General features: G+C 43.2%; 1 protein-coding gene across 1 annotated transcript; it reads right to left on the bottom strand.

Moving 5' to 3' along the window:
* Positions 1–51,008: 51,008 nt before the first annotated feature.
* opn7b (opsin 7, group member b) lies at positions 51,009–60,889 on the bottom strand. Its single transcript, XM_039010235.1, has 5 exons — positions 60,784–60,889; positions 60,349–60,511; positions 59,741–59,868; positions 52,429–52,763; positions 51,009–51,518 (listed from the first exon to the last, which is right to left on the bottom strand). Exons 1-5 carry the CDS (start codon positions 60,887–60,889, stop codon positions 51,009–51,011), a joined length of 1,242 nt encoding a protein of 413 aa, XP_038866163.1.
* Between the last annotated feature and the right edge of the window lie 11,200 nt (positions 60,890–72,089).

Raw genomic sequence — 72,089 nt, 5'->3', positions numbered from 1 at the left:
AGAGGTAGAAGAGAGGAGGAGAGGAGAGGAAAGGAAAGAAGAGAGGAGAGAAGAGGAGGGGAGAGGAAAGAGGAAAGAAGAGAGGAAAGGAAAGGAAAGAAGAGAAGAGAGGAAAGGAAAGAAGAGAGGAGAGAAGAGGAGGGGAGAGGAAAGAAGAGAGGAGAGGAAAGAGGAGAGGAGAGGAGAGGAAAGAAGAGAGGAGAGGGGAGAGGAAAGAAGATAGGAGAGGGAGGAAATAGAGTAGAGGTGGTGTTAGTTTCTTGGCAGATTGGATCAAACACACGTGCGCACACACAAACACACACACACACACACACACACACACACACACACACACACACACACACACACACACACACACACACTCTTGTACAGCTAACCTTGTGGGGACACACAATTCAGTCCTATCCAAAATACTATTTTCCCTAACCTGTACTCTTACCCTAATCCTTTACCCTAACCTCAACCTCAACCCTAACCCTAACTATAGAAAGAGGAGTGGAGTGACTATAACATTAAAACCTTACCTTAATCCTAACCCTAAATCTAACCCTAGCTCCTAACCCTAACCCTAAAATTAACCCTAGCTCCTAACCCTAACCATTGACGTAATTCTAACCCTAACACTAATTCTAACCTTATCCCTAAACCCCCTAGAAATAGCATTTGACCTCGTGGGGAATAACAAAATGTCCCCAGTTGGTCAAATTTTTGTTCACACACACACGCCATGACCCCACATATAGCCCCCGTTGCTACCAAAGCAAGCAGGCATACAGACTGTCCGGCAGAAGGACACACACAGCCCCAGCATACACAAGTGGTACCCGCCAAGAGTGGTACTCAATGTCATAACCAGTTAACTATGATGAGGACCACTTGTAAAGTTGACAGCTGACATTTTGAGGCTTTATTAGAGGAGTGTGTATATTTGTGTGTGTGTGTGCATGCGTGTGTTTGTGCGCCTGTGTGTAGAGCAACAGACTACTCTTGTTACTGAAATTGAGTAGCTTCAGTAATTTTACTTCTACTGTACCTGATTAAAATGTAATTAAAGCAACAGTACTTCTATTTGAGTGGGATATTTCAGTACTCTTTCCACCCATTGTGAGTGAGTAAAAGAGGGAGTTTGTGAATGAAGGAGTGAGTGAGGGGAAAAAGTGTGAATGGGTGCATGAGTGAGTGTCAGCTGATCCCATGGACAACCCAGCTAACAAACATTCCCACAACTTTAGAGAACGTTCCCTTACGAGTCTCAATAGGCCATTAACGTTCTCATAGGAATGTTCCTGTGATGTGCAAGGAATGTTTCCAAAAGGCCATTCCCTTAATGTCAAAGAGAACTTTCCCAGAACATGATTATCTTGTTCTAAGAATGTCCTGGACACGTTTCAAGGGAACATTTCAAGGGAACTTTGCAAGAAAATTGTGTGTCTAGAACATTAATATATTATGTTCTGAGAACATGGCAAACATGTGCTGTATATGTGTGTCCAGTTTCCTGTAGGTTAGGAGAATATTTCATCAACGTCCCACCACACATATACAGAACATGTTTGCCATGTTCTCAGAACATAATATATTAATGTTCTAGACATGGTTATTGCACGAATGCTGCCAGCTATCCACAGTTTCTGGTTAGGTTTAAATAGTCAGTCGGTAGAACATCTCCTATACACTTCCTGATAAACTCAGTCACCGTATCAGTGTATTTGTCAATGTTATTCTCGGAGGCTACCCGTAACATATCCCAGTCCGCGTGATCAAAACAGTCTTGAAGCGTGGATTCCGATTGGTCAGACCAGCATTGAATAGACCTTAGCATGGGTACTTCCTGTTTGAGTTTCTGCCTATAAGAAGGGAGGAGAAAAAAGGAGTCATGATTAGATGTGCCAAATGGAGGGCATGGGAGGACCTTGTAGGCATCCCGGAAGTTGCAGTAGCAATAGTCGACTGTTTTAGCAGCGCGAGTACTAATGTGTTGTTAGAACTTCGGTAGCGTTTTCCTTAAATTTGCTTTGTTAAAATTCCCAGCTGCAATACATTCGGACTCAGGATATGCAGTTTCCAGTTTGCATAAAGTCCAGTGAAGTTCTTTGTGGGCCGTTGTGGTATCAGCTTGAGGGAGAATATACAAGGCTGTGACTATAACCAAAGATAATTCTCTTGGGAGGTAATACGGTCGGCATTTGATTGTGAGGTATTCTGGATCGGGTGAACAAAAGGACTTTTCCCGGAGAGATATGTATTCCTGTTTGCGCGATGAACTGACTGGCTGTATGGACTCAGACAGTATATTCCGAGAGAGACATTTTTTCAGTGAAACAGAGTGTGTTACAATTCCTGATGTCTCTCTGTCACGTAGAGTAGGCCAGAAGGCTAAACTGGAAAACCTAACCTCTATCAAAATAAAAAGATGGCGGAACCGCAAAAGTTCTTCTGTGCAAAGGTGTTTATTTACAAGGTGATTCCGGAACAAAAAACAACAGTACTGCCATCAACCGTCTACCTTATGGGACAGCTTAAAACAATGCTGCCCCATCCACAGCTCAATCCAAAATGCCTCTCTCATGAACTGAAAGAGAGGCTCCTTTTGTAGGGCTAGCCCCTCCCCTCAGAACAATTAACACTAATTAATTAAGCAATTAACTATACAAACCTACATTTTCCATTAACTAAACCTACTAAAGGATATACATTGCAACACGTTTTTTTAAACAATACCACAACATAACATTTACAACATTACATCACTACTGACAGTATCTTTCAATATACCCATATGCCCATTTACATTAATGATCCATTTGGGACAGGCACTATAAAGTCAGCCCAATCCCTTAGCTCGGGTCCTTTTCCAGCATACCCAGAAGCTACAGAGATGGAGAGAGAGAGGAACAGAACGAACAAACAAAGCGCTCATCCACAACATTGATAAGTATAATAAATATTGCATATCTTAAATATGAACACTGACAAGTATGAAATGTATGTACTAAGACAGAAGTTAATTTGTGTGTCGACCCACATTGTTAACTTATCTTATAACGGAGCAGGGAGGAGTGATGAATGTGTGCGTGCGTTAAAGAACCAAATGCTGCCCGCGGCCAGTGACGGACTTCTACGTCACATTACCTTCCTCCTCTCCTGAAGCGACCAGGTTCAGGAGCCTTGATAGGTAGTCCGCCGTGACGTTTTCCTTTCCTGCCTTGTGACGGACACAGAACCTGAAGGGCTGGAGCTCCAGATACCACCTGGTCACACGAGAATTCCGGTCCTTCATGGTCTGGATCCAGGTCAGTGCTCTGTGGTCCGTGTGTAGGTCAAATTCCCTCCCAAGAAGGTAGTAACGGAGGCTATCTAGGGCCCACTTTATAGCCAGGCACTCCTTCTCGATTGTAGAATACCTGGTTTCCCTGGGCAACAGCTTCTGACACAGGTACAGCACAGGAAGCTCTTCTCCTGGCTCCCCTTGGGCCAGTACAGCTCCAATTCCCACAGCCGAAGCATCCACCTGCACGAGAAACCGCTTCTGAAAATCAGGGGTCTGGAGAACAGGAAATGAGCACAGTCGGTTTTTCAGTATCATGAAGGCTTCCTCACACTCCTCAGTCCACTTCACAGGGTTGCTGGCCACCTTTGAAGTGAGGTTGGTCAGAGGGACAGCGATGGTCGAAAACTGAGGAATGAATCTCCGATCCCACCGCTGCCACCATATGTCACGTAGAGTAGGCCAGAAGGCTAAACTGGAAAACCTAACCTCTATCAAAATAAAAAGATGGCGGAACCGCAAAAGTTCTTCTGTGCAAAGGTGTTTATTTACAAGGTGATTACGGAACAAAAAACAACAGTACTGCCATCAAACGTCTACCTTATGGGACAGCTTAAAACAATGCTTCCACAGCTCAATCCAAAATGCCTCTCTCATGAACTGAAAGAGAGGCTCCTTTTGTAGGGCTAGCCCCTCCCCTCAGAACAATTAACACTAATTAATTAAGCAATTAACTATACAAACCTACATTTTCCATTAACTAAACCTACTAAAGGATATACATTGCAACACGTTTTTTGAACAATACCACAACATAACATTTACAACATTACATCACTACTGACAGTATCTTTCAATATGCCCATATGCCCATTTACATTAATGATCCATTTGGGACAGGCACTATAAAGTCAGCCCAATCCCTTAGCTCGGGTCCTTTTCCAGCATACCCAGAAGCTACAGAGATGGAGAGAGAGAGGAACAGAACGAACAAACAAAGCGCTCATCCACAACATTGATAAGTATAATAAATATTGCATATCTTAAATATGAACACTGACAAGTATGAAATGTATGTACTAAGACAGAAGTTAATTTGTGTGTCGACCCACATTGTTAACTTATCTTATAACGGAGCAGGGAGGAGTGATGAATGTGTGCGTGCGTTAAAGAACCAAATGCTGCCCGCGGCCAGTGACGGACTTCTACGTCACACTCTCTGGAAGGAAATCCTCGCCCTGAGCTCATCAACTTTATTATTCAGAGACTGAACATTAGCGAGTAATATACTCAGAAGTGGTGGGTGGTGTGCACACCTCCTGAGTTGGACTAGAAGTCCAACTCAACGAATACCTCTTCTCTGCCAGCGGTGTTTTGGATCAGCCTCTGGAATCAGTTCAGTTGCCCTGGGGGGTACGGACAAAGGATTTGATTCGGGAAAGTCAGATTCCTGGTCGTCATGCTGGTAATGCTGGTGAGTTACCGCCACTCTGATGTCCAAAAGGTTTTCCCGGCGGTATGTAATGACACCCAAAACATTTGAAACAAACGTCTCACAAGTCCTCAACTGGCAGCTTCATTGAATAGTAAAACACCAGCATCCCGGAGTCGCCTCTTCACTGTTGACGTTGAGACTGGTGTTTTGTGGGTACCATTATAATGAAGCTGCCAGTTGAGGACTTGTGAGGCATCTGTTTCTCTAACTATACACTCTAATGTACTTGTTCTCTTGCTCAGTTGTGCACCAGGGCCTCCCACTCCTCTTTTATTCTGGTTAGGGCTTATGTAGATATTCCATTAAAAATAAGTTGTTTCCAGCTACAGTAGTCATTTACAACATTAACAATGTCTACACTGTATTTCTAATCAATGTGATGCTATTTTAATGGACAAAAAATGTGTTTTTCTTTAAAAAACAAGGACATTTCTAAGTGACCCCAAACGTTTTGAACAGTAGTGTACATAAAACATGGTTGCCATGTTCTCAGAATGTAAAATATTAATGTTCTAGACACGTTTCAATGGAAATTTGCAAGATCATTTCTGTGTATCAGTTGTCAGGACGTCACCTGATGGTCCCAAAGAAACATTCTCCCAAATGTTTTGTTCATTACACCTTGTTACTGTTGCCAAGCCCTTCAAGGCCCTGATTGGTGAACCACTGATCCATTGTTTAGAGATACTCACACGCAGTGATTTTAACATGCACTGTTTTCATCTTACGACATACATGATTGCATATGTTAATTTATAAAGTATTTATCATTCAACATGTCCTCCCCTGAGATTTGAACTCCGAACCTCTTGATTCACCATATTAACATTTTGCTGCTACGCCACCATGTCTTTGTCAGTTATCAGTTCATTTGACTATTCTCTCATCATTGATTTGATTTACTTAAGCGCTTAGGGAGGAAGGGTTATGGTTTCTTCTGAACAGGGCCTAATTATATATGCCCAATAAGCACATTCCCTAGAGGTGATTCTGCACTGTGTGTGTGTGTGTCCTCCACATTTGTGCCGCAGATGATTCCTGCTTCCAGGTCCCCTCTTCCCAGCCTGCTCCGGGGAGTATGCATTCATGTGTGTGTTTGTGTCCTGCATAATATAGCAAGTCTGGACGCTCTACATGCCAGATGCACCTTGCATTGTGAATCCCTGATGAAAGGGAACACACGCTAATGTACCTACATGCACTCACCTACATACGAGCACATATGTAGACACACAAACACACAGTGAGTGATCCACTGAGAGACACCGAAAGGGAAAAGGATTTTCACAGAGTTTAGAGCGTGCATGTAGCAGATGATTATGACAACGGACAGATATAAAAAGAGAGAATGTTTGTAATTGCTTATGTAAGGCAGGCGTTGCGTAAGAGCAGTAAGCCTTCAAGTGTCTGAGGGATGTGTGTGTTAAAGAGAGAGAGACAAAGAGATACAGAGAGAGACAGACAGACAGACACACAGACAGACAGACACACAGAGAGAGAGACACACAGAGAGAGACACACAGAGAGAGACACACAGAGAGAGACACACAGAGAGACACACAGAGAGAGACAGAGGATGGGTGGTGATGGTGGAGCTGTGACAAGCCAGAGGGACATACATGTATAAAAAAAGGAGAGCGAAGATGAGGGAGATGAAGAGAGGGAATGGAGGAAGAGATGGGATAGGGAGAAAGGTATGGGAGCGTGTGCACGAGAGCGAGACAAAAGGGATGAGAGAGAGAGAAAGAGAGCGAGAGAGAGGGATGACTGCAGGGCAACAGCAGACGGGTCTTTAACGTTCCTGTCCTCACAGCTGTTCTGCTAACATGTGAGAGAGCCTAGAGGTCACTGGGCTAGTCCACTATTACTGCACTGTGTGTGTGTGTGTGTGTGTGTGTGTTCACAGTTGGGTAGGTTACTTTCTAAATGTAATCTGTTACCAGTTACCTGTCCAACATTTTTTTAAATTAGAAGAAGACAAAAAGGATCCATCAAATGCATTTTGTGTGTCATCATAGTGGTTTCTGACTTGAGGCCAGACTCGCTCAGGTGGAACAAACTTGTGACTTTTTTCATTGCTGAATTGAATGTCATTAAGAAAACAGAACAGTGTCATAATGTATTTATTTTTTCCCTCAAGAAGCAATCATTTAGTTTTTCAAAAGTCGTTGTAATCTGATTACAATACTTTTTCAGGTAACGTAACTGATCAGTTACTCCTCAACCCTGCGTGTCTGTGTTTGTGTGTTGATATTTCATTCGATTTTCTGTAACCTTGTTTGTTCCCATACTGTATACCATCACTACTACAGTCCTGTTTTACCCAGTGCCACATAATCTTCCACATCTAGCACAGAGATGTGGGTCTATGAAGCGTAAACAACTTATAAAGTGGAACGTGCATTTGATATCAGTTTTTGTAGTATGTTTCTAATCAAATAAATAGGCTCACTGTACACTCACAGTACTAACATGCAACCTATACAGTATAGTTTCTCTCTTCCACTGACACCCCTTAACCCTGTCTCTTCTCTTATAGTCCTTTTTCACTAACATCACAATACACCAAAGAGGCCCAGCAACCTAGCAGAGGAGGTAGAGAAGTGACACTGACATCCCATGTTTCTGTGTCTGCTCTCCTAAAAGATCAGATGACAGGGCACATAATCTAATTGCCAACCCCCTAAACCGCTTCATACATCTCCCTCTAACTCAGAGGTGAAATACTGGCTGCTATCGAATCAAAGCTCTTAGAAGTAAAACATGATGAAAACTCCTTATGGGATGATGTATTGGGTTGAATGTGACAGAACACGTCCCGGTTCACCGGCTGGGAGGAAAGAAGGAAGGACAGGGCAAGATGATGTCATAGAAAAGACTGAGGTGAGGCTGCATCTGAAATAGCATCCGATTCCTATCCCTCATGTAGTGCATTACTTTTCACTAGGTCGCCTAAACGTAACCCTAATCCTCTGGTCAAAAGTAGTGCACTACAGTATGTAGGGAACAGAGTACCATTTTAGACAGCAGGTAGCCTAGCGGTTAAGAGTGTTGGGTCAGTAACTGACCGTTCGCTGGTTTGAATCCCTGAACCGACTAGGTGAAAAAACTGCCCATGTGCCCTTGAGCAAGGCACAGTAACCCTAACTGCTCCTGTAAGTTGCTCTGGATAAGAGTGTTTGCTAAACTGTAGATGTAGACACAGTCAGAGAGACATTGGGAGCCAAAGCTTCTGTTCCGTTGGCTCAGAACTATTCCCTCTGACTCCCAGTAAAACCACCACCAGAACTAGGCCACTTCCTGTTAGAATGTTGAGATTCATGACACTATTATTACCTATCACTATTAGATCTACTTCCTATTAGGAGATAACAAAGCTTCATGATTTACAGTGTGACCACAGAGAGATCAGGGTAGCTGGATAAGCATATCAGTGCGCTGGAGCGGATCACAGCCAGCTATTACTTCAAATGGGTTTAGGGGATTATTGCACAGAGAAATGACATAAAATACAATGCTAGATAAAGGGTTTAATAAATATAATATGAGGATGAAAGAAGGACTGATATGATGTATGTCTGCCTTTTCACATTTGGGGAGATAGGCCAGTGCCTTGTCAGCATAACTAATACTTACTGCATCCACAGAGAATGTCAATGTTGTTGCTGAGTTTATACTCCCACTGTCAGCATCTCCCTCTCCCTCTCGCGTTCTCTCTCTGTCTGTCTCTATCTGTCTCTGCTTCTCTCTCTTCTGTCTTCCTTTCCCTTTTACTACCTTTCTTCCAAACCCTTCTGTCCTCACCCCTACACTCGGACATCTTTGATGCAGAAGGCTTCTCCTCATCTGCAATTCCAGACCCCTTGACTTTTTCCAGAAATTGTTACGTTACAGCTTTATTCTAAAATTGATACAATTATTTTTCATTCTGTCACGTTCGTCATAAGGAGTAGACCAAGATGCAGCGTGGTATGTTTCCATCCTTTATTTCGGAACAGAAAACTTCAAAGAACAAAAACAACAAAACGAACAAATGAAACGTGAAACGTGAAGCTAGAATAATCCCAGTTATTAATGATCGTGGGTAACAATGCTTTCTGAATCTCTCTGTATCCCATCATGCACCATCCCTGCTCTGGAGGCACTAATCCCACCTTTCCCAATGTGAAGTGATAAGACAGGAGCTTTGGTTGTCATCTCTCCTGTCAAACTATTGGAGGATTATCACCTGTAGGAATCGCTACTGCATGTCGCTATCCCACATATTACCCAATCCTCTCCCTTCTTCACGTGTCTTCCCCTATCGTTTCTCCTTCTATCTTCTCCTCAGACCATCTCTTGCCCCCAGACCCCATATCTTCTCCACTTTGAATCAACGCCTTAGACACAGGAAGCATTTCCAGAAGTGTTCAGATGTGTTTGTTGTGATCCAGTTAATAATATGGGAAGCTCTTAGAATCCCATCCCGGAGGCGACAATGTCGACTTAGATAGGAGGTTTGGGTGTAATCTCTTCTGTCAAATCAATCTCTGTTTAAATGTGTGTGCGTCTCAAATCAAATCAAATCAAATGTTATTTGTCACATACACATGTTTAGCAGATGTTAATGCGAGTGTAGCGAAATGCTTGTGCTTCTAGTTCCGACAATGCAGTAATAACCAACGAGTAATCTAACCTCACAATTTCACAACAGTGTGTGTGTGTGTGTCTGTGTGTCTCTGTGTGTGTTTATCAAAGTCTGGGGGCTTATTGCCTAAAAGGGATCACATCTGCATGTGTATGCCATGCCATATACCTCCCAAGTGAATTTAGAGCAAGCTGGGGCCTATACTGTAACGATCGTCGTCTTCTTCGGACGAGGAATAGGAAAGATCGGACCAAAATGCAGCGTGGTATGTGTCCATGTTAAATTTATTACAACTGAACACAGAATACAAAATAACAAAAGTGAAACAACAAAAATCGAAACAGTCCTGAAAGGTGACACAACACAAAACAGGAAACAACTACCCACAAACACAGGTGGGAACAGGCTACCTAAGTATGGTTCTCAATCAGAGACAACGATTGACAGCTGCCTCTGATTGGGAACCATACTAGGCCAAACACATAGAAATACAACACCTAGACATACAAACATAGAATGCCCACCCACATCACACCCTGACCAAACAAAAAATAGAAACATACAAATCAATCTATGGTCAGGGCGTGACATATACCTTATCTATCCCTATTTAAGTGATAATGCCCGAGAAGCTGGTGTTTGGAGGATATATTGTCACGGGTGTTGTTAGGCCCGAGACGAAGTCGAAGCAGGCAAACCGTGACACTATATCCTCCAAACACCGGCTTCGAGGGCATTATCACTTTTATACAACGGGTTATCAACATGTTCAAATAATGATTGACATATTTTAATTAAAAACGGTATTTTGATGAATTTATTTATACTATTTCATCCTTCCACAAGATATAGTCCCAACACAAATCTAGGGTTGCTACCCAAGCCAGCTGGTCGTTTGTTCTATTGGTTTGGTTAGCAGAGACACGACCCAGTTGTTCAGTGTTTTTATTCTGTATCTAAATGTTCTGTTGCCATACTGGCTGGCAATTTTCTTATCCCATGCTTGCTACCTAGCCAACTTTGGCAAACTTACAGTTACGTCAGACAGTGCAGCCAGAATAACAACAAAGTAGCTGCATTTGCATAAACTGTGTTCTAGTGATATTTATTAGGATATATCCATAACAATGAGCTAATGAGGCGTGATTTAACCTGGCATAGAAAATGTGTTCTCTCGTTAGGACACTGTTATTCGAGAGCTAGCCAACAACGCAGCTAACACTCATTTCGAACTGAAGCTGTAAAACTACAAACTAGCTGGACTTCATTTCGTTTTACCTGTTTTCTATCAATATTTCTTTGTTTATAGAGTGCATTCGGAGTGTATTCAGACCCCTTGACTTTTTCCACAAATTGTTACGTTACAGCTTTATTCTAAAATGGATACAATTATTTTTCATTCTGTCACGTTCCTCATAAGGAGTAGACTCCACCAATCAGACCTTCATGGTAGAGTGGCCAGACGGAAGCCACTCCTCAGTAAAAGGCAAATGACAGCCCGCTTGGAGTTTGCAAAAAGGCATCCAAAGGACAGACCAAAAGAAACAAGATTCTCTGATCTGAAAAAAACAAGATTGAAGTGTTTTGCTTGAATGTCAAGCGTCACGTCTGGAGCAAACCTGGCACCATCCCTACGGTGAAGCATGGTGCTGGCATCATCATAATGTGGCACCTTAATGCTGTGAGGATGTTTTTCAGTGGCAGGGACTGGTAGACTAGTCAGGATCGAGGGAAAGATGAACTGAGCAAAGTACAGAGAGATACTTGATGAAAAACTGCTCCAGAGCACTCAGGACCTCAGGACATTTAAAATGGATTAAATTGTGTTTTTTCGCTTATCAATCTACGCACAATACCCAATAATGACAAACCAAAAACTGTTTTTTAGAAATGTTTGCAAATGTATAAAAATAAAAACGGAAATATTACATTTACATAAGTATTCAGACCCTTTACTCAATACTTTGTTGAAGCACCTTTGGCAGCTATTACAACCTCAAGTTTTCTTGGGTGTGACGCTACAAGCTTGGCACATCTGTATTTGGGGAGTTTCTCCCATTGTTCTCTGCAGATCCTCTCAAGCTTTGTCAGGTTGGATGGGGAGCGTCGCTGCACAGCTATTTTCAGGTCTCTCCAGATATTTTAGATTGGGTTTGTCCAGACTCTGGCTGGGCCTTTCAAGGACATTCAGAGACTTGTCCCGAAGCCACTCCTGCGTTGTCTTGGCTGTGTGCTTAGGGTCATTGTCCTGTTGGAAGGTGAACCATTGCCCCAGTCTGAGGTCCTGAGAGCTCTGGAGCAGGTTTTCATCAAGGATCTCTCTGTACTTTGCTCCATTCATCTTTGCCTCGATCCTGACTAGTCTCTTAGTCCCTGCCGCTGAAAAACATCCCCACAGCATGATGTTGACAGCGCCATGCTTCACCGTAGGGATGGTGCCAGGTTTCTTCCAGACATGACTCTTGGCATTCAGGCCAAATATTTCAATCTTGGTTGAAGGTGCCTTGTGGCAAACTCCAAGTGGGCTGTCATGTGCCTTTTACTGAGGAGTGGCTTTCGTCTGGCTACTCTACCATAAAGGTCTGATTAGTGGAGTGCTGCAGAGATGGTTGTCCTTCTGGAAGGTTCTCCCATCTCCTCAGAGAAAGTCTAGAGCTCTGTCAGAGTGACCACCGGGTTCTTGGTCACCTCCCTGACCAAGGCCCTTCTCCCCCAATTGCTCAGTTTGGCCGGGCGGCCAGCTATAGGAAGCCTTGGTGGTTCCATAGTTCTTCCATTTAATAATGATGGAGGCCACTATGTTCTTGGGGACCTTCAATGCTGCAGAATTGTTTTGGTACCCTTCCCCAGATCTGTGCCTCGACACAATCCTGTCTCGGAGCTCTATGGACAATACCGTTGACCTCATGGCTTGGTTTTTGCTCTGACGTGCACTGTCAACTGTGGGACCTTTCATATAGACAGGTATGTATCTTTCCAAATCATGTCCAATCAATTGAATTCACCACAAGTGGACTCCAATCAAGTTGTAGAAACATCTCAAGGATGGTCAATGGAAACAGGATGCACCTGAGCTCAATTTTTGTGTCTCATAGCAAAGGGTCTGAATACGTATATAAAAAGTTGTTTATTTTGTCATTTTTTTACATTTACAAAAAATTCAAAAAACTTGTTTTCGCTTTGTCATTATGGGGTATTGTGTGTTGATTAAAGTGTAATTTTTATCTATTTAATCCATTTTAGAATAAGGCTGTAATGTCAAAAAATTGAATACTTTCCGAATGCATTGTATATCAAGATCAGGAACATTGAACAGATTCCCAGATGGGAGGTTGCATGTGTATCTTACATGAAAAAAACATGTTTACATTGCCAAGTACATTAATGGCATAAACATACTCTTAGAATATGTACTGCATTAGGCTGTTTGAGAGAAGGCTTGAATCCTAATTAACCCATCCAATGTGAGGACATCTGTTGTTGAAGCACAGTAGACCAATAAAGCCGCAGTTCTCTCGCAGTAATACTGCGTAGGTAAAATTTTCATTCGAACTTCAGACAAAAGCTTGTATTTAATTTAAAATGTCATTTTTTGTGTTAATATAAGGAGAGATAGGAGAGCATTGGGGAGGGAGGGAGGGACAGATGGATGGAGGAAGGGAAGGTGGGAGGGGAGAAAGAGAGAGAGAGAGGCTTGGGATGGAGTGAGGGAGGGGAAGGGAAGGTAAAGAAGAGGATCTAAGGATGCATTTCAAACATAAATAGGGAGAGAGAGACAGAGAGAGGGAGACATATGGTTGGGTCACGATCACAGGAAATACAGTGAGGAAGCATGCTGATGTGTAGGAGGACAGAAGGTCAGCGAGGACACATACACACACACACTGTCAGTGATGAGCTCATGATTTTGGGCATGGGTTGGACAGCTTGCTGCGGCCCTGTAGTTCTGGATGCTGGTAGGGCTAGCTCAAAGTTCTGCTACATTAATCCAGCCCGAAGCGCGTGCGTGCGTGTGCGTGTGCGTGTGTGTGCGCTTGCACGTGTCTGAGCAATGACCTGGCCAAAACACAACAGCCTCTGTCATCACAGGTTTTCATACAGTATTTGCTTTTCTTTCTTCTTAGTCTCTCTCACTCTCTGTCTCCAGGCTCTGTAGAGAAGAGACAGGGGGATGACCTCATCACATCTCCTTTTCCAGACTACTTTGGCTCTGTTATAGCACACACACACCTAAGAGTCATGGCCAGATCTGCATCACTGCACCTCAATTGGTGACTTGGGAGCAGTTACTTGGGAACACAAAACATTGAAGTAGTTTTTAAAAAAACAAGATTTAACTAGGTAAGTCAGTTAAGAACAAATTCTTATTTTCTATGACCACCTATGAGGGGTTAACTGTCTTGTTCAGGAGCAGAACAACAGATTTTTACCTTGTTAGCTCAGGGATTCGATCTTGCAACCTTTCAGTTACTAGTCCAACACTCTAACCACTAGGCTACCTGCCACCTCAGTTACTGGGGAACACAAGACATGGGAGCAGTTACACTGATTCAGATTAAAGCTATGATGACATCATCATAAACAATGGGACAACTTCCAACTTTCAAATGAACATTAACAGTAAATGTGCCACTACTGCCTTCATTGGCTGATCGTAATGTAGGCGTGCAGTGCACTTGTTTGAGGATCTAAAGGGGTGCAGATTCAGCCTACTCCTGGACTAAAAATGCACAGAGACCGAGGCCCCACACTTCTACTTTTAATCGCACACTCGCGGTGCTCAAAGTAAACCTGAACATTTCAAATAGACATCACACAGAAAAAGAGTGTTGGATTAGTCCTAAATGCTAGATTGTACTGTGTGCAATGCATTTTCCCAAAGATTACTTGACATTTGCATAAATTATCATTACCATCTCAAGGACATGGTTACAGAAGATGAAACATTTAAAGATATCTCATTGAGTATGGTTGCATGCACACAAAAGTACAATTATTGTGACTAGTCCGATTAATATAAATCATCAAATCAAATCAAGTTTATTTTATATAGCCCTTCGTACATCAGCTAATATCTCGAAGTGCTGTACAGAAACCCAGCCTAAAACCCCAAACAGCAAGCAATGCAGGTGTAGAAGCACGGCGGCTAGGAAAAACTCCCTAGAAAGGCCAAAACCTAGGAAGAAACCTAGAGAGGAACCAGGCTATGAGGGGTGGCCAGTCCTCTTCTGGCTGTGCCGGGTGGAGATTATAACAGAACATGGCCAAGATGTTCAAATGTTCATAAATGACCAGCATGGTCAAATAATAATCAGGAGTAAATGTCATAGTATAATATGTCATAATATAATAGTTTGATTTAAACATTTACACGCTTGCAAGAAGAATGATTTTCCTAATAAACCTGTTTACATGGACACATCTGAAATCGGGCTACCTGATGGGACTTTTGATGACCGCAGAAAATCCTCAATCAAAATAAATGGTCTACCAAATCAAATCAAATGTTATTGGTCACATACACATGTTTAGCAGATGTTATTGCGGGTGTTGCGAAATAGTTGTTTTCATACAGCGCTTGTTTACCACAGCATATCAAGTTTGCATGTGTAAATTATTTCTAACATACATACTTTCAGTTATTCTTAACTCACCTCACTCATGTGTGAAAAAGTAATTTCCCTGTTGCAACCAAATGCTTCCTGTAGTTGTTGATCAGTCTCTGACATCGTTGTGGAGGAATTTCGGTCCAGAACTGCTTTAACTTTTTATGGCTGCAGGGGCAGTATTGAGTAGCTCTGATTAAAGGTGCCCATTTCAAACGGCCTCGTACTCAATTCTTGCTCGTACAATATGCATATTATTATTACTATTGGATAGAAAACACTCTCTAGTTTCTAAAACCGTTTGAATTATATCTGTGAGTCAAACAGAACTCATTTGGCACAAACTTCCTGACCAGGAAGTGGAAAGTCTGAAATCGAGGCTCTGTTCTTCTTCCTGCCTATACATGGGCATGATACGTAAGAGTCTACGTGCACTTCATAGACCTTCCCCTGGATGTCAAGAGGCTGTGAGAGAAGAAATGTAGTGTTTATCTTGGTCTGAATTGGAATACAAGCTCTTTGTATGACGTGTCCCTCATTTCCGGTACTCTTGGGAGCGCGAGGTGGACAGTGGGATTGCCTTCTGTTTAGCTGCCGTTATGGACGACTACTATCTCCGGCTCTGATTTTATTTGATACATGTGACCATATCATCGTAAAGTATGTTTTTTCAATATAGTTTAATCAGATCATTGAAATTTTTTCGGGAGTTTTGCCGTGTTCCGTTCTCTGACTTTGTTGACGATGGAGAGATCCATGCCACTTGGCTAGTGCGCGTGCTAAATGAAGAGGGAAAGTTGCCGTTCTAAATCCAAACAACGACTGTTCTGGACAAAGGACCCCTTGTCCAACATTCTGATGGAAGATCAGCAAAAGTAAGAAAAATTTTATGATGCTATTTCATATATCTGTCGTACATGTGAATTAGTCGTCGGCGCCCAACGTTTGGGTACTCTAGCTATACCGAAGCTGCATATCGTAATGAAGTTATTTTTAGAATTCTAACACTGCGATTTCATTAAGAACTAATGGATCTATCATTTCCTATACAACATGTATTTTTTAGTTATGTTTATGAATAGCTATTTGGTCAGAATATGTGTGTCAGAAAAAGTGTCAGGAAAAATCCGGACGTAGTGGGAAAAAGTAGCTAAGTTAGCACAATGTGTAACCATTGATTTCAGCTCTAAATATGCACATTTTCGAACAAAACATAAGTGTATGTATAACCTGATGTTATAGGACTGTCATCTGAGGAAGAAAATCAAGGTTAGTCAAAAATTATATATCTTTTGCTTGTTTGTTACGATCGCTTACTTTTGCTACTGGGAAATTGCTTGTGTTTTTGGCTATTGTGGTAAGCTAATATAACGCTATATTGTGTTTTCGCTGTAAAACACTTGATAAATCGGAAATATTGTCTGGAATCACAAGATGCCTGTCTTTCAATTGCTGTACACTATGTATTTTTCAGAAATGTTTTATGATGAGTATTTAGTTATTTGGCGTTGGTGTCTGTAATTATTCTGTCTGCTTTCGGTGAAATTTCTGATTGTAGCTGCAATGTAAACTATGATTTATACCTGAAATATGCACATTTTTCGAACAAAACAGATTTATTGAATAACATGTTATAAGACTGTCATCTGATGAAGTTGTTTGTTGGTTAGTTTGGTTGGTTCTTGGTTAGTTAGGTTGGCTTTGTGCATGCTACCTGTGCTGTGAAAAATGTCTGTCCTTTTTTGTATTTGGTGGTGAGCTAACATAAATATACGTGGTGTTTTCGCTGTAAAACATTTTAAAAATCGGACATGTTGGCTGGATTCACAAGATGTGTACCTTTCATATGCTGTATTGGACTTGTTAATGTGTGAAAGTTAAATATTTTAAAAATATATATTTTGAATTTCGCACCCTGCACTTGAGCTGGCTGTTGTCATAAGTGTACCGACACCGGGCTGCAGCCATAAGAAGTTAACTCAGCAACATTTGTGGTCCTGAGGCAGCAAAGCATCCCCAAACCATCACACTACCACCACCATCGTTGACCGTTGCTATGAGGTTCTTACTATGGAATGCAGTGTTTGGATTTCACCAGACATTATGGGACCCATCTCATTCAAAAAGTTGGCTCAAGTTTGCCAAAAAGCACCTGGAAGCACCTGGATGATCTTCAAGACTCTTGGAAGAATGTTCTATGGATAGATGAGTCAAAAGTATAACTTTTTGGACAGCATGAGTCCCATTATGCCCGGCGAAAACCAAACACTGCATTCCACAGTAAGAACCTTAGACCAACGGTCAAGCATGGTGGTGGTAGTGTGATGGTTTAGGGTTGCTTTGCTGCCTCATGTCATGTCTTTGGCTATGCCGGATTAAGTGATATGACATGCTATTCTATAAAATAATTTCTCTGTAATTAATATTACCTGATTAAGCTAATCAGGTAAATAAATAACTAGAAAGTCGGGGCACCACGAAATAATGTTTATAGAGCTGTTATCTTCTGAATAAACTCTTAAAGACCTGGTAATCTTTTACATCAGTAGCAGTCAATATTTAATCCTCACCTTATTTAGTCTCATCTGAAAGTTGAAAATTCTTGGTTATCTTCACGAACCCTGGCTAACAAGTTGAATCAGCAATACAAAATTTGGTTCAATTATTTATTTATTAAATACCTAAATAATCACACAGAATTACATCTACACAGAATGGATCATACATTGATTACAAATTATGTCATAAAGGAAAACGTCCCTGGTGGACGGAACCGATATGACGGCTGGTTACACAAAGAAAGGGGGTTGGGTTTTGAATGAAAGAGCGGGAAGACTGAGTAAGAAAGGGAGAAGCTATGCTATCGTAAATACAGAATCTTATGCATTCTAAATTACCGCCCATTTGAAGAAGGAAAATGCAATAAATATTTACTCTGAGCTGCGCTTCGGAAGATTGGTCGTAGATAGTAGGCCGGTTTGTCCTTTGAAGAATGTCTCTGGTGGTAGAACGAATACTTGGTAGTACCGTCGTCGTGTTGAAGGACAGATACTCTGTCCGTCCTCTCCTAGCCCACGTCTACAGTTTCTGCGCTAACGCAACGGCTAGGAGGTATCACTTCTTTAGTGAATAAGAGTTCAAAGTTCATACCAAGTTGCTATACTTTAAGCTCATGCTATATTCTGCTGGTATATTCGGCTGGTATAGTCGAAATTCATCCTTCCGTCGTGTAGGTTGTCACCTTCACATTGAAATTTGATGCTAATTTCATTAGGTTCTTGCTGAGGTTGGCTTAGTTCTGTAGGTGGTCTTTGTCCTTTCAACGTGGGGACCTCAAGTCCACACGTCCTTGGAACAGGAAGTTACATTTTCGTAAAGGGACTTATATAGGGTTGGGAGAGAGGGCCGTGTTTCATAGTTTACAACCAGTGTCTGTTCACATGGGCGGGGCCACTGAGTTGAGCATAGTTCACTCATGAAAACCAATTCTCTCATTTAGAAGCTAAAATTACATTTAATCTTTTCACAAATAGTTTCATATTTAAACATTTAAATTGCACAACAATTCCATGTGAATCTGAATGTGAACCAGAATGTGTAGACTTCCCAAGATACAGTTTATGTCGTCCTATCATCAGTAATAATGTCTCAGACGCCAACTGATCTGACATCATATTCAATAAGTACCAACGCATATTTTCAACTGGTTGGATTACCGAAATATGGTTAAGTTTCCCACCTTTTGATGTTACCAGACTCTCCATGTTAACAAAGGGATTTTCAATAGTCACATCGGTAGAGTAGAGAGAGGAAGAAGGGGAAAGGTATTTATGGGGGTCATAAACCTCCCCCATCAGGTCAACGTCATGACACTCATGACCACAAATGTCGCTGAGTTAAAGCAGTTCTGCATGTCAGCAATCAAGTTTTCAAGATACGTAACTTTCAAAATACAGAAATCTGTCCCGTATGATGCATTTTTCAAAATGCACCTTATGGGCCAGTTTTCTGTATTTTTTAAATCTTGATTGCTGACATGCAACACATTTTGGAACTATATCAACAATGGACTAATGAAACAAATACAAAAATATAGATTTGGGGCTGAGTTCTCCTTTAATCAGTGTAAGGTGATTATATGTAAACACTTTAATCTGAGTTCCAGCGGTGTATTTGATCTGCGCATGTGCTAGCACAAGCATAGCACAAGCATTGTGCATACTTTTTGAAAAAAGTATGCATCTAGAAATAGTTTTTATACAAACGTTATATGTCAATACTTAGAATCAAATAAGCTTCCAAAAAATTACATGGTCGCTGTGGTACTGTATAACGTTCCTTTTGATTGGCGATTTTCTGAATGTATCAAAGTCCCATCAGTTAGCCTGATTTCAGATTTGTCCATGTAAAAAGGATTACTGGCAACATTTTTATTCTTGCAAAGTGTGATCAAACTATTATATTAATCTGAGTATTCACAATAATCGCATTATTGTGTGCATGCAACCGTACCCAATGAATGTAAGAAACATGGAGTGCATGTGTGTGTCACGCCCTGACCTTAGAGAGCCTTTTTGTGTCTCTATTTGGTTTGGTCAGGGTGTGATTTGGGGTGGGCATTCTATGTTTTTGTTTTCTATGATTTTGTATTTCTATGTTTGGCCGGGTATGGTTCTCAATCAGGGACAGCTGTCTATTGTTGTCTCTGATTGGGAACCATACTTAGGTAGCCATTTTCCCTCCTTTCAGTGTGGGAAGTTGTCTTTGTTTGTGGCACAATAACCTTAAACTTCACGGTTGTTTTTGTGTTGTTTATTGTTTTTGTCGGCGTCATCCTAATAAAGAGGAATATGTACGCTCACCATGCTGCGCTTTGGTCTACTTCATTCGACGGCCGTGACAGAACTTCCCACCACCAAAGGACCAAGCAGCGTGGTGAAAGGAACTCCTGGACATGGGAGGAGATCCTGGACGGTAAGGGACCCTGGAGGCAGGCTGGGGAGTATCACCGTCCAAGGGAGGAACTGGACGCAGCAAAAGCAGAGCGGCGGCGATATGAGGAGGCAAGTCAGCGAAGCAGGCACGAGAGGCAGCCCCCAAAAATATTTTGGGGGGGGACACGGGGAGATTGGCGGAGTCAGGTTATAGACCTGAGCCAACTCCCCGTGCTTACCGTGGGGAGCATGTGACTGGTCAGGCACCGTGTTATGGGGTGATGCGCACTGTGTCTCGAGTGAGCATTCACAGGCCGGTGTGCTCTGTGCCAGTGTCCCGCATTTGCCGGGTGGAAGTGGGCATCCAGCCAGAACGGGTTGTGCCAGCTCTGCGCTCGAGACCTCCAGTGCGCCTCCACGGCCCAGGGTATCCAGTGCCAGCGCCAAGAACCAATCCTCCAGTATGTCTCCCCAGCCTGGTGAGTCCTGTGCCTGCTGCCAAAACCAGGCCTCCTGTATGTCTCCCCAGCCTGGTGAGCCCTGTGGCAGCTCCACGTACCAGACTGCCCATACGTCTCCTCACTCCAGTGATGAAACATGGCAAGAAGCCTCCAGTGATGATCCATGGCACGAAGCCTCCAGTGATGATCCATGGCAAGAAGCCTCCAGTGATGATCCATGACACGAAGCCTCCAGTGATGATCCATGGCACGAAGCCTCCAGTGATGATCCATGGCACGAAGCCTCCAGTGATGATCCATGGTAAGAAGCCTCCAGTGATGATCCATGGCACGAAGCCTCCAGTGATGATCCATGGCAAGAAGCCTCCAGTGATGATTCATGGCACGAAGCCTCCAGTGATGATCCATGGCAAGAAGCTTCCAGTGATGATCCATGGCATGAAGCCTCCGTGATGATCCAAGGCAAGAAGCCTCCAGTGATGATCCATGGCACGAAGCCTCCAGTGATGATCCATGGCAAGAAGCCTCCAGTGATGATCCATGGCAAGAAGCCTCCAGTGATGATCCATGGCACGAAGCCTCCAGTGATGATCCATGGCAAGAAGCCTCCAGTGATGATCCATGGTAAGAAGCCTCCAGTGATGATCCATGGCACGAAGCCTCCAGTGATGATCCATGGCAAGAAGCCTCCAGTGATGATACATGGCAAGAAGCCTCCAGTGATGATCCATGGCAAGAAGCCTCCAGTGATGATCCATGGCAAGAAGCCTCCAGTGATGATCCATGGCAAGAAGCCTCCAGTGATGATCCATGGCACGAAGCCTCCAGTGATGATCCATGGCAAGAAGCCTCCAGTGATGATTCATGGCACGAAGCCTCCAGTGATGATCCATGGCACGAAGCCTCCAGTGATGATCCATGGCATGAAGCCTCCAGTGATGATCCATGGCAAGAAGCCTCCAGTGATGATCCATGGCAAGAAGCCTCCGGTGATGATCCATGGCAAGAAGCCTCCGGTGATGATCCAAGGCACGAAGCCTCCAGTGAGGAGTCACGGCACAAAGCCTCCCACGACGGCCTACATTCCGGAGACTCCAGCAACGGTCTCCAGTCCGGTGCCTCCAGCGACGGACTCCAGTCCGGAGCCTCCAGCGACGGTCCCCAGTCCTTGGCCCGCAACGACGGTCCCCGGTCCGGGGCCCGCAGCGAGGGTGCCCAGTCTGGCGCCGCAGTGCGGGTGCCCTGTCCGGGGCCCGCAGCGAGGGTGACTACTCCGGGGCCCGCAGCGAGGGTGCCTACTCCGGGGCCCGCAGCGAGGGTGCCTACTCCGGGGCCCGCAACGAGGGTTCCCAGTCCGGGGTCGGCAATGAGGGTCCCCGCACCGGAGGTGCCACCAAAGTGGGGTGAGCCAGTGGTGGAGCTGGGTCTGCGTCCCGCACCTGAGCCGCCACCGCGGATAGATGCCCACCCAGACCCTCCCCTATAGGTCAGGTTTTGTGGCCTGAGTCCACACCTTTGGGGGGGGGGGGGGGGGGGGGTACTGTCACGCCCTGACCTTAGAGTGCCTTTTTATGTCTCTCTTTGGTTTGGTCAGGGTGTGATTTGGAGTGGGCATTCTATGTTTTTGTTTTCTATGATTTTGTATTTCTATGTTTTGGCCGGGTATGGTTCTCAATCAGGGACAGCTGTCTATCGTTGTCTCTGATTGGGAACCATACTTAGGTAGCCCTTTTCCCTACTTTCAGTGTGGGAAGTTGTCTTTGCTTGTGGCACTATAGCCTTAAGCTTCACGGTTGTTTTTGTATTGTTTATTGTTTTTGTCGGCGTCATCCTAATAAAGAGGAATATGTATGCTCACCACGCTGTGCTTTGGTCTACTTCATTCGACGGCCGTGACAGTGTGTGTCTGACTGTCTGTCTTTGTGTGTCTGTTGTATGGAAGAAAGGCTTTCTTAGGTGAAAAGTAGTTATTTCTGACAGTCTCATTAAAGGCTAACACTGACTGGCTGCTATGCAGAAGAGAGGGGAGAAAAATATCAAACAAAGTTGTGCCTGATCTGCTTCTCAAAAACACAGAGCTGTACCTACATTGCTGTGAGCTGTGGTGTGTGTGTGGGTGTGTGTGTATATACAGTGGCAAGAAAAAGTATGTGAACCGTTTGGAATTACCTGGATTTCTGCATAAATTGGTAGCCAAATTTGATCTGATCGTCATCTAAGTCACAACAATAGACAAACATAGTGTGCCTAAACTAATAACCCCCCAACGATTGTATTTGTCTTGTCTATATTGAATAAATAATTTAAACATTCACAGTGTAGTTTGGAAAATGTATGTGAACCCCTAGGCTAATGACTTCTCCAAAAGCTAATTGGAGTCAGGAATCAGCTAACCTGGAGTCCAATCAATGAGACGAGATTGGAGATGTTGGTGAGAGCTGCCTTGCCCTATCAAAAACACTCACAAAATTTGAGTTTGCTATTCACAAGAAGCATTGCTTGATGTGAACCATGCCTCGAACAAAAGTTATCCCAGAAGACCTAAGATTAAGAATTGTCGACTTGCATAAAGCTGGAAAGGGTTACACAAGTAACTCTAAAAGCCTTGATGTTCATCAGTACACGGTAAGACAAATTGTCTATAAATTGAGAAAGTTCAGCACTGTTGCTACTCTCACTAGGAGTGGCCGTCCTGCAAAGATGACTGCAAGAGCACAGCGCAGAATGCTCTGAGGTTAAGAAGAATCCTAGAGTGTCAGCTAAATCTCTGGAACATGCTAACATCTCTGTTGACGAGTCTATGACACATAAAACACTAAACAAGAATGGTGAATGTTTACACGGTGTATTCAAGAAAGACATGAAAATGTATAATTGTTTGTGTGTTATTAGTTTAAGCAGACTGTGTTTTTCTATTGTTGTGACCTATATGAAGATCAGGTAACAATTTATGCAGAAGCCCAGGTAATTCCAAAGGGTTCACATACTTTTTCTTGCCACTGTATGTGTGTTAGCAGTTGGTGTTGTTCTTCAATAACACAAACTCAAAAGCAAATCAAGGGGAGAAAAATAGGTTTATTTGAGAAGGACAAATCAAGATGTTATGCTGGGAGGTAGAGGTTCAGTCTCCCCTGTCCTCAGATTTTCTCCACTGAACAAAGTAACAGGATGCCATTTATAACCCCCCACCCTAGCCTGTGGTTGACCAATCAGAAGTCCTTGCAGTACCACTGGTCCAATGGCCAAATAACAAGTATCCTGCTTCCGACTCAATGTCGAGAACGTAGAACACATAGCACACGTAGCTCTGAGTTCAGGGTAGACATTCCACAGATTCTAAAACGTTTTTGAATTGAAACCCAACTCCAATTTACATTTCCCTATTGACCATTAGTACTCTAGTGTTTAGTCCTCTCATCCTCTGCGTTGTGTATTTATCTTCAAAATATTCTTATGTGTGTGTGTCCTCCATGGAGATAATGAGGAGTGGAATATTAAGACATTTCTCTGATATATACATTTTTACATGAAGTAGATAAAGTTTGTAATCATTTTACGACCAGAATGGCATGATTGGGAGGAGAAATGTAACTTCCAAAGTCCTAAGTGGTCCAAACCATTCATTTTTTGAGACAGGGGTGTCACCAAAGCTGTGTTGTATTAATTAGCTATGTGGTAATTGTTCTTTTCAGGTATGTCTTTCAAAGATGCAATATGATGCGTTATAAGCAAGCTCAAAACATTTTTCAACAAAATCTAAAATTCTGAAAATAACTGTCATCTTTGCATGACAATGAATCGTTACCCAATATTCCATAATCGTCATTGCCCTAGTTTGGAGTTACCTTTCTAGCTAATAGGCTATGTTAGAGTTTACACTTCTTCCAAATATAACGTGGGGACGGTCAAAATAATAAAAAACAATTTACCAAATCTATTCATTTGAATGATTATGACATTTCTCTCCGATGCCATCTCCAAGCCCTCTGGTCAGGCATCTGTTTGATCGTAAAAACATTAAAAAAACACTATAATGATCAATCAGTTATGGAACGAGCACAAAGCACAGAACACAGAACACAAACAAAGACAGTCCAGCCGTGACCCAACCATGCAACACAAGACAGCATATCACATTCATTGTTGTAAAAACACACACAAAGACAGGCTTTCTCTCAAAGCTGATCTGCATCTAAGACCTTCAAATGTCACGACACAAAAGATCGTTTTGGGGGTATTTTTACCTTCTTAAAAGGTCTCTGACCATGATTGAGGTTGATACCATCTGAGGTAAAATGTTGAAAGTATGTGTGGTTGTGACTGTGTCTGTCTATCTGTCTCTGTGTGTGTGACTGTCTGAGTACATACAGTACAAGTCAAAGTTTGGACACACCTACTCATTTAAGGGTTTTTATTTTTACTATTTTCTACATTGTAGAATAATAGTGAAAATATCAAAACTATGAAATAACATATATGGAATCATATGCTGAGCGCTTGTTGGCTGCTACTCCTTCACTCTGCAGTCCAACTCATCCCAAACCATCTCAATTGGGTTGAGGTCGGGTGATTGTGGAGGCCAGGTCATCTGATGCAGCACTCCATCACTCTCCTTATTGGTCAAAAAGTCCTTGCACATCCTGGAGGTGTGTTTTTGGGTCATTGTCCTGTTGAAAAACAAATGATATTCCCACTAAGCGCAAACCAGATGGGATGACGTATCGAATGCTGTGGTAGCCTTGCTGGTTAAGTGTGCCTTGAACTCTAAATAAATCACAGACTGTGTCACCAGCAAAGCACCCCCACACCATCACACCTCCTTTTCCATGCATCACGGTGGGAACCACACATGCAGAGATCATCTATTCACCTACTCTGCATCTCACAAAGACACAGCGGTTGGTACCAAAAAGAGATTTCCACCGGTCTAATGTCCATAACTCATATTCCTTGGCCCAAGCAAGTCTCTTCTTATTATTGGTATCCTTTAGTAGTGGTTTCTTTGCAGCAATTTGACCATGAAGGCCTGATTCATGCAGTCTCCTCTGAACAGTTGATGTTGAGATGTGTCTGTTACTTGATCTCTGTGAAGCATTTATTTGGGCTGCAATCTGAGGTGCAGATAATGAACTTATCTTCTGCAGCAGTGGTAACTCTGGGTCTTCCTTTCCTGTGGCGGTCCTCATGAGAGCCAGTTTCATTTAAGTGCTTGATGGTTTTTGCGACTGCACTTGAAGAAACTTTGAAAGTTCTTTAAATTGTCCGTATTGACTGACCTTCATGCCATAACGTAACGATGGACTGTCATTTTTCTTTGCTTATTTGAGCTATTCTTTTCCATAATATGGACTTGGTCTTTTACCAAATAGGGCTATCTTCTGTATACTTTGTCACAACACAACCGATTGGCTCAAACGCATTAAGAAGGAAATAACTTCCACAAATTAACTTTAGCAAGGCACACCTGTTAATTGAAATGCATTCTAGGTGACTACCTCAAGAAGCTGGTTGAGAGAATGCCAAGACTGTGCAAAGCTGTCATCAAGGCAAAGGATGGCTACTTTGAGGAATCTCAAATATAAATTGGTTTCTACATGATTCCATATGTGTTATTTCATAGTGTTGAAGTCTTCACTATTATTCTACAATGTAGAAAATAGTACAAATAAAGGAAAACCCTGCAATGAGTATGTGTGTCCAAACTTTTGACAAGTACTGTATTTGTGTTTGTGTGTTCTCACGTGTGTGTGTTATTGTGACTGGGTTGGGGTACTGGTGGTGGATTGGTGGGGCGGCTGTGAAGTGAACGAGCAGAAGTTTAGCGGAGACTCAGAGGAATTCTGAGTAGGGAATTTTATGTTTGCCAAATGGGGGATTGGTTGTACATCAAGGGCTCAACAAATCAGTGAGTCAGGGTGAGAGAGAAAGAGAGACAGAGAGACTTACTGTACAGTTCAAATAGGCAACAGATAGACAGCCAGGTTTTGCAGCAAATAGAGCGAAGGGGACAAAGCACCCCAGGGCTTGCAGGAAGGAACATATGACAGACATGTCACGTTCGTTATAGTGATGAGACCAAAGCGCAGCGTGATTTGAGTACATTTGAGCGGGAAACCTCACCACCGACCCCGGACTAGAGGACGCCACTGGACTGATGGTTGAGTCTGGAGTGAGTGGCGCCTCTGGACTGACGGGCGGCTCTGGCGCCTCTGGACTGGAGGGAGAAGCTGGCACCTCTGGACTGGAGGGAGACTCTGGCAGATCCAGACTGGAGGGAGACTCTGGCAGATCCAGACTGGAGGGAGACTCTGGCAGATCCGGACTGGAGGGAGACTCTGGCAGATCCGGACTGGCGGGCGGCTCTGGCGGCTCCTGACTGACGGGCAGCTCAGGCGGCTCCTGACTGATGGGCGGCTCAGGCGGCTCCTGACTGACGGGCGGCTCAGGCGGCTCCTGACTGACGGGCGGCTCAGGCGGCTCCTGACTGAAGGGCGGCTCAGGCGGCTCAGGACAGACGGGCAGCTCAGGCGGCTCAGGACAGACGGGCGGCTCAGGCAGCTCAGGACAGACGGGAGCACCTGTAGGGAGGAGACGGAGAGACAGCCTGGTGCGTGGGGCTGCCACAGGACCCACCAGGCTGGGGAGACCTACAGGAGGCCTGGTGCTTGGAGGAGGCACCTGAAGGACCGGGCTGTGGGGGAGCACTGGAGCTCTGGTGCGCAGCCTTGGCACCACTCCCCCAGGTTGGATGACTACTCTAGCCCGGACCCTCCAGAGTGCAGGCACAGGTTGAACCGGGCTGTGGGTGAGCACTGGAGATCTGGTACATACTACGCGCACCTCTCCCTTAGGCTCAATACCCACATTCGCCCAGCACGAGCGGAGCGCAGGCATTGGACGCACTGCACCCTCCCAGCGCCCCGGATACACAGCACGCAGAGCCGGCACAGGATACCCTGGACCGAAACGGCGTACCGGAGACCAAACACGCTGAGCCGGCACAATACGCCCTGGCTGGATGCCCACACTCGCATGACACTTTCGGGGGGCTGTCCTATAGCGCACCGGGCTATGGGCGCGTAATTTCAATGAAATTACGCTGAACCAACGTAGAATAGATGTTGAATTGACATCTGTGCCCAGTGGGTCAATGGGTCTCTGGGTCTCTCTCTCTCTCTCTCTCTCTCTCTCTCTCTGACTGAAACCTAATGGCATTAAAGTAAGGATGAACATCACAACACTGTGGGAAGTGTAAGTCCTGATAATAAGTTCAAGACTGATAGCTGGGAGTGATGTCCTGATGATGACTGATAGCTGGGAGTGATGTCCTGATGATTACTGATAGCTGGGAGTGATGTCCTGATGATGACTGATAATTGGGAGTGATGTCCTAATGATTAATGATAGCTGGGAGTGATGTCCTGATGATGACTGATAGCTGGGAGTGATGTCCTGATGATGACTGATAGCTGGGAGTGATGTCCTGATGATTAATGATAGCTGGGAGTGATGTCCTGATGATGACTGATAGCTGGGAGTGATGTCCTGATGATGACTGATAGCTGGGAGTGATGTCCTGATGATGACTGATAATTGGGAGTGATGTCCTAATGATTAATGATAGCTGGGAGTGATGTCCTGATGATGACTGATAGCTGGGAGTGATGTCCTGATGATGACTGATAGCTGGGAGTGATGTCCTGATGATGACTGATAGCTGGGAGTGATGTCCTGATGATGACTGATAGCTGGGAGTGATGTCCTGATGATTGCTGATAGCTGGGAGTGATGTCCTGATGATTAATGATAGCTGGGAGTGATGTCCTGATGATGACTGATAGCTGGGAGTGATGTCCTGATGATGACTGATAGCTGGGAGTGATGTCCTGATGATGACTGATAGCTGGGAGTGATGTCCTGATGATGACTGATAGCTGGGAGTGATGTCCTGATGAATACTGATAGCTGGGAGTGATGTCCTGATGATGACTGATAGCTGGGAGTGATGTCCTGATGATGACTGATAGCTGGGAGTGATGTCCTGATGATTAATTATAGCTGGGAGTGATGTCCTGATGATGACTGATAGCTGGGAGTGATGTCCTGATGATGACTGATAGCTGGGAGTGATGTCCTGATGATTACTGATAGCTGGGAGTGATGTCCTGATGATTACTGATAGCTGGGAGTGATGTCCTGATGATGACTGATAGCTGGGAGTGATGTCCTGATGATGACTGATAGCTGGGAGTGATGTCCTGATGATGACTGATAGCTGGGAGTGATGTCCTGATGATGACTGATAGCAGGGAGTGATGTCCTGATGATGACTGATAGCTGGGGGTGATGTCCTGATGATTGCTGATAGCTGGGAGTGATGTCCTGATGATTACTGATAGCTGGGAGTGATGTCCTGATGATGACTGATAGCTGGGAGTGATGTCCTGATGATTGCTGATAGCTGGGAGTGATGTCCTGATGATTACTGATAGCTGGGAGTGATGTCCTGATGATTGCTGATAGCTGGGAGTGATGTCCTGATGATTACTGATAGCTGGGAGTGATGTCCTGATGATGACTGATAGCTGGGAGTGATGTCCTGATGATGACTGATAGCTGGGAGTGATGTCCTGATGATGACTGATAGCTGGGAGTGATGTCCTGATGATTACTGATAGCTGGGAGTGATGTCTTGATGATGACTGATAGCTGGGAGTGATGTCCTGATGATGACTGATAGCTGGGAGTGATGTCTTGATGATGACTGATATCTGGGAGTGATGTCCTGATGATTGCTGATAGCTGGGAGTGATGTCCTGATGATTCATGATAGCTGGGAGTGATGTCCTGATGATGACTGATAGCTGGGAGTGATGTCCTGATGATGACTGATAGCTGGGAGTGATGTCCTGATGATGACTGATAGCTGGGAGTGATGTCCTGATGAATACTGATAGCTGGGAGTGATGTCCTGATGATGACTGATAGCTGGGAGTGATGTCCTGATGATGACTGATAGCTGGGAGTGATGTCCTGATGATGACTGATAGCTGGGAGTGATGTCCTGATGATTAATTATAGCTGGGAGTGATGTCCTGATGATGACTGATAGCTGGGAGTGATGTCCTGATGATGACTGATAGCTGGGAGTGATGTCCTGATGATGACTGATAGCTGGGAGTGATGTCCTGATGATTACTGATAGCTGGGAGTGATGTCCTGATGATTACTGATAGCTTGGAGTGATGTCCTGATGATGACTGATAGCTGGGAGTGATGTCCTGATGATGACTGATAGCTGGGAGTGATGTCCTGATGATGACTGATAGCTGGGAGTGATGTCCTGATGATGACTGATAGCAGGGAGTGATGTCCTGATGATGACTGATAGCTGGGAGTGATGTCCTGATGATTGCTGATAGCTGGGAGTGATGTCCTGATGATTACTGATAGCTGGGAGTGATGTCCTGATGATGACTGATAGCTGGGAGTGATGTCCTGATGATTGCTGATAGCTGGGAGTGATGTCCTGATGATTACTGATAGCTGGGAGTGATGTCCTGATGATGACTGATAGCTGGGAGTGATGTCCTGATGATGACTGATAGCTGGGAGTGATGTCCTGATGATTACTGATAGCTGGGAGTGATGTCCTGATGATTACTGATAGCTGGGAGTGATGTCTTGATGATGACTGATAGCTGGGAGTGATGTCCTGATGATGACTGATAGCTGGGAGTGATGTCTTGATGATGACTGATATCTGGGAGTGATGTCCTGATGATTAATGATAGCTGGGAGTGATGTCCTGATGATGACTGATAGCTGGGAGTGATGTCCTGATGATGACTGATAGCTGGGAGTGATGTCCTGATGATTAATGATAGCTGGGAGTGATGTCCTGATGATTACTGATAGCTGGGAGTGATGTCCTGATGATTAATGATAGCTGGGAGTGATGTCCTGATGATTAATGATAGCTGGGAGTGATGTCCTGATGATTAATGATAGCTGGGAGTGATGTCTTGATGATGACTGATAGCTGGGAGTGATGTCCTGATGACTACTGATAGCTGGGAGTGATGTCCTGATGATTAATGATAGCTGGGAGTGATGTCCTGATGATTACTGATAGCTGGGAGTGATGTCTTGATGATTAATGATAGCTGGGAGTGATGTCTTGATGATGACTGATAGCTGGGAGTGATGTCCTGATGATGACTGATAGCTGGGAGTGATGTCCTGATGATGACTGATAGCTGGGAGTGATGTCCTGATGATTAATGATAGCTGGGAGTGATGTCCTGATGATGACTGATAGCTGGGAGTGATGTCCTGATGATGACTGATAGCTGGGAGTGATGTCCTGATGATTAATGATAGCTGGGAGTGATGTCCTGATGATGACTGATAGCTGGGAGTGATGTCCTGATGATGACTGATAGCTGGGAGTGATGTCCTGATGATGACTGATAATTGGGAGTGATGTCCTAATGATTAATGATAGCTGGGAGTGATGTCCTGATGATGACTGATAGCTGGGAGTGATGTCCTGATGATGACTGATAGCTGGGAGTGATGTCCTGATGATGACTGATAGCTGGGAGTGATGTCCTGATGATGACTGATAGCTGGGAGTGATGTCCTGATGATTGCTGATAGCTGGGAGTGATGTCCTGATGATTAATGATAGCTGGGAGTGATGTCCTGATGATTAATGATAGCTGGGATTGATGTCCTGATGATGACTGATAGCTGGGAGTGATGTCCTGATGATGACTGATAGCTGGGAGTGATGTCCTGATGATTACTGATAGCTGGGAGTGATGTCCTGATGATTACTGATAGCTGGGAGTGATGTCCTGATGATGACTGATAGCTGGGAGTGATGTCCTGATGATGACTGATAGCTGGGAGTGATGTCCTGATGATGACTGATAGCTGGGAGTGATGTCCTGATGATTAATTATAGCTGGGAGTGATGTCCTGATGATGACTGATAGCTGGGAGTGATGTCCTGATGATGACTGATAGCTGGGAGTGATGTCCTGATGATTGCTGATAGCTGGGAGTGATGTCCTGATGATTAATTATAGCTGGGAGTGATGTCCTGATGATGACTGATAGCTGTGAGTGATGTCCTGATGATGACTGATAGCTGGGAGTGATGTCCTGATGATGACTGATAGCTGGGAGTGATGTCCTGATGATTACTGATAGCTGGGAGTGATGTCCTGATGATTACTGATAGCTTGGAGTGATGTCCTGATGATGACTGATAGCTGGGAGTGATGTCCTGATGATGACTGATAGCTGGGAGTGATGTCCTGATGATGACTGATAGCTGGGAGTGATGTCCTGATGATGACTGATAGCAGGGAGTGATGTCCTGATGATGACTGATAGCTGGGAGTGATGTCCTGATGATTGCTGATAGCTGGGAGTGATGTCCTGATGATTACTGATAGCTGGGAGTGATGTCCTGATGATGACTGATAGCTGGGAGTGATGTCATGATGATTGCTGATAGCTGGGAGTGATGTCCTGATGATTACTGATAGCTGGGAGTGATGTCCTGATGATTGCTGATAGCTGGGAGTGATGTCCTGATGATTACTGATAGCTGGGAGTGATGTCCTGATGATGACTGATAGCTGGGAGTGATGTCCTGATGATGACTGATAGCTGGGAGTGATGTCCTGATGATGACTGATAGCTGGGAGTGATGTCCTGATGATTACTGATAGCTGGGAGTGATGTCCTGATGATTACTGATAGCTGGGAGTGATGTCTTGATGATGACTGATAGCTGGGAGTGATGTCCTGATGATTACTGATAGCTGGGAGTGATGTCCTGATGATTAATGATAGCTGGGAGTGATGTCCTGATGATTACTGATAGCTGGGAGTGATGTCTTGATGATTAATGATAGCTGGGAGTGATGTCTTGATGATGACTGATAGCTGGGAGTGATGTCCTGATGATTACTGATAGCTGGGAGTGATGTCCTGATGATTACTGATAGCTGGGAGTGATGTCCTGATGATTAATGATAGCTGGGAGTGATGTCTTGATGATTACTGATAGCTGGGAGTGATGTCTTGATGATGACTGATAGCTGGGAGTGATGTCCTGATGATTAATGATAGCTGGGAGTGATGTCATGATGATTACTGATAGCTGGGAGTGATGTCTTGATGATTAATCATAGCTGGGAGTGATGTCTTGATGATGACTGATAGCTGGGAGTGATGTCCTGATGATGGCTGATAGCTGGGAGTGATGTCCTGATGATTACTGATAGCTGGGAGTGATGTCCTGATGATTACTGATAGCTGGGAGTGATGTCTTGATGATGACTGATAGCTGGGAGTGATGTCCTGATGATTACTGATAGATGGGAGTGATGTCCTGATGATTAATGATAGCTGGGAGTGATGTCCTGATGATTACTGATAGCTGGGAGTGATGTCTTGATGATTAATGATAGCTGGGAGTGATGTCTTGATGATGACTAATAGCTGGGAGTGATGTCCTGATGATGACTGATAGCTGGGAGTGATGTCCTGATGATTACTGATAGCTGGGAGTGATGTCCTGATGATTACTGATAGCTGGGAGTGATATCTTGATGATTAATGATAGCTGGGAGTGATGTCTTGATGATGACTGATAGCTGGGAGTGATGTCCTGATGATGACTGATAGCTGGGAGTGATGTCCTGATGATTACTGATAGCTGGGAGTGATGTCCTGATGATTACTGATAGCTGGGAGTGATGTCTTGATGATGACTGATAGCTGGGAGTGATGTCCTGATGATTTGTGATAGCTGGGAGTGATGTCCTGATGATTAATGATAGCTGGGAGTGATGTCCTGATGATTACTGATAGCTGGGAGTGATGTCTTGATGATTAATGATAGCTGGGAGTGATGTCTTGATGATGACTGATAGCTGGGAGTGATGTCCTGATGATTACTGATAGCTGGGAGTGATGTCCTGATGATTAATGATAGCTGGGAGTGATGTCCTGATGATGACTGATAGCTGGGAGTGATGTCCTGATGATGACTGATAGCTGGGAGTGATGTCCTGATGATTAATGATAGCTGGGAGTGATGTCCTGATGATTACTGATAGCTGGGAGTGATGTCCTGATGATTAATGATAGCTGGGAGTGATGTCCTGATGATTAATGATAGCTGGGAGTGATGTCCTGATGATTAATGATAGCTGGGAGTGATGTCTTGATGATGACTGATAGCTGGGAGTGATGTCCTGATGACTACTGATAGCTGGGAGTGATGTCCTGATGATTAATGATAGCTGGGAGTGATGTCCTGATGATTACTGATAGCTGGGAGTGATGTCTTGATGATTAATGATAGCTGGGAGTGATGTCTTGATGATGACTGATAGCTGGGAGTGATGTCCTGATGATGACTGATAGCTGGGAGTGATGTCCTGATGATGACTGATAGCTGGGAGTGATGTCCTGATGATTAATGATAGCTGGGAGTGATGTCCTGATGATGACTGATAGCTGGGAGTGATGTCCTGATGATGACTGATAGCTGGGAGTGATGTCCTGATGATTAATGATAGCTGGGAGTGATGTCCTGATGATGACTGATAGCTGGGAGTGATGTCCTGATGATGACTGATAGCTGGGAGTGATGTCCTGATGATGACTGATAATTGGGAGTGATGTCCTAATGATTAATGATAGCTGGGAGTGATGTCCTGATGATGACTGATAGCTGGGAGTGATGTCCTGATGATGACTGATAGCTGGGAGTGATGTCCTGATGATGACTGATATTTGGGAGTGATGTCCTGATGATGACTGATAGCTGGGAGTGATGTCCTGATGATTGCTGATAGCTGGGAGTGATGTCCTGATGATTAATGATAGCTGGGAGTGATGTCCTGATGATTAATGATAGCTGGGATTGATGTCCTGATGATGACTGATAGCTGGGAGTGATGTCCTGATGATGACTGATAGCTGGGAGTGATGTCCTGATGATTACTGATAGCTGGGAGTGATGTCCTGATGATTACTGATAGCTGGGAGTGATGTCCTGATGATGACTGATAGCTGGGAGTGATGTCCTGATGATGACTGATAGCTGGGAGTGATGTCCTGATGATGACTGATAGCTGGGAGTGATGTCCTGATGATTAATTATAGCTGGGAGTGATGTCCTGATGATGACTGATAGCTGGGAGTGATGTCCTGATGATGACTGATAGCTGGGAGTGATGTCCTGATGATTGCTGATAGCTGGGAGTGATGTCCTGATGATTAATTATAGCTGGGAGTGATGTCCTGATGATGACTGATAGCTGGGAGTGATGTCCTGATGATGACTGATAGCTGGGAGTGATGTCCTGATGATGACTGATAGCTGGGAGTGATGTCCTGATGATTACTGATAGCTGGGAGTGATGTCCTGATGATTACTGATAGCTTGGAGTGATGTCCTGATGATGACTGATAGCTGGGAGTGATGTCCTGATGATGACTGATAGCTGGGAGTGATGTCCTGATGATGACTGATAGCTGGGAGTGATGTCCTGATGATGACTGATAGCAGGGAGTGATGTCCTGATGATGACTGATAGCTGGGAGTGATGTCCTGATGATTGCTGATAGCTGGGAGTGATGTCCTGATGATTACTGATAGCTGGGAGTGATGTCCTGATGATGACTGATAGCTGGGAGTGATGTCATGATGATTGCTGATAGCTGGGAGTGATGTCCTGATGATTACTGATAGCTGGGAGTGATGTCCTGATGATTGCTGATAGCTGGGAGTGATGTCCTGATGATTACTGATAGCTGGGAGTGATGTCCTGATGATGACTGATAGCTGGGAGTGATGTCCTGATGATGACTGATAGCTGGGAGTGATGTCCTGATGATGACTGATAGCTGGGAGTGATGTCCTGATGATTACTGATAGCTGGGAGTGATGTCCTGATGATTACTGATAGCTGGGAGTGATGTCTTGATGATGACTGATAGCTGGGAGTGATGTCCTGATGATTACTGATAGCTGGGAGTGATGTCCTGATGATTAATGATAGCTGGGAGTGATGTCCTGATGATTACTGATAGCTGGGAGTGATGTCTTGATGATTAATGATAGCTGGGAGTGATGTCTTGATGATGACTGATAGCTGGGAGTGATGTCCTGATGATTACTGATAGCTGGGAGTGATGTCCTGATGATTACTGATAGCTGGGAGTGATGTCCTGATGATTAATGATAGCTGGGAGTGATGTCTTGATGATTACTGATAGCTGGGAGTGATGTCTTGATGATGACTGATAGCTGGGAGTGATGTCCTGATGATTAATGATAGCTGGGAGTGATGTCATGATGATTACTGATAGCTGGGAGTGATGTCTTGATGATTAATCATAGCTGGGAGTGATGTCTTGATGATGACTGATAGCTGGGAGTGATGTCCTGATGATGGCTGATAGCTGGGAGTGATGTCCTGATGATTACTGATAGCTGGGAGTGATGTCTTGATGATGACTGATAGCTGGGAGTGATGTCCTGATGATTACTGATAGATGGGAGTGATGTCCTGATGATTAATGATAGCTGGGAGTGATGTCCTGATGATTACTGATAGCTGGGAGTGATGTCTTGATGATTAATGATAGCTGGGAGTGATGTCTTGATGATGACTAATAGCTGGGAGTGATGTCCTGATGATGACTGATAGCTGGGAGTGATGTCCTGATGATTACTGATAGCTGGGAGTGATGTCCTGATGATTACTGATAGCTGGGAGTGATATCTTGATGATTAATGATAGCTGGGAGTGATGTCTTGATGATGACTGATAGCTGGGAGTGATGTCCTGATGATGACTGATAGCTGGGAGTGATGTCCTGATGATTACTGATAGCTGGGAGTGATGTCCTGATGATTACTGATAGCTGGGAGTGATGTCTTGATGATGACTGATAGCTGGGAGTGATGTCCTGATGATTTGTGATAGCTGGGAGTGATGTCCTGATGATTAATGATAGCTGGGAGTGATGTCCTGATGATTACTGATAGCTGCGAGTGATGTCTTGATGATTAATGATAGCTGGGAGTGATGTCTTGATGATGACTGATAGCTGGGAGTGATGTCCTGATGATTACTGATAGCTGGGAGTGATGTATTGATGATTAATGATATCTGGGAGTGATGTCTTGATGATGACTGATAGCTGGGAGTGATGTCCTGATGATGACTGATAGCTGGGAGTGATGTCCTGATGATGACTGATAGCTGGGAGTGATGTCCTGATGATTGCTGATAGCTGGGAGTGATGTCCTGATGATGACTGATAGCTGGGAGTGATGTCCTGATGATTACTGATAGCTGGGAGTGATGTCCTGATGATGACTGATAGCTGGGAGTGATGTCCTGATGATTGCTGATAGCTTGGAGTGATGTCCTGATGATGACTGATAGCTGGGAGTGATGTCCTGATGATTACTGATAGCTGGGAGTGATGTCCTGATGATGACTGATAGCTGGGAGTGATGTCCTGATGATGACTGATAGCTGGGAGTGATGTCCTGATGATGACTGATAGCTGGGAGTGATGTCCTGATGATGACTGATAGCTGGGAGTGATGTCCTGATGATTACTGATAGCTGGGAGTGATGTCCTGATGATGACTGATAGCTGGGAGTGATGTCCTGATGATGACTGATAGCTGGGAGTGATGTCCTGATGATGACTGATAGCTGGGAGTGATGTCCTGATGATTACTGATAGCTGGGAGTGATGTCCTGATGATGACTGATAGCTGGGAGTGATGTCCCGATGATTACTGATAGCTGGGAGTGATGTCCTGATGATTACTGATAGCTGGGAGTGATGTCCTGATGATTACTGATAGCTGGGAGTGATGTCCTGATGATTTGTGATAGCTTGGAGTGATGTCCTGATGATTAATGATAGCTGGGAGTGATGTCCTGATGATTACTGATAGCTGGGAGTGATGTCTTGATGATTAATGATAGCTGGGAGTGATGTCTTGATGATGACTGATAGCTGGGAGTGATGTCCTGATGATTACTGATAGCTGGGAGTGATGTATTGATGATTAATGATATCTGGGAGTGATGTCCTGATGATTACTGATAGCTGGGAGTGATGTCCTGATGATGACTGATAGCTGGGAGTGATGTCCTGATGATGACTGATAGCTGGGAGTGATGTCCTGATGATGACTGATAGCTGGGAGTGATGTCCTGATGATTACTGATAGCTGGGAGTGATGTCCTGATGATGACTGATAGCTGGGAGTGATGTCCCGATGATTACTGATAGCTGGGAGTGATGTCCTGATGATTACTGATAGCTGGGAGTGATGTCCTGATGACGATTTGTTGCCTCTGAAGTGTTGCTCAAAAACACCCTACATTCTCCCAATTAAGTTTTGGGTTATGTTAATACATTGGGTTATTGATGGTGGCACATTTGTGGAATATTGGACTCAAGGGAAAAATAAAATAAATAATTATTTATGGTTGAAATTAAGTGTTTTTCTCTGTAGCGTATTCTAGGATATGGATTTGGGGCAAGCACAGGCTCGAATTACAATTGAACAGTTTTAATTATGTGTGTGTTTACTTTCCATGTGTCTTCCCATGGGCTGCAATCCCTGGCATCCATCCCAGACAGACAGAATACATTAACTTGTTAGAAAGGAGAAGAAAGGAAAAGATTAGAAAGTGAACTACATGTATTTGGGGGTTTTCAGCACCTAATATGATAAATTGAGATTATTCATATTAGTTGTACCATATTTTTTATAGTTCAATCCCCATCATATTGCACACTATTATTGCATGAGACAGTTGATCAAATGCTTAGTGACAAAAACAAAAGGTTACCATAGTTCAGCGTTCTCTTTAGGTTCCTGTATGGCATGTAAGCGCAAACACATACAGGAACATACACGCACACACACATGCACACATACAAACACTAGAGCCCTACACAGCCATGAATTTTAAGCCCAAGACCTACCCATGCCCGTGACATTCAGGCCCTACCCTACCGAGGCCCAATTGCTTCTGCTAAATGTTAAGTCCCGGCCCTGCACTGAAATCAGAAATAACTTCCTCCATTAGTATCCATTAGCTGCTGGTCTGTGTGTCCCTCTCTCACTGTGCTGCTCACGCTGCATGTGCTCCGATCATGGCTCTACTTGTGTTGTTACCAACCAGCTCGTAGCTCGTAAGAAAGAGACAAACCGGAGATAAAGAAATAACAAAAACATATTTATTAGGGTAATAATGGTGTGTGTAGTCAGTAGTGTAAGTGAGTGGATGCATGCATAGATGATGATAATGAGGGGTATTGAGAGGTGCCAAAACAAATGAACACAAAGAAGCCCCAAAATGCCACATCCAAAAACAACAGTGTGCCTGCGTGGAGAGAGTCTCTTCGATGTATTGGGGAAATGTGTATTTATCCCCGGGACACACCTGGCTCAGTCCACCGACATCCTATTAAGGAAAACAAGATCAAAGAGAAAGAATTTGGCAGACAGAGTGGGAGGGTCAACACAGTGTGAGTAACCATAGCAACTGCTCTGCTTGCTGTTCTACTCAATGACGAGACAGATAGAAGTTAGCTGTAAACTAGCAACTTTACGTCACTCTAAACTACGACAAAACTCAAGGGACATTATTATTTTTGGTTAAATAGTCTCTCCTGTGGATTCTGACAATGTTCTGGTCTTATATTTGAAGAGGTTGAAGCACTTCTGACACCATGATATGTACTGCGCAGCAAAGCACAAGCAAATAGCTCAGTTTTAAAATGTTATTCATCAATTTAGTGATACCCGAACCCTATAGTTATTGATGAAATAACATGCCCTCCCCTGCCCTAACCTGATGTGTAATGTCAGGGTCCATCGGGCTACTGTCGAGTAGCAAAGCTCACACACACACGCACGCACGCACGCACGCACGCACGCACGCACGCACGCACGCACGCACGCACGCACGCACGCACGCACGCACGCACGCACGCACGCACGCACGCACGCACGCACGCACGCACGCACGCACGCACGCACGCACGCACGCACGCACGCACGCACACACACACACACACACACACACACACACACACACACACACACACACACACACACACACACACACACACACACACACACTGAGCGTTGATGTACACGGTAGCTCACAGCAGTGTAGGATAGTGAAGTGAAGGATAATGAAGGATACTGCTCTATGTTGCTTGGGGGAGCTAACTAACTAACTAGCTAACTAACTTCAATGATTCAATAGCATTAATGGTTGTTGCTCTTTGCCTTATCATATAAATTAGCAAGCAGGTTTTCAGGCTATGCTATAGATTCTTAAATAATGTTTACAGAGAGAAACTAACAAAACAAAAGCATGAACACTCAAGTATAGCCTGGTTCAATACGTTTTTTTAGTCTTAGCCCAGAAAAAAAACATAGGATGAGGATTTCATGAAATACCTTTGTCTATATTTCAATAAGTCATTATGCTTATTAGCTCTTTTGGTTGAACTTTTCCATGGGCTTTATTCCTTGCTATGTTAGTAGGCAGGCAATGTCACCTCCGCCACACTGACCCGCAACATGGGGGCCTTACAGGGCTATGTCCTTGGTCCTGTACTCCCTGTTCACCCACAACTGAGTAGCCACGCACAACTCCAACACCATCATCACCATCATCATGGTCTACACCTGCATTGCTTGCTGTTTGGGGTTTTAGGCTGGGTTTCTGTACAACACTTTGTGACATCAGCTGATGTATGGGGACTTTATAAATACATTTGATTGATTGATCAATTTTGCTGACAATACTAAGGTGGTAGGCCTGATCACAGGCAATGATGAGTCAGCCTACAGGGAGGAGGTCAGTGACCTGGAAGTGTGGTGCCAGAAAAACAACCTCTCCCTTAACGACCAAGGAGCTGATTGTGGACTACAGTAAACGGTGGGGGGGTGAGGCCGAAGTGGCAAGGCCGAAGTGGAGCAGGTTGTGAAGAAGCCTCGACAGCGCCTCAGGAGGTTGAAAAGTTTGTCATGGGCCCTCACATCCTCAAAAAAGTTCTACAGCTGTATCATTGAGAGCATTTTGACTGGCTGCATCACTGCCTGGTATGGAAATAACACCGCCATCGATCGCATGGCACTATAGAGGGTGGTGCGGACAGCTCAGTACATCACTGGGGCCGAGATCCCTGCCATCCAGGACATCTATATCAGGCGGTGTTTTAGGAAGGCCCAGGACACCGGTAAAGACTCCACTCAAGCCATAGACTATTCTCTCTGCTTCCGCACGGCAAGCGGTACCAGTGCATCAAGTCTGGCACCAACAGCTTCTATCCCCAAGCAATAAGAGTGAGAAAGAGCTAATAAAATAGTTACACAGACTGAGTTAACCTGGTTTCCTCATTGACCTTTGAATTTTTCGTTTAGCACTGTTTCTATGCATACTCAAAGGGCCCTACACACTCGCAGGGCCCTACACACTCGCAGGGCCCTACACACTCGCAGTGCCCTACACACTCGCAGGGCCCTACACACTCGCAGGGCCCTACACACTCGCAGGGCCCTACACACTCGCAGGGTCCTACACACTCACTCCAGCATCTGCTCACTCACACATAATATGCACATACATTTATACTGACTACACACACAATCACCCACTCACATACAAGCTGCTGCTACTCTGTTTATCTTATATCCCGTTGCCTAGTCACCTTACCCCTATACATACTGTATCTACCTCCATCACTCCAGTTTCCCTGCACATTGTAAGGTATTGGAACCGATCCTGTATATGGTATGCTTAATTACTTATTGTGTTCTTCATATTTCTTCTTGTTTCTTGTGTTTTTTTTATTTTATAGTATTACACTGTTATTGATTATTACATTGCTGGGTATTGAGTACGCAAGAAAGGCATTTTAGAGTACTTGTGCATGTGACATTAAAAGTTGAAAGTTAACAGTATGGCTGAACATACTGTATGTGCTCTGTTGCTTGGTGAGTCATACATTACTTTATCACCGGGCAGCTGTCATCTGTACAGCCGTTACCTAGGGTTATCCTCTGTAGCCTGGTTAGCTGAACTGCCAGAAATAACACAAGCTATCTTATGTTACCTTAAAAAAAACAAGCTAAATGTTTTACAAATCCAACTGTAAAATTAATTCAATTAAACTGGAAGCAAAACCTAGCTGGGAGAATGCTTGCGTGTGTGTTTATAAATAATATTGTACTGCACTGAAATAAACCATTGTTATTCCATGATGTAACCCCCCCCCCCCCCCCCATCTGGCTCTGTGTGTACAGTACTTAGCAGATGGTGTGCAGTAGGGACGTCTGGTGAAGGTGAGGCAGACATACAGCAATGTGTTTTTATAAGTATTCCCTGCCTGCTACAGGCCAGACCTACAGGATTAATGGATTAAATCAGGTTAGGGCTGTGGCGGCCATTACATTTTGTCAGCTGGTAACTGTCATGCAAATAACTGCCGGTCTCACTGTAATTTACCGTTAATTAACATAAACACGTTTAGCATCTCAGGGCTTCCACGCATAGACTACAAGCCATGCACTGATGTGGACCTTTGGAACGTCTACTTTTTTAAAATGTAGTCTTATTTATTTCAGTCAGGTTTAAAGAATCAATATATTAATAAAATGTAGCCTATTTCAGAAGAACAGAATAGCATATTCTGAGTCATATGGCTGTGGGGTACACTAATTTATTTATCAGACAAGATTTGCTTATAATTCCAGTGGCATTGTTTTATATTATTTTATAGTAAGAAGAATACAATTGAACATAGCTATATAAAATACAAAGGATATTTTTCCCAAAGTATTTCAGAGGGAGTGGCTATTCTGTTTTGAGAGGTTAACAAAGTGATCATTTGAAACAGGTCTTCCTATATGCTTAATTTAGAGTTATTTATGCAACTTTCATTTGTGATACAAACCTTAGGCTATATGTTTTGATTTGTAATACATTCTAAGGCTGCATGATGTGACTTTATATAATGGTGATTTGAAAAAAGTAACATGAAAAGCATAAGCTCTGCTCTGTTTCTTGAGCAGGCTGCACACTTCATCAGTCTCTCATTCACAGTTTGACAAGCACTTGATAATATTCTCACCCATCAGACTATTCTCAGTTTAATCTGGTCATTACATATATCCTACTAATATATGTGTCGAATTAAAACATTTTGGGACAGTATCAACAATGGATGAGAATGAAATAAATGCCAAAATATTGTTTTTGGGTGGAGTTTTCTTTAAGAATTTATCAATAAATATAGCATCACGAGAAACGTTATTTGCCCACTTTAGTTGTGATAATCATCTTATCAAAACATATAGGCCTATGGGCTAGGCTACATGATGCATGCAACTATGATTTGAAAAAGTTGCAGAAAAATGCATTCTCACCGATCATACTATTTTTGATTCAATCTAGTCTTTACATATACTAAATAATATGTGTATGCAATTAGCTTTGATTTAGATTGGACAATTATTATGCACCTGTACGAACAGGGTCAGGGAAAAAAAATACATGTTATCTGTAGGCCTATACACTTGAATAGGGAATGGAGGATACTTCTCCCACAATTCATTGTCATGCCAGCCAGGTAGGCTACTCTGGTTGTAAAGCGAAGCAATGTGCTTAATATGAGGAAAGTTGAGAAAAAATACATAGTAGGCCTAGCCTATAGAAAGCTGATGGGATCCTCGACTTTTTAATAGAGGCCATCAAAACTCTGTTTTCTCACACAAATGCAAAGCATAATGTAGCCTATAGAAATGTTGCTCAACATGGGAACACTTATTTCATTCCATGCATCAGCCAGCTATCGAGGAGATGGCTCTCGCTGCGCAACAGGCTCTCATGAAGTGTTTGATTTGTTTTCGATTGCATTTTAGAGGGAGTGATTAGAGGGACAATAGAGCGCTGAGTTAGAAAGTTTGGTAGGCTACTAATGACCATCAGCGGCATCAGAGCACAGTTTTGGAGAATCCTAGTTACCATGACTCAACAGTCACGTGGAATTAGATTGCCGTCATGCCTCGTGATTGCCAGTGTGGCGAGAATACAGTCAGCCCTAGGTCAGGTACACCAGAAACATGAGGATACAGAAACCTGCAGAGCCAGGAGAAACAAGCTGCAGGAGCTGTTCTAGCCACCTACCAAACAGAGCAGGTATCTTAGAAGCTTCATCTGTTCCAGATTCAGGAATGGTCTTACTACCTGAGGGTAGAAAAGGCTGTTGTGGATGCTGCATATCTCTCTCTCTCTCAATTCAAGGGGCTTTATTGGCATGGGAAACATATGTTAACATTGCCAAAGCAAGTGAGGTAGATAATATACAAAAGTGAAATAAACAATAAAGATGAACAGTAAACATTACGCTCACAGAAGTTCCAAAAGAATAAAGACATTACAAATGTCATATTATGTCTCTCTCTCTCTCTCTCTCTCTCTCTCTCTCTCTCTCTCTCTCTCTCTCTCTCTCTCTCTCTCTCTCTCTCTCTCTCTCTCTCTCTCACACTGTCTCTGCAGTGCCACACCACTGAGTTGAATGCTCATTGATCTTAATCAATAGTTCCTGGCTTATGAAGATGAGGGACGTGGAACACTGTGACCAAACCCAATTAGACTTAATATTTATGCTAGCTTGCAGCAAGGGCCAGGCAGCTAGACTGGACTCCCTCTGGACCGTGTGTGTGTGTGTGTGTGTGTGTGTGTGCAATATGTTGCCTCATTAGCATTAACAACTTTAAACGACTCACATCCCATAGGACAACCCACGCCAAAACATGGTAATATTTTTTAACAAATAGCACTTTCTTTTTTATGCTTTCTTGTAAACATGTTTTCACAGTGCATCTGAGACCTCATTGACAATGATAATAATAATCATCTTAATAATTATATTGATAGCAGTAATCTTTTAAAACCATATATTTTATATAAACATATGTGTACATCACATCCAGCCTCGTTCTGTGTCTTTGGAAGTGGTGGAGAAGGTCAGCAACCTCTTCCTGTGTGTGTGTGTGTGTGTGTGTGTGTGTGTGTGTGTGTGCGTGCGTGCGTGCGTGCGTGCGTGCGTGCGTGCGTGCGTGCGTGCGTGCGTGCGTGCGTGCGTGCGTGCGTGCGTGCGTGCGTGCGTGCGTGCGTGCGTGCGTGCGTGCGTGCGTGCGTGCGTGCGTGCGTGCGTGCGTGCGTGCGTGCGCATGCACCTGCATGTGTGCATGATGGGCGTTCAGTCAGTAATTCAATACTGTTTTTTTACCCTTTCAACTCAGACAGTGTCATTTGTGGACATACTATCTGGTCTGCACAGCATGAGCACAGAGGAATATAGTTCCAACTAAAGTCCTACTGCTATCCTGCTGCAGAGGAGATATCCAAACCCCATCTGTATTCATCCATTTAGCTTTAGTTAAGCAGGACTGATTGACAGTATTCAATGGAGACTTCTGGACATAACGTAGAATTTAGCTCACCGTTCAGGCCAAGCAAAAGCCAGAGCATATGTGAATGTTGGTACTATAACGTTACAACATTATGGTCCTGTGATGATTCATAACGCTGCTGGGATGACGCTGCTGGGGTGAATGAGGTTGGACGAGCTATGGTAACAGAACAGATACGTTTTCATGTGGATAGCCATAAGTTAGGGCCCAAGCCTAAAAAAAAGACAATGTAGTACATACATCATCTTTAGGCCACTTCATGTAAAAAGTCGGTCCAAAGATTACAACATAATAAATAAACGGGCCCATGTGAGACGCTTCACTGTAGATGACATCGATATCAGAGATGATGTGGAGCTCAGTACAGAATCAAACGTTAAATATGGAGTAAATTTGGTGCTGGAGAGCCAGCGATATCGGCTATAATGTTCTTTGCTTTAGCAAAAATGTTTTATATGATCACAATTAGACTGCAATTGAATGGAACTTTTAAAAAATTTGCATCTGAGGCGGTCCAAGTTATTTTCATGTGGTCCCCCTGCAAATGACCACTCAAGGTCAATAATGGGAAGACAATTTTCACGTGGAGACAACGGGCCATTAAGGACCAAATGAACAGACAGCCAGAGGACCAGGAAGAGGTTTTGCATTGGCACTGCATAAAGAGTCAATGTTAAAACACACTGTTTGTGTGCTCTGATTTGTTTGTTATTTGAGATTTACCATTCAACCCCATTTCCAAGGACACAATTTGGGGGTCACCCATTCCCCCAAGTATGCATGTAGGCTGGTATCTACAACTATATATAACTTCTGTACATAGACATTTGTACACCTGTACATGCAAACCAAACCCGTTTGAAAGCCCTGACATCTGGTACATATGTGCTGTTTGGATGAGATGGCCAGGTGCCCTGATTGCCTGACGGTGATGTATACTCCTTATGAACCATGCAGTAATATGATCACTGATCAATATCATTACATATAAAGAAATATATCACAAATGCACAGTTATGGTTCCTAGTTCCACCCCATTGTCAAAGGACAAACATATCTTATCCACCATAGTATTAGAAGGAAAGGAAAGATCCCAAAGGACACCCTATGTCCGTACTATTCAGGGAACAGGGTGCCGTTCAGCTGTGGCAATTTGGCTGAACCAACCTCCACGTTCGCACCAAACATTCTATATTCATCAATAGAACGCGATTGTAACCTTTGGTGCCAATATGGCGGCCGTTGACAGACTAGTGTTCAATCTGAGTTTGCTAAACCCTGTAAATCGATGGCTCAGATTAGAAGTTGTGATGGGAGATTACTAAAAAAGTACCCTGTTAACTCCTCACATGAGCTTGGCTCAGCATGGTCATCTCAATCATTGTATGTTGCATCTTCTCTTCAGCTGTCCGACTAGGTCTTGTGTTTTCTTTAGTGCGGCTAAAATACACATCTATACTCTATTTTAAACTCATAACAGGGTCGTAAAGACATTACAACATAATAATAGAGCTGTTTCAATAATATTGACACTTTCATTAAATAAAGGAGCATTGGATGGAGAGAGAGAGAGGGGGAGGGGGGTGGATGGAGAAACAGAGAGGATATCTTTCTCTGGAGGTCAGGGGTCAGGGTGGAGATACATGCTTCAAAGTCAGAGATTGGCCAAGTCACCCACAGAGCAGATTACAATTTATAGCAGTGAGTTATTGCTGCGTTATTCAATAATAACAAAGCCACTGTCTTTTAGTTCTGAAGGTGCCGAACCAGAAGACTGGTTACGGGTGTTTGTGCTGACACTGTGGTATTTTGTGAACAATAGATATAAACTGTTATTGTTGTAACATGAAATAGTTAATGTATCAGAGATAGTCAGACTGGAGCATGACATGATCTTTAGCGGACCTGATTACTGGTTAACACAGCGGCACGGTGTTTAGACGAGTTTGATGACCCAGTGTCCTAGAGGAGTGAATAGAAAGTTCTAGCCAGACAAAACATTAAGCTCATCTGTACTCTGTCTTCAGGTCTTAAAGCATACCTGTTGTCTCTCTAGAAGTCCCTTTATGAAATAGCAACTCTATGTTTTTCTCACTAAAGAGGAGAGGAACAAGAGGAGATAGGTCTTCAGTGGATTGAAGAAAAGCTCATTCATGTCATATTTTACTACAACACCTACCCGAGACTGCTGAACAGCTAATCAAATGGCTACCTGCACTATTTGCATTGACCCTCCCCCCTTTTTTTACGCAGCTGCTACTCACTGTTTATTATCTATTATCTATGCATAGCCACATTACCGCTACCTACATGCACATATTACCTCAGTTACCTCGACTAACCTGTACCCCCGCACATTGACTCGGTACTGGTACCCCCTGTATATAGCCTCGTTATTGTTATTTTATTGTTGCTCTTTTATTTTTTACTTTAGTTTCTTTAGTAAATATTATTCTTAGTTTTCTTAAAACTGCATTGTTGGTTAAGGGCTTGTAAGTAAGCATTTCACAGTAAGGTCTACACCTGTTGTATTCGGCGAATGTGACAAATAACATTTTATTTTATTTTATTTGAGAGCTTCGAGTTCTATTTTGTTTGTGACTCACTCAATGTAGAGAATAATGTTACGACTTTCCTCAGTGAGTTACTGCACTAACATATGCCCACATAGACTTGCAAACTAAAGCAGACATACAGTAGCTATTCTCACACACAGAAACACGCATATGCAAATTGCATCAAACAACACGTACATAAGCACACACACATTAATGTAAATGAGAACACACAAATGCCAAAACTATGTCAACAATTACACTCTCAACAATAGCACTATCACTGTTTTGGGTCAAGTCCTGGGGCTTTGGCTGTTCCGTGATCCCAGATTTGAGCTCCCTCTCTGGACCCAGTGAGAACTCTATAATGGCTCTATATTGATTGTACGGTGATGGCAGGCCAATTTGTTTAACTTCTTATGGCTGCAAGGGGCAGTATTGAGTAGCCAGTTAAATCGTGCCCATTTCAAACGGCCTCGTACTCAATTCTTGCTCGTACAATATGCATATTATTATTATTATTGGATAGAAAACACTCTCTAGTTTCTAAAACCGTTTGAATTATTTCTCTGAGTGAAACAGAACTCATTCTGCAGCACATTTCCTGACCAGGAATTGGAATGTCAGAAATCGATGCTCTGTTCAACTTCCTGCCTATACATGGGCATGATACGTAAGAGTCTACGTACACTTCATAGACCTTCCCCTGGTTGTCAAGAGGCGGTGAGAGAAGAAATTTCATGTTTATCTTGGTCTGAGGTGGAATTAAAGCTCTTTGTATGACGTGACCGTCCATTTCCTGTTTCTGGAGCGTGCGAAAGGGGACATGGATTTGCCTTCTGTTTAGCTGTCGTTATGGACGACTAACATCTCCGGTTTAGATTTTATTTGATACATGTGACCATATCATCGTAAAGTATGTTTTTTCAATATAGTTTAATCAGATTATTTAATTTTTTTCGGGAGTTTTGCCGTGTTCCGTTCTCTGACTTTGTTGACGTTGGAGAGATCCGTGCCACTTGGCAAGTGCCCATGCTAAATCAAGAGGGAAATTTGCCGTTCCAGATCCAAACAACGACTGTTCTGGACAAAGGACACCTTGTCCAACATTCTGACGGAAGATCACCAAAAGTAAGAAACATTTTGTGATGCTATTTCTAATATCTGTCGTGCATGTGAACTGGTCGTCGGCGCCCAAGTGTTTCTGGCTATTGTGGCTACGCTAATATAACGCTATATTGTGTTTTCGCTGTAAAACACTTGATAAATCGGAAATATTGTCTGGAATCACAAGATGCCTGTCTTTCAATTGCTGTACACTATGTATTTTTCAGAAATGTTTTATGATGAGTATTTAGTTATTTGGCGTTGGTGTCTGTAATTTTTCTGTCTGCTTTCGGTGCAATTTCTGACTGTAGCTGCAATGTAAACTATGATTTATACCTGAAATATGCACATTTTTCGAACAAAACATATGCTATACAATAAATATGTTATCAGACTGTCATCTGATGAAGTTGTTTCTTGGTTAGTGGCTATTTATATCTTTATTTGGTCGAATTTGTGATAGCTACTGATGGAGTAAAAAACTGATGGAGTAAGAAAAGTGGTGTCTTTTGCTAACGTGGTTAGCTAATAGATTTACATATTGTGTCTTCCCTGTAAAACATTTTAAAAATCGGACATGTTGGCTTAATTCACAAGATGTGTACCTTTCATATGCTGTATTGGACTTGTTAATGTGTGAAAGTTAAATATTTACAAAAAATATCTTTTGAATTTCGCGCCCTGCACTTTGAGCTGGCTGTTGTCATAAGTGTACCGACGTCGGGCTTGCACGCCAAACAGGTTAACCAAGCAGAACCAGCCCAGCTCTGTAGTTCAGCACCTCCACTGTACCCTTCTCCAATTTGTTTACAATAACCATCTATCTACACTCCTGGGGAAACACTGGAAGGAAAAAGTAGATAGCAACACAACTCACTATAGCTCGATATTTTATCTATTCTGTTTTCTGAGGCTAAATTGCAAAACGGGATCTTTTAATTTGATTTTTTATAGATCGTGTATTAGTCTTGTAGCTGTTGTTGCGTTGGTTTCATGTCTGGGGTAAAAACTGAGAGAATGTCTGAGATTTGAGAGGACATTTTAGTTGGACTTTATTAAGACTGTGTGCAGAATTGGGAATGTTCCATTCACTTCCTGGATTGACTGAGTTAAAATTGATCCCAACCATGGTGCGGAAATGTTTATTTTTCATGGTAGCTCATTTGGCACTGGGGCATTGAACACAGTCCTAACTGTTCATTGAATAATTCTGGACACGGCTGCTTGGCCAAGTCTGACTCTGACTCACACCACTGTAATGTGATCAATACAGCAACTAAGGGGTTAATTTTCTCATGTTCTGCCTTCAGCTAAGTGATGTCTTAATTCGGTTCACACACTCCAAGCCCCCATGTAGACAACTCTCTCAGTTATGTGAGTTTTAATATATACACCATAGTATCCTCATCCACGTCTCTCTCTCTCTCTACTTTGGTAGGCCCTGTGGGACATATGTAGAAGCTGATACTCCATCTGGTAGTATTTCCCTAAACACCAGTGTAGTTCTCATTATGGACCCTCTTGTTGGCCCTGCGTCCGATATCTCTAACTACTGCATCAAGACTGTGGGTTCATGACTTTCAAGTCTTTTTGAATCAAACCAGCTGCATCCGAGAGATCAGGGGCTTGTTGGCTAAGTCTGTTTTTCAGTCTGGCTTAGGTGAGTTTGTTGGTTGAGTTCCTGGTTCTTATTGGCTGCTCAGTCTGTGGTGGTATTTTGGTTGAGTTTTTGGTATGTTGCTGACTCTTCAGTTTGTGGTCGCATGTTGGTTGACAGGGTTGTAATCATTACGTCTTACAAGGTTAAGAACCAAATGGAAGCAAACAGACCAAACGGAATGAAACAGTGAGGGACCTAGCTGAATTTGTCCAATAAATATTCTCATTTTCGTTGCAAAACGTTTTCTGTTTGGAATAAACCGTTTCTGTTGCTAAAAATTTCGCAACAGAAGAAACATTTTCCAACAGCATCTGCATAATGAATACACCCCTGGTTTAGTTCAGTTTGTGGTTGAGTTAGTTTTGTGGCAGTAACAGGTTCCGAGGTGATTGGTTTGGCCACTCCTCTGAGTGAGAGGAGTTAGGATGGCCTTGTTGTGATTGTTAGTGCAAGTTCACACCTGCCCTTCCTCAACAATAACTTATTTCCTGTTTGAAAGTATTTTCCCTCTGATCTTCCCCTCTCCATGTTTTTTATTTTGTATGTAAAAAACAATTCACTGTTCGTCTTTTCTCATCTCTCGCTCTCCTCCTCCCGGTCACTGCCTTCCTCTCCCACATTTCCCTCCCTCTAACTTTCTACCTTCTCCCTCTCCCCCTTTCTCTCCCCTCATCCTCCCTTCCCTCTCTCGTTTGCTTACTCTCTCTCCTTTGTCTTTTCAGAGAAAGTCACTCTGCATCTCATTGGACAGCTGACTAACAGCCACTTCGCTATGTGTGGACCCCTGCAGTATCCTTGCAGTCCTCTGAGGGGTAGTCTCTTGGCCGTATCCGCCAGAACCAGTGTCTCTCTCTGGGCATGGGCAGTGCCTGCATGCCCCCCTATGGTTCTCCGGCAATCCATTGGACCGCCGCGTCGAGTTACACTCCTCCTTCCCATGCTGCTGGGACTGTGTACAGGACACCTTCTGGTTCGAGCCGTGCGAGCACAAACACGCACATAGGGTCCGTCGGCATGTCAGCCAGTCCCGGCAGAGGGACCTGCGGAAGTTGGGTTTGAAGACCAGGTAGACGATAGGATTGTAGAGGGTGGAGGACTTGGCAAAGATGGCAGCCACAGCGAAAGCAAAGGGAGGGACCTCCGCTGAGTTAACGAACGCCGCCCACATGGAGACGAAGGCGTATGGGCTCCAGGCGATCACGACACCGATACACACCGCCACCGAGAGCTAGGAGGGAGAGACGGGAAAACACACACACAAAGGGAGGAATAGACATACAGTAGTTTATTAGGTGAAAATAAAAGTTTCAAACCCTCTTCCCCCACCCATCCATGTGACAATACTTTAAACTAATACTTAGAACAAAAACAAAGTCAAAGAGGACAACTTCTCCCCTGTCATAATGATGAGGCTGTTTATTGACCACCGACCGATACATTGACCTTCTAATCGATTAAAACTCCTACTTTCAAACCTTAATGTCCCAACCAAACTTTAATTCATGAAGGAGTGAAAAAAAGAAAATTGTTTACAGATCCCCCAAGTTGATGATTGGGGTGCTCTAAAAATCCTTTTGAACTAATAACCAATCACAATTCCCACTTGAAACCCTTTAAAACCTAAACATAAAGCAGCATTTAAGTTAGGAAAATGTGCTGCTACAGTTTCCAAGGTGTGTATTGTAGTGTGTGTGTGTTTGCACAACTACTATTTAAGTGTGTGTGTGACAGTGTGTACCTTGACAGTGAGTGTGTTTGAGTGTGTGTGTGTGTGTGTGTGTGTGTGTGTGTGTGTGTGTGTGTGTGTGTGTGTGTGTGTGTGTGTGTGTGTGTGTGTGTGTGTGTGTGTTGGTGATAAAAAAAAACATGTTTAGGGGATTTTCTCAAAATGTAGTCTATAGAATGGTAATGTGGAGTAAAGATTGTTAACCTACAGTATAATTGACATTTGTTTCTAAAAGTATAATTGAGAATAATCAATCAAAGTTGGCATATTTATAACATGCTGGCCTTACCTGGGCGTACCTTGAAGATAAGTGTGTGTGTGTGAGAGTGCATACCTTACCGATGAGTGTGTGTGTCTGTGAGAAGGAGTGTGTGTATCCTGACCGTGAGAGTGTGTGTGTGAGAGTGCATACCTTGACGATGAGTGTGTGTGTGTTGGGGATCTTGTTCTGAGGGGATATGTGCTGCTGCACCGCCTGGCGTGACCCCTTGACAGTCAGCAGGATGAAGATATAGGAGAGGAAGATGATGATGCAGGGGACGATGTAGCAGAAGAGGAAGAGGCAGATGATGTAGCTCATGGCAGCTCTGCTTTGGCCGGGGGCGTACCAGTCGATACAGCAGGCTGTACCGTAGGGTTCAGAACCATACCGGCCCCAGCCAGTCAGAGGCCCGATGGCAAAGATAAGAGCATAGCACCACACCGCTGCTATTAGGAGATAGGCATGGCAGGATGAGAACTTGTTACCTGTGGGAGGAATGGGGGGATGGGGGCGAAGGAGAGAAGAAGGGGAGACAGGGAGGGGGTTATTAACCAATGGGATGAGAGAAGGGAGGCAGAGGAGGAGGTGGAGAGAGAACATGTAATATCATGGGGGACATTGTTACCTGATGCTGTAATGGAAGTAGGGGAGGAGGTGGGGAAGAGGAGGGGAAGAGGAGGAAAGGAGAGAGGGAGGTAGGGAAGAGGAGGAAAGAGAAAGACAACATTACCTGATTTGGCACATTAGTTTGTGGAGAAATTAGGCAAATTAGATACAGGGAAGAGGAGAGAAAGCAACATTGATATCATTGTTAATTACGTCTCAGTTTGTATGTGTGTATTTTCTCTGAAATACCTCATATAATCTAAATGGCCAAAAGCAAATGACAGTTTTAGGATCAAAGCAGAATTGTGAACGACAATTGTGAACAGAAATACAAAAGATGATTCACTGGAAGTTAGCAAGCATTCACATCTCATCAGTTTGAAAATTATTTTATTTTAGTTGGTTTTACAGGAATTTAGCCGTTTTAGACTCTTAGATAATCCTAGCGGGCATATTTACATACAGAAATGACACATTCACGTGTTCTCTCATTCCTCCATACGCATATCTCTTGACATGACCTCAAGCATGTTCAGAAACAGAGGGTAGGCGCATGTATCCGTAGAGACACAAATATATGCATTTATATATTTACAGGAAGCCAAATATAAATACGCTCCCTCTTGTGGAGAGATTAGCACCATACCGGTTTAGCTGGAGGGCCTAAATGCGTGTGTATTAGTGTGTGCCTGTTTGTGTACGTGAATACACTATTATCAATCCTCTCTCCCCAATCTTCACTCTCCGGTGTTATAGAATATATCTACATTTTAAGAAACCTTACCAATATCACCTTCCCTGTGGCCTGGGATCAGAAGAACACACTCACCCCAGGAGCTAAGCTTCACCAGAAATATACAGTATACTGATTATTTCTGTCTTCTTACACATCTCTTACATGTCATAAACCACAAATAGGGCTGCACATTTCAAACAGATGATGAGAAGAATTTAGAACTGTTGGTGAATAAGCCTAGTGCATGCGTAGACTAGGAAGCCTATTTGATGGTTCTGCACATTTGTCACCTGCGGCAGATGGATAATTAATTACTGAAGCATGTTCACCGGTGTGTACATTTTTCCATGAATCAGAAAGCTGAAATGGAAAATGCGTCCTCTGTGTGTGTGAGGAGCTAGACGGCGTATGGCGAACAGGGAATACAAAGAGCCTGTGGCTATCACTGAATTGGAATGTTGAATCACATTTAGCAGTTCAATATGTCAACCTCCTGCAGTCAGTAGAGGATGTGCAGAGTGAGCTGATCTTAGATTGATTATTACTCCTCTGTCCTAATTGTTCAGCTGCCTGATCAGTACTGGAGTCCTGGCTGTGTGTATACAGTATGTTTAAAACATGCACTGTGGTGTCTGTTGGCTATCTAGACTACAAGGTTCATGGGAATTTCTTATACAGTCCTCAGCACTGCTCTATGTTCCGAACTGATTTATAGCACGGCCCTCCGAGAGAGAGAGAGAGAGAGAGAGAGAGAGAGAGAGAGAGAGAGAGAGAGAGAGAGAGAGAGAGAGAGAGAGAGAGAGAGAGAGAGAGAGAGAGAGAGAGAGAGAGAGAGAGAGAGAGAGAGAGAGAGAGAGAGAGAGAGAGAGAGAGAGAGAGAGAGAGAGAGAGAGAGAGAGAGAGAGAGAGAGAGAGAGAGAGAGAGAGAGAGAGAGAGAGAGAGAGAGAGAGAGAGACTAATCTACACCAGTGGTTTTGAGGAACTCTCAGGTGTATCGCAAAACCTTTCCTAATCTTAATACCTTTTTTTAACACTCACTTAGAAACGTGACCTGTGGAATGAACCCAACTGGCTCTCTGTTTGATAGAGGGGGAAGAACGACAGAGGAGGATGGGAGACAAACAGATGACAAACTGAGGGAAAGGAGAGAGAGAGCTCTTGATGGAAGGGGGGGTGACCTTAATTGAGGGAGGGGAGACGTGGCATTAAGTGTGTTTTGGCTGGGATGGTGGGTCTCTGCTTTTTGGATCTGTGCCCATGACCCAATGCCATGGCAGTCAGATTGTTGCAGTGTGGAGGTAAGAACATTTTCTACCCATCCAAAGCCAACATTTACCCCTGCTTAACTCTCCAGTCTCGATAAGACAGATGAGAGCAGGAGAAAGATAGAGGGGGGAGGAAAGGAGATAAGCATACTGAGCAAGTAAGCAGTGGTCTAGCAGGGTTTCCCAAACTCGGTCCTGCAACTGAGGTAAGAAAATGTGTAACAACCTGTGATTGAAAGACTCCTTTAAGATGGTTTAGTGCTCTGTGTAGGAATGGAAGGATACTTAAAATGACCCCAAAGAGAGGAAACAGGCATTGACTCTTTTTTTCTTTCTATTCACCAATTTGACCTGTCTTTAACCATCCTGACCTTATCCTGTGTGCTTTATGGAAGGCCATCAGATGGCCAGGGCATCAGAGCTGATGGATTCCCAGAAAGAGCTCTATGTGGCTGGTTAAAACACCTAGCGAGATCCCTCTCCTGGGGCACCTAATGACAGGAAGGATGGGGATAGTTGTTGTATCTGGGAGCTGGGAGTGTGTGCGTGTTTGTGCGTGTTTGTGTGCCTGTGCGTGCATGTGTTACAGAGAGAGAAGACTAGAATGGTCTTACGGACAATAAAGAGTGGAATCGTGATAGTTTTAGTGTAAAACACACCATCGCGATCTGACAGGCACACGTGAGGTCACCACACATCAGAGAGCGGAGTGCCTGGTTAGTGCCTGGTTCGATGAGATATAGCTCATGTCAAACTGACATCTAAAGTTGCATTTTTTTGTGCATTTTAGCTAACCCTAAACATTTTCCTAACCTTAACCTAATTCTCCTAACCTGCTACGTTCATTCTCCTAACTTGCGGCAAAGAACTCCTAAAATGCTTCGAAAAGTAAATTATTTTCAATTCTGACATAAGCTGTATCCCAGCTAGTCAAAACCTGGAACCATCTGTATCACCCAACCAGGGGCCATTTATTGGACTAACTATCCCTATTTTAATTTGAAGGTAAGAATACTTGAATTAAGCATTAATATCATCCTTGAGTATCCCTTGAATATTCTATGCTACCTCACCGTCATCCCTTGAGCCGGACTAGTGAGATGGTGGGATGCCAGTCCTAGCCTGCTTCCATTTCTAATGACACCTGCTCTGCTGTGTTGTATTCTTTTTTTGCTGATGGTACAGTCTGTGTGGAGCTCTGCGTATTTATCTGACACCGGTGTTCTGTAGTAAAACGTGTGTCATCAGTTCATGACTCTGATCCTCCTTCCATTGTTTCTCCTCTGGAAACCTTCTAATCCTCTGTGACTTTTACTGCTACCGTACTCACAACTTAACACTGATCTCTGCTCATTTTGGTTCCCCACTTTTCTCTGTCCTTATTGTGTGTGCTATATTTGTACAAGGTTCTTTTGGGCTGACTCTTTTAAACACATCATTATTTGTGCTCATCTGCATTTCAAACAGTGTTATTGGTGCAGCCAGCAGTCTCCAGAGCCTCAAGGTGGACTTCCACTCTCTGAAGAGTACACACACACACACACACACACACACACACACACACACACACACACACACACACACACACACACACACACACACACACACACACACACACACACACACACACACACACACACACACACACACTGAAGAGTTTGTGTAACTCTTTAAAATGCTGTTCTGACTTCCATTACTACCTATGCTTATTAGTTCCACTCACTCAGTTCACAGGAGCATGACATCTGAACGGTGAGACATCCCCTAACTCTTTAACCAAGTATCAAGGACTCCCGAGACAGTGCTTTCGGAAAATATTCAGACCCCTTTACTTTTTCCATATTTTGTTACATTACAGCCTTATTCTAAAGTGGATTAAATAAATAAAAAATCCTCAGCAATCTACACAGAATACCCCATAATGACAAAGGGATAACAGGTTTTGAGAAATGTTTGCAATTGTATTAAACTTAAAAAAACATAAATAGCTTATTTACATAAGTAATCAGACCCTTTGCTATGAGACTCGAAATTGAGCTCAGGTGCATCATGTTTCCATTGAACTACCTTGAGATGTTTCTGCAACTTGATTGGAGTCAACCTGTGTTAAATTCAATTGATTGGACACGATTTGGAAAGGCACACACCTATCTATATAAGGCCCCACAGTTGACAGAGCATTTAAGAGCAAAAACCAAGCCATGAGGTCGATGGAATTGTCCGTTGGGCTCCCGAGACAGGATTATGTCGAGGCACAGATCTGGTGAAGGGTACCAAAAAATGTCTGCAGCATTGAAGGTCCCCAAGGACACAGTGGCCTCCATCACTCTTAAACGGAAGTTTGGAACCACCAAGACTCTTTCTAGAGCTGTCCTCCCGGCCAAACTGAGCAATGGGGGGAAGGGCCTTGGTCAGGGCCAAGAACCTGATGGTCACTCTGACAGAGCTCCTGAGTTCTTCTGTGGAAATGGGAGAACCTTCCAGGAGGACAACCATTTCTGCAGCACTCCACCAATCAGGCATTTATGGTAGAGGGGCCAGACGGAAGACACTCCTCAGTAAAAGACACATGACAGCCCACTTGGAGTTTGCCAAAAGGCACCTAAAGACTCTCAGACCATGAAAAACAAGATGTTCTGGTCTGATGAAACCAAGATTGAACTATTTGGCATGAATGCCAAGCGCCACGTCTGTAGGAAACCGTTCACCATCCTTACGATGAAGCATGGTGGTGGCAGCATCATGCTGTAGGGATGTTTTTCAGTAGCAGGGACTGGGAGACTAGTCAGGATCGAGGCAAAGATGAACAGAGCAAAGTACAGAGAGATCCTTGATGAAAACCTGCTCCAGAGCGCTCAGGACCTCAGACTGAGGTGAAGGTTTACCTTCCAGCAGAACAACAACCCTAAGCACACAGCCAAGACAACGCAGGAGTGGCTTCCGGACAAGTCTCTTAATGTCCTTGAGTGGCAGAGCCAGCCAGAGCCCGGACTTAAACCCAATCGAACATCTCTGGAGAGACCTGAAATTAGCTGTGCAGTAACGTTCCCCTTTCAACATGACAGAGCTTGAGAGGATCTGCAGAGAAGAATGGCAAACACCTCCCAAATACAGATGTGCCAAGCTTGTAGCATCATACCCGAGAAGACTCAATGCTGTAATCGCTGTGAAAGGTACTTCAACAAAGTACTGAGCAAAAAATGTCATTATAGGGTATTGTGTGTAGATTGATGAGGGAAATAAAGCATTTTCATTCATTTATGAATAAGGCTGTAACATAACAATATATTGAAAAAGTAAAGGGGTTTGAATACTTTCCAACGACACTGTATATTCAGCAATAAGTCAACATAATTAAGTTACATAAATCAAACAACAAATTGCTGACCAATTAAGCACTATACATATATATTTTTTTATTAATCATGACTTGGCTGTGTTGTTCTGACAACGTATTGATGATTTAACGGGAAATTTTGTGAGTGAGTGAAAGTTTTGAGAATTGTTTATTTATAATATTAGCTTGTTGCACAATGGATGCTCTTCATGAGGGTTGATGAGATTTGAAGGAGAATAAAAAAAAAGTTTTGGCAGCTGCTCTCCCCCCTCGGTTTGTACGTGTGCTCACATGTTTGTAATTGCCTAAGCAGATCTTTAGAAGCTTGAGTGGCACAAATTAATCCTACTCATTAGTGAATGTACTCTTGATACTAATTTATCCAATAACACACAGACACACACATTAGCGCGTGCGCACACACATACAAAACGATGGGGGAGAAAAGCTAATGATAACTTTTAATGGACTTTAGTAGATTAATTTGTGTATTCACACTCACTCTACTTTTTCTCAAAGCTTAAAAGAGACGACAACATAGCACACTACTAATGCCCTTCAATACTCTTTTTTGTCCGTTTTGTAGCTCAAAGTTTTCTTCGCACCATCCATTACATAAGTGCATGTGTATGTGAGCATGGTGTGTATGGCCTCATTTACACAGGCAGCCCAATTCTGTTATTTTTTTCACTAATTGGTCTTTTGACCAATCAGATCTGCTCTGAAAAAGATATAATGTGAAAAGATCAGATCTGATTCGTCTAAAGACCAATTAGTAAAAATAATATCAGAATTGGCCTGTCTGTGTAAACACACCCTATGTGTGCTAACCAGATAAAGCTAGATCAGCATTGTGTCTGTCTGTCTCTGAGAATTGAACGTTAATCCCTACAGTTGTAATACGGAACGGTAATCACTAGTGATTAGCCAGACCTTATTATCCTAACACCCCTCTGTAATGTACGGTCGAATACATTCTAATTAGCTGCTAAGGCAAGTGGATGCTCGGTGACTTAATGGCTTCACCCAGTAAATAGGTTTCTCACTGTCCCAAAGTGACATATCTTAAGAGTGTCCTTGAATCATACTTCCCCCTCTCCACTTTAACTCGGTTAATTACTTCCTACTTCGGAGAGGAGTTGATCTTTTGCACAATAGCAAATAGTTGAGGGAACTCTAACCTTTTACTTATGACCCTTAACCTCTTGGTTGCCCCCCACTCTGCCAGTCTATCCAGCTTCGGAGATGCTGGCAATGTGGCCTAACCCCTGCCTACCTCCAAACCTACCACAAGTGTTCCTGAGGCTTGGATGTCTGGGAGGAAAGTACAAATCTGAAAGAGAGTGTGCAGGTTAGATATAATACATTTTCAGAGTCTATTTTTCAGTCCCAACTCCAACCATCCCAATACACTAAAAGGTGTGCTAGAGGGGCTGGGGTCAGTCAATATTAGGGATCAAAGTTATGGTTAGCGATCAAGGATCAGGGTTAGAGGTCAAGGTTTTGCATTCACTTACCATAGCTGGGACAGCAGACCTTAAGCCAGCACACAGATGACAACACTGTGAGGTTGGTGAGACTGGCTAGTCCAAACAAAACCCCACAGAAGGCATAGCTCATACATGTAACATCACTGAACAGCCACCTGGAGAGAGAGAGAGAGAGGGAGAGAGAGAGAGAGGGAGAGAGAGAGAGAGGGAGAGAGAGAGAGACATACAGAGAGAGACACATACAGAGAGAGAGATACAGAGAGAGAGAGAGAGAGACTAGTCATTTATTCGATAGATATTCAGAGACCATTTATCTCACTTTTTCAGTGTCTGAGGCCAGAGGCCCCACATGGCTGACACTACCTGGAGTACAAGAGAGAGTGGATATATATATTTATGACTATTAAAACAGTTGTGTCTCACAGGTGACCTTTTAATTTCACGTTTTTATATTCTCTCTCCGTCTATCTGTCTGTCTACATGTGTGAGGGCATAACAAAACACAGCAGCACATACACTGAATAACCTCAAGAATGGAAGAAGGGAGATTTGATTTGATTTGAAAGGGGAAGGGGATGGAAGAAGTAAGGGTTGATGAGCAGAGGAGTGGATGGTAAAGGAGTGTGGATACTCACTTGTGTGCGAAGGCTGATGAGATGGCCATGGGGAAGAGAGAGATGGTCATTCCGAGGTCACTGACGGAGAGGTTTATAACAAAGAACTCAGTCGGCTTCAGGGAGGACTTCTTCCGGTAGGCCACAAACAGCAATATCCCATTCCCCACCAGTGAGAAAACACCTGAGACACACAATTAGAGTTTTAACAAGACTGAAAAGTAAAATGACAGAGTGCACATACCGTAGAAAGCTTCAAGGCATCCAGTAAATCAAGATGAAACACTGCCAATAGTGGACAAAAGCAATGAAATGAAAGGCATTGTTTTCCGATCCCTCTTCTAAGACTTTTATCTTTGTATATCTTTCAAGTTATTTTTCCACAACTGAACTCGGAGCACAACTATGAACCCCAGTGTTGTGAAAGCTGGTAAACACACCAGGAGAAAGACTCACCAAATATGGCATAGATGGTCCCCATGAGGATGTCATGTTCTTTAGAGATGGTAGAAAGGAACGAAGATGTGTCAGCGAACAAAGATGTTTCAGAGGCATTTCCCATCTAGAAAGAGAGAGAGAACTTTATTTGTGTTGTCAGATACATACAAGGGAGGAGAGGAGTAATGGGGTTAAATTAGTTCTGCTGTGTGACAAAGCCTCTGGTCCTTGTTCAGAAGTTCACTGTATACCTCTATCCAGGGGCCAAAGCCAAGACATATTGCACAACATATCATTACAACCGAACTTGCACAAACGTACGCACGCACCCACCCAGGCACAGACACATGAGAGGGACTAATTCCAGTCAGATAAGGCCTTAGCTAAGACAACAAGCTACAATAACAGCCACTGACTTTTACTGCCTACTACTGACTTTGAATGTCACTATATTACTACCACAATCCAATGAGCTATTTACATTGAAAAAGTAGTCAATGAGAAAAAGTAAGCAGTTTACTTCCACAACACGGAAGTGGGCCAGACGGATTACCAGGACGTGTACTCCGAACACACTCTGACCAACTAGCAAGTGTCTTCACTGACATTTTCAACCTCTCCCTGTCTGAGTCTGTAATTCCAACATGTTTCAAGCAGACCACCATAGTCCCTGTGCCCAAGAACACTAAGGTAACCTGCCTAAATGACTACCGACCCATAGCACTCACGTCTGTAACCATGAAGTGCTTTGAAAGGCTGGTCATGGCTCACATCAGCACCATTATCCAAGAAACCCTAGACCCACTCCAATTTGCATACCGCACCTACAGATCCACAGATGATGCAATCTCTATTGCACTTCACACTGCCCTTTCCCACTTGGACTAAAGGAAAACCTATGTGAGAATGCTATTCATTGACTACAGCTCAGCGTTCAACACCATAGTGCCCTCAAAACTCATCACTAAGCTAAGGACCCTGGGACTAAACAGCTCCCTCTGCAACTGGATCCTAGACTTCCTGACTGGCCGCCCCCAGGTTGTAAGGATAGGTAACAACACATCCGCCACACTGATCCTCAAACACAGGGGCCCCTCAGGGGTGCGTGCTCAGTCCCCTCCTGTACTCCCTGTTCACTCATGACTGCACGGCCGGGCACGACTCCAACACCATCTTAAGTTTGCTAATGACACAACAGTTGTAGGCTTGATCACTGACAAAGATGAGACAGCCAATAGGGAGGAGGTCAGAGACCTGGCTGTGTGGTGCATGGACAACAACCTATCCCTCAACGTGATCAAGACAAAGGAGATGATTGTGAACTACAGGAAAAAGATGACCGAGCACACCCCCATTCTCATCGACGGGGCTGGAGTGGAGCAGGTTGAGAGCTTCAAGTTCCTTGGCGTCCACATCAACAACAAACTAACATGGTCCAAGCACACTAAGACAGTCGTGAAGAGGACACGACAGAACTTATTTCCCCTTAGGAGACTGAAAATATTTGGCATGGGTCCTCAGATCCTCAAAAGGTTTTACAGCTGCACCATCAAGAGCATCCTGACTGGTTGCATCACTACCTGATATGGCAACTGCTCGGCCTCTGACCGCAAGGCACTACAGAGGGTAGTGCAAACAGCCCAGTACATTACCGGGAACAAGATTCCTGCCATCCAGGACCTCTATACCAGGCGGTGTCAGAGGAAGGCCCTAAAAATCGTCAAAGACTCCAGCCACCCTAGTCATAGACTGTTCTCTCTGTTACCGTACGGCAAGCGGTACAGGAGCACCAAGTCTAGGACCAAGAGGCTTCTAATCAGCTTCTACCCCCAAGCCATAAGACTCCTGAACAGCTAATCAAATGGCTACCCAGACTATTTGCCCCCCCGCACGCTGCTACTACTCTCTGTTATTATCTATGCATAGCCACTTTAACAACCCTACCTGCATGTACATAATTATCTCAATTACCTCGACACCGGTTCCCCGCACATTGACACATTGACTCTGTACCTGTACCCCCTGTACATAGCCCCGCTATTGTTATTCACTGCTGCTCTTTAATTATTTGTTTTTATTATCTCTTACTTTTTATTTTTATTTTTTTGGTATTTTCTTAAAACTGCATCGTTGGTTAAGAGTTTGTAAGTAAGCATTTCACTGTAAGGTCTACACGTGTTGTGTAGGAACCCTTTGGGTTCCATCTAGAACCCTTTCCACAGAGGGTTCTACATGGAAACCAAAATGGTTCTACCTGGAACCGAAAAGGTTCTCCTATGGGTCAGCCAAAGAACCCCTATAGATCCCTTTTTTCACAGAGTGTACATCAACATGGAATAAGTACATCTAGAATACACTGGGAGTAAACTGCTTACTTGTTGTTGTTTATGTTGTCATTCACAAGAAGATGGGCAGCTTCTCATAAAGGCTTTGATGGCCTGTGTAGCCCTGTCCTGCAGTCAAATGACCCAGTGGCCTCATGGGTGGAATGTTATTCATATTTTTCATAATTTAATAATCAATCACATATTTATTTATTACTGCGAAAAGATGGTGTTTCTATGTCAAACGGTTCCATTATATTTATTATATTGCATTGTATATAATAATAATGGGATGCAAAAGCAAAATGTAATACATTTCAACTCTATATCTGACATGGTACAAGAGTCTTCTTTTTTAAAAGCCCATAACCATGTGTGTGAGGTGTATACATTTCTTTCAAAGTAGATTTGTTTAAGACTACTAAGGAACACTCTGTGTGACCCTAATTTAACCCACTGCAGTAAAAGGTTATTAACATAAACCCTGTTCCTCCATTTTTCTTCTTTATTTGCTTTAAACTAAAGGAATAACAAAACAGACCGTGAAATGAACACAGGAGGCGTCAGTGCAGGGTCTGTCAGCTTCTGTGGTTACCCTATCACCTCTTTCTCTTTTCAATATAAAACAACATACTGTAGGTTTCACCACCAGCCCCCTGAGACACAACACTCTATTTCCTCATACAGTTCCTCCCCCTATTGCTTCTTTTGTCTTCCATGCCTGAGGAAATTGGTTGGTGAGCTGAGAAAATAAGCGTTGCATTCATTGTATATTTATGTTCGTGTGCGTGTGTGTGTGTACCCCACTGTCATGACGTTGGCCTGGGGGTAGGTTTATGACAGTCATAAATACCTCTTTCCCCCCTCCCCCGTTCCTCTTCCCTACTGAGGTGACATAAGAAAACCCCTTGGTTAACATAGAGATTCTGGGAACATCAGAAGTTGGGGGGAAATGAACTATCTTCTGGTAATCCGACCAACTGAACATATGCGGTGGTACTTAAGGTATATTATGTCAGTTAGGTTGCCCTCTGACACAGTCTCATCAATGATAGAATGACATAAACTCTACTGTGGAAAGTCTAAACCTCAGAGGTATCGGATTCACATGGAATTGTTGTTTAATTTAAATGTTTGGGGCGGCAGGGTAGCCTAGTGGTTAGAGTGTTGGACTAGTAACCGAAAGGTTGCAAGTTCAAATCCCCGAGCTGACAAGGTACAAATCTGTCGTTCTGCCCCTGAACAGGCAGTTAACCCACTGTTCCTAGGCCGTCATTGAAAAATAAGAATTTGTTCTTAACTGACTTGCCTAGTTAAATATAAAAAAAAGGTAAATTTGTAAGTCGCTCTGGATAAGAGTGTCTGCTAAATGACTTAAATGTAAATGTTTGAATATGAAATTATTTGTGAAGAGATGAAATGTAATTTTAGCTTCCAAATGAGAGATTTGGGTTTTCATAAGTTTGGGGCCTCTGCTCAAACAGTGGCCCGCCCCTGTGAAGAGGCATGGGTTATAAACTTTTCAGACACACCCCTCTCCCTCCACTATATAAGCCATTGACAAAAATATAACTTTCTGTTCCGGGTACATTAGGATGACAATCCGATGTCAGAATGGTTCAGATAATAACTACAGAACTAAGCCAACATCAGCATGGACTTTGGTTGTGAATGGTATGAACTTTGAACTCGTATTCACTACAGAAGTGATACCTCCTAGCCGTTGAGTTAGCAACAGCTGCTACAAACGCAGGTTAGGAAGGACAGTCAGAGTATCCCGTCTACTACACGACGTTACTCCAACGTATCCAGTGACCACCAGAGACATTCTTCAAAGGACAGAGGACTCGGGTTGGCGATACGGTCTTCCATCTACCACCAACCTACTGAAGCGCAGCTCAGAGTAAATATTTATTGCATTTTCCTTTTCCAAATGGGCGGTAATTTAGAATGCATAAGATACTGTATTTACGATAGCACAGCTTAGCCTCTGTTCCAGTCTCCCGCTCTTTCACTAAAATCCCGCCCCTTTTCTTTGTGTAACAAGCTGTCATATCTGTTCCGCCCGCTAGGGACGTTTTCCTTTATGACGGCAATTTGTAATCAAGTTATGATTTAATTGTGTATGTGTGATTCTGTGTGATTAGTTAGGTATTTAGTAAATAAATAATTAAACCCAATTTTGTATTGCTGATTCAACTTGTTAGCCAGGATTCTTGCAGATAACCAAGAATTTACAACTTTCAGAATATGAGACTGAATGAGATGACGATTCATTTTGACTGCTATTGACGTAAAATATTACTAAATCTTTAAGAGTTTATTCGGAAGATAACAGCTCTATAAATATTCTTTCGTGGTGTCCCTCTCTAGTTAATTACATTTACATGATTAGTTCAATCAGGTGATATTAATTACGGAGAAATTATTTTATAGAATAGCATGTCATAGCAATTAATCTGGCATAGCCAAAGACACGACACCACACTAAATCAATTTCCCCTGGAACAGTAACCTATAGGAAATAAAAGGATGGGCTGAACTTATCTAAATAGATATGACATGCCATGTCGGAGTACAACACAGGAGCCGCCCAACAGTTGCGAGCGTATGCATCTGCGCGTGTTGCTACTCTGGTATGCCTAAGGTATCCCTGCTGTGACGTTCACTGCTGATGTGACTTGGTTAGAATTGAATTGAGAGGTCCAGGGTGCTGATGTGTGAAGAGTTCACTAATCTAATTTGTTAAAAGAGAGCTTAATGTGATTATGTAGCCACACACAGTCCACAATTAAATAAGTAATGTCTAGCTCTTTTCAAATTGAAGGACTATAATGGTAATCGATGCCATTCACCTTGAAATACAATGTGACAAGCCAACCGTTATGAACAACACAGCCTTTTTGCCTCAAAGCTGGTCATTACACCAAACTTATTACTGTATCATGACACTAGATGATGACCATTTAAATGGAACATTCATCGAAATAGAAAGCATTGAGGAATGTGTTTGCAGGGAAGCCATCTCCTCTTCAGTTCACATCTAGAGCTGGGAGAGTTAACTCAAAGAGATAGTAGAGCTGGGAGGGATAACTCAAAGAGATAGTGTGATGTTCTTATTCTCAGACGATTCACAATTCCATGCATCTTTATGGGGGTTATAGTGAAAACAACACTCCTTGAAATGATATGCAATGTTTCTCCTCCATCCATTCCTTGTGATTGCACATATAAACTACACGAATGTTACAAGGCCGACACGTGTACATGCTTTGAATTCATAATGTACACATACAGTATATAATGTATGTTACTGCAGTGTGTGACAACAAAGGCAACAAATTCAATCAACTGACTAAGGTCATGAGCAAAAACCACAGCGTACTACACTTCCATCAACACAATGCTTACATGCACACAGAGTCATTAAAACCACAGCGTACTACACTTCCATCAACACAATGCTTACATGCACACAGAGTCATTAAAACCACAGCGTACTACACTTCCATCAACACAATGCTTACATGCACACAGAGTCATTAAAACCACAGCGTACTACACTTCCATCAACACAATGCTTACATGCACACAGAGTCATTAAAACCACAGCGTACTACACTTCCATCAACACAATGCTTACATGCACACAGAGTCATTAAAACCACAGCGTACTACACTTCCATCAACACAATGCTTACATGCACACAGAGTCATTAAAACCACAGCGTACTACACTTCCATCAACACAATGCTTACATGCACATAGAGTCATTAAAACCACAGCGTACTACACTTCCATCAACACAATGCTTACATGCACATAGTCATTAAAACCACAGCGTACTACACTTCCATCAACACAATGCTTACATGCACACAGAGTCATTAAAACCACAGCGTACTACACTTCCATCAACACAATGCTTACATGCACACATAGAGTCATTAAAACCAACTCACTCACGCAGACAGATTAAGATCACTTTATTAGTCAATTACACACAAGGTCCAACCCGAATTTGACTTCCGCTTTTAACCCCTCCGAAAGACACACATACAGTGCATTCGGAAAGTATTCAGACCCCTTCCCTTTCATTGTATTTTGTTACATTACAGGCTTATTTTAAAATTGATTATCCCTCATCAATCTACACACAATACCGCATCATGACAAAGCAAAAACAGGTTTTTAGAAATTTGTGCAAATGTATTACAAATAAAAAACTTTAATTCCTTATTTACATAAGTATTCAGACCCTTTGCTATGAGACTCAAAATTGAGCTCAGGTGCATGATGTTTCCATTGATCATCCTTGAGATGCTTCTACAACTTGATTAGCGTCAACCTTTGGTAAATCCAATTGATTGGACATGATTTGGAAAGGCACACACCTGCCTATATAAGGTCCTACTGTTGGCAGTGCAACCAAGCCATTGGTTGTCCATTGAGCACCGAGACAGGATTCTGTTGAGGCACAGATCTGGGGAAGGGTAACAACATTTTTTGTGGAACACAGTGGATTCCATCATTCTTAAATGGAAGAAGTTTGGAACCACCAAGACTCTTCCTAGAGCTGGCTGCCCAGCCAAACTGGGCAATCGGGGGAGAAGGACCTTGATCAGGGAGGTGAGCAAGAACCTGATGGTCACTCTGACAGAGCTCCAGAGTTATTTTGTGGAGATGGGGGAACCTTTCAGAAGGACAACCATCTCTGCAGCACTCCAAAGGTCTCTCAGACCATGAGAAACAAGATTCTTTGGTCTGATGAAACCAAGATTAAACTCTTGGCCTGAATAACAAGCATTACGTCTGGAGGAAACCAGGCATCGCTCATTGCCTGGCACCATCCTTACGGTGAGGTATGGTGGTGGCAGCATCATGCTGTGGGGATGTATTTCAGCGGCAGGGACTGGGAGACTAGTCAGGATCGAGGGAAAGATGAAAACCTGCTCCAGAGCACTCAGGACCTCAGACTGGGGTGAAGGTTCAACTTTCAACAGAACAACCACCTTAAGCACACAGCCAAGACAATGCAGGCGTGGCTTCGGGACAAGTCTCTGAATGTCCTTGAGTGGCCCAGCCAGAGCCTGGGCTTGAACCCAATCATAAATCTTTGGAGAGATCTGAAAATAGCTGTGCAGCGACGCTCCCCATCCAATCTGACAGAGCTTGAGAGGATCTGCAGAGAAGAATGGGAGAAACTCCCCAAATACAGGTGTGCCAAGCTTGTAGCGTCTTACCCAAGAAGACTCAAGGCCGTAGTTGCTGCCAAAGGTGCTTCAACAAAGTACTGAGTAAAGGGTCTGAACACTTATTTAAATGTGATATTTCAGTTTTTATTTGTAAAACATTCGCAACAAATCTTGTTTTCATTGTCATTATGGGGTGTTGTGTGTAGATTGATAAGGAAAAATACATTTTAATACATTTTTGAATAAGGCTGTAATGTAACAACATGTGGAAAAAGTCGAGGGGTCTAAATACTTCCTGAATGCACACTGTTGTTTTGGGGGATTAAGTGCCTTGCTCAAGGGCATCTAGGATTTGATACCAGCAACCCTCTGGTTGCCAGTGTAACAGTATAACTTTAAACCGTCCTCTTGCCCCGACACGGGCGCGAACCAGGGACCCTCTGCACACATCAACAACTGACACCCACGAAGCGTCGTTACCCATCGCTCCACAAAAGCCGCGGCCCTTGCAGAGCAAGGTGCAACACTACTTCTAGGTTTCAGAGCAAGTGACGTAACTGATTGAAACGCTAGTAGCGCGTACCCGCTAACTAGCTAGCCATTTCACATCCGTTACACCAGCTCACTTCCCACCAGATAATTCCCGTAAGGGATTTGAACTAGTAACCCTCCGTTTGCTGGGTCCCCTCTCTCACCACTAGGCTATGTTTTTGCAACCCCTTGGAGCGAACTATTAACCTGTTTGGGCTGCTATTGAGTAGCCAGATAAAATGTGCCCATTTCAAACGGCCTCGTACTCAATTCTTGCTCGTACAATATGCTTATTATTATTACTATTGGATAGAAAACACTCTCTAGTTTCTAAAACCGTTTGAATTATTTCTCTGAGTGAAACAGAAGTCATTCTGCAGCACACTTCCTGACCAGGAAGTGGAATGTCTGAAACCGAGGCTCTCTTCTACTCCCTGCCTATACATGGGCATGATACGTAAGAGTCTACGTGCACTTCATACACCTTCCCCTGGGTGTCAAGAGGCGGTGAGAGAAGAAATTTCGTGTTTATCTTGGTCTGAGGTGGAATAACAGCTCTTAGTATGACGTGACCGTCCATTTTCTGTTTTCTGGAGCGCGCGAAAGGGACATGGATTTGCCTTCTGTTTAGCTGTCGTTATGGACGACTAATATCTCCGGCTATGATTTTATTTGATACATGTGACCATATCATCGTAAAGTATGTTTTTTCAATATAGTTTCATCAGATTATTGAAAATTTTTCGGGAGTTTTGCCGTGTTCCGTTCTCTGACTTTGTTGACGATGGAGCGATTCGTGCCACACAGCTAGCGCGCGTGCTAAATGAAGAGGGAAAATGAACGTTCTAATTCCAAACAAAGACTGTTCTGGACAAAGGACACCTTGTCCAACATTCTGATGAAAGATCAGCAAAAGTAAGAAACATTTTATGATGCTATTTCATATATCTGTCGTGCATGTGAACTAGTCGTGGGCGGCCAACGTTTGGGTACTCTAGCTATACCGAAGCTGCATATCATAATGAAGTTATTTTTTAGAATTCTAACACTGCGATTTCATTAAGAACTAATGGATCTATCATTTCCTATACAACATGTATTTTTTAGTTATGTTTATGAATAGCTATTTGGTCAGAATATGTGTCAGAAAAAGTGTCAGGAAAAATCCGGACGTAGTGGGGAAAAGTAGCTAAGTTAGCACACGGTGTAACCATTGATTTCAGCTCTAAATATGCACATTTTCGAACAAAACATAAGTGTATGTATAACCTGATGTTATAGGACTGTCATCTGAGGAAGAAAATCAAGGTTAGTCAAAAATTATATATATTTTGCTTGTTTGTTACGATCGCTAACCTTTTGCTACTGGGAAATGGCTTGTCTTTCTGGCTATTGTGCTAAGCTAATATAACGCTATATTGTGTTTTCGCTGTAAAACACTTGATAAATCGGAAATATTGTCTGGAAACACAAGATGCCTGTCTTTCAATTGCTGTACACTATGTATTTTTCAGAAATGTTTTATGATGAGTAATTAGGTATTTGACGTTGGTGTCTGTAATTATTCTGTCTGCTTTCGGTGCAACTTCTGATTGTAGCTGCAATGTAAACTATGATTTATACCTGAAATATGCACATTTTTCGAACAAAACATAGATTTATTGAATAACATGTTATAAGACTGTCATCTGATGAAGTTGTTTCTTGGTTAGTTTGGTTGGTTCTTGGTTAGTTAGATTGGCTTTGTGCATGCTACCTGTGCTGTGAAAAATGTCTGTCCTCTTTTGTATTTGGTGGTGAGCTAACATAAATATACGTGGTGTTTTCGCTGTAAAACATTTTAAAAATCGGACATGTTGGCTGGATTCACAAGATGTGTACCTTTCATATGCTGTATTGGACTTGTTAATGTGTGAAAGTTAAATATTTAAAAAAAATATCTTTTGAATTTCGCGCCCTGCACTTTGAGCTGGCTGTTGTCATAAGTGTACCGACGTCGGGCTGCATCCATAAGAAGTTAAGTCTTTCATTACTATTTTTTTAAACAGCGAAATGTTGTTGAATTATTGAAACATGGACATAATTACCAGAGAATGTGAAACAATAGGAATAGAGTGATTTCAGTGCAGCGTGGATGGGAGCACTCTCCAAGACCAATAGAGTACTCTACTCTATAACCATTGATTCCACAGCCCAATAGAGTACTCTACTCTATAACCATTGATTCCCCAGACCAATAGATTACTCTACTCTGTAACCAATGATTCCCCAGAAAAATAGAGTACTCTACTCTATAACCATTGATTCCCCAGAAAAATAGAGTACGCTACTCTGTAACTAATGATTCCACAGACACATAGAGTACGCTACTCTGTAACTAATGATTCCCCAGACACATAGAGTACGCTACTCTCTAACTAACTTTTCCCCAGACAAATAGAGTACGCTACTCTGTAACTAACGATTCCCCAGACAAATAGAGTACTCTGCTCTATAACTAACGATTCCCCAGACAAATAGAGTACTCTGCTCTATAACTAATGATTCTCCAGACAAATAGAGTACGCTACTCTGTAACTAATGATTCCCCAGACAAATAGAGTACGCTACTCTGTAACTAATGATTCCCCAGACAAATAGAGTACACTACTCTGTAACTAATGATTCCCCAGACACATAGAGTACGCTACTCTGTAACTAATGATTCCCCAGACAAATAGAGTACACTACTCTGTAACCAATGATTCCCCAGACAAATAGAGTACGCTGCTCTGTAACTAATGATTCCCCAAACAAATAGAGTACGCTACTCTGTAACTAATGATTCCCCAAACAAATAGAGTACGCTACTCTGTAACTAATGATTCCCCAGACAAATAGAGTGCGCTACTCTGTAACTAATGATTCCCCAGACAAATAGAGTACGCTACTCTGTAACTAATGATTCCCCAAACAAATAGAGTACGCTACTCTGTAACTAATGATTCCCCAGACAAATAGAGTACGCTACTCTGTAACTAAAGATTTAGACCTGGGACACCATCTGTGTGCAGGTAATTATTAGGTAGAACAGAAAACCATCAGGCTCCGGACCAAGTAGTGTAAGAGTTGAATATCCCTGACATGGACTGACCAGGTGAATCCAGGAGAATGCTATGATCCTTTATTGGTGACACTGGTTAAATCCACTTTAATCAGTGTAGATGAAGGGCAAGAGACAGATTTCAAATCTACAATTGCAGCATTGATACATTTTTTATTTTATTTTACAAA

The sequence above is a fragment of the Salvelinus namaycush genome, chromosome 16 (genome assembly GCF_016432855.1).
Source record: "Salvelinus namaycush isolate Seneca chromosome 16, SaNama_1.0, whole genome shotgun sequence".
NCBI classification, from domain to species: domain Eukaryota; kingdom Metazoa; phylum Chordata; class Actinopteri; order Salmoniformes; family Salmonidae; genus Salvelinus; species Salvelinus namaycush.
This window is presented reverse-complemented; position numbering and strand designations above follow the sequence as displayed.

Coding starts and splice junctions, on each gene's coding strand:
- opn7b (XM_039010235.1), bottom strand. CDS start 60,889: ATGGGAAATGCCTCTGAAACATCTTTGTTCGCTGACACATCTTCGTTC. Junction 60,512..60,783: donor GACCATCTATGCCATATTTG/GTGAGTCTTTCT, acceptor TGTGTGTCTCAG/GTGTTTTCTCACTGGTGGGG. Junction 52,764..59,740: donor GGTCTGCTGTCCCAGCTATG/GTAAGTGAATGC, acceptor TTCCTCCCACAG/GTAACAAGTTCTCATCCTGC.